Below are 72,089 nucleotides of genomic sequence, written 5' to 3' on the forward strand. Positions count from 1 at the left end.
TTAGTCTGAGTTCCCTGAAGGTCAGAGTTTCTTCAGCATCAGTAGGGTATGTAGCCTGTCTTCAAGTTGCTTTTCTGTTTGGAGCAGAATAGACAAGGGAGAATACTTTTAAAACCCTCTTATAAAAATGCTTCTCCTGGTTACTGCCTGAATAAGTGGCTTAACCATTTGGGTTCTTTTTATGGGGAAGTGTTTCTTTATTGGAGTAAAGAAAGTTAACATGCTTTGAGAACAGAGGCTGCTTTATGCAACTCTTAACACAGTAGTAAGACGGTACTCAGGTTGCATTTGCTGATTAAGTGATTGCAAAGTCAACTCTAATCTGCTGCTCGACTCCTCTATTAATGAAAACAAATGTAATCCTGGCACACAAACTTTAATCTGGAAATGGCTTTTAGAAATCCACTCTACTGAATAAATGGTCCATTAGAGCCCATCAATATTAAGGTTAAGAAGGTACATTAGACTAGATGGAAGTGGGAGTCAAAGGGGGTGAGGTATATTTATTTCAAGATATTAATAGAGAAAAAGTTGACATCTAAATTTTTACTTGTTTTCTATTCTTACTGTCAGTCTAAAATATTATAATGTCTGGAAATTATTAAGAGCTCAAAAGGGTTAAGGTTTTACTCTACCTGTAATTTAATACATTAGTCTGCTACAGTTCAATCCCTGGGATGGGAAGATCTCCTGGAGAAGGGCATGGCAACCCACTCTAGTATTCTTGCCTGGAGAATTCCATGGACAGAGGAGCCTGGTGGGCTACAGTCCATGGGGTTGCAGAGAATCGGACATGATTGAAGCATCTTAGCACACAGTGTCATAGATATAGGCAGAAGACACAAGACTTCTGGGCCAGAGGCAAAAGACTTTATTACTCAGTGACATAGAAGTAGAGTATCAGGATTTTCTTGTGGCAGTTTCTTGAGTCCTGGTTCTCACAGGGTGATACAAAGAGGCCTAGATGACAGCTGCCATGCAGAGTGTTTCATGACAGGAGAGCTACCCTCAGCTTGGGGAACTCAAATCCATTACAGTGATCACTGAGGAAGCCTGCCCTTTGCTCCAGAGGAAAATGCTCTATCTTCCAAGGCTGCTTTCTATACAGACATCCTTGAAAAGCTACTTCAAAACTGAGGAAGTCAGTGCCTTTGCTAACGAGATGTGCAGAAAAATGAGTCCAATGGAGAAACTGTCCTGAAAGAACGTGATCTCTATCTAGCGATCTAACGTGATCGCTCTCTGCAGTGCAGAGAGCCCACTGCAGCTCTCTATCCCTTTTGCACTGCTATCTTTAGGCTGCCATCTTAACTGGAATGTAGCGGTCCTCACTGCCTCTAGTTTCTGCTCTCAAACTGGCCTTAGAATGATGCTGGGTATTTTTATTTTCCTTGGTTCTGAACACCTGAGGATTCCCAGGGATCTTTGTAATCCATAAAGATGATTGAAACACACACATTACCATATGTTGAACAGATAGCCAGGGGAAATTTGTTGTATGATGCAGAGAACCCAAAGCGGATGCTCTGTGACAACCTAGAGGGGTGGGATGGGGTGGGAGGTGGGAGGGAGGTTCAAGGGGGAGGAGACATATGTATCCCTATGGCTGATTCGTGTTGATGTGTGGTGGAAGCCAACACTATATTGTAATTATCCTCCAAAGATAAAATTTTAAAAATTAATAAAACTAAAATTAAAACATTGAAAATAAGGTGATAAGTCCACTAAACCTCTGGCAGGAGGCAGTAATGTTTCTGGGGCCAACGCTGATACCTGCTTGGCCTAGGCATAAGGAAGGAAGAAAAAATGAAAAGGAGAGGAGAGAGATACAGTGTAGGAGAGAACGGACAAATGAAGACTAACAGGGAGAGAAAGAAGAGGACTAGAGATGCCCCCCTACCCCCATTTTGATTAAAGGGGCTATGCATTCAGGGGAATGAGAGATAACGAGAGCAGACTTATCTGACAGGATTTGACAGCCACAGATTATGACAGGCTGATGAGTAGAAAACCCAAGAGAAGGAGAGAAAAGAGGAGAGAGGGCGGAATCCATGGCATAGTTCAAATCTAACTGCATTCGTTGAGCTTTTTTCTTTGAGTATTTTTATCTGCCATTTCCAATAGAACCAGGGACAGTATTTAGCATCTATTTATGAAAAGTAAAGCCGTGAGTCATAGAATGATGGTAAGGCTAAGGCCCCAGAGGAAACTGTGGGTAGCAAAGAAATCAAGCTTTCACATATTGAACTTGCTGCAAAAGATAAAGATGCTTTTTAAAAAAGTTCCTCTCTTTGGTAGAGTGAAAAATTTAAGGGAAATTTGAAGAAAACATGTTATGTAAGTTAGAGGCAAATGGTTACATTTTACAGAGAAACTTAAATTAATCCAGAGTTCTCTAAAGCTGGGAATGTGGACTCCACTAGTACCAACAGCCTTTGATGGTGAAGTGTGCCTCTGCCTGTAAGGTACCATCTTGACTGAGCTTCTTAATCTCCTCAACAACCATCCATGACTTTACTAAATCTCTTTGATAGCAGATGAAACACTGGCACAAAGCTTAAATGACCTGCCCATTAGTGGGCCAAAAACATGGACTGAGTCACCTGACTCCAAGCCCAGACTTTGGTCCGTGGTGTTAGACTGTAATGGAAACTAATAAAGTGAAAAGGCAAGGGAGAAAGCATGCCATTTCTTCCTCTTTCCTTTTGTTTAAAGTTGATCCTCCTCTCTAAGACAGACAATATGGCAGGCTACCTTGCCACACTCTGCTCATGCAATGAACAGCAGCAGCAGCAGCAAACAGATGCCTGAATCATGGCATGTGCTGGTCCAGTGGGCAGAGATGAGCAGCTGCCTCCTGGGACCGTTCGTGCAGAAGGGCCTTAGTTTCTAAAAGGTAGAGAAGGAGAGCTTTCCAGAGCAGCTGCCATCAACAACAATGTTTTTGGGTTCTTATGTTCTGATTTTTTTTTTTTTTTCAGAAAGTAGTTGAATTTCCTCATGAAATACTGTGGTCTTTCTCATCATCATTAAAGTGGTTCAACCTGCTGGGCTGGAAATTTGTTTTGTTCGAGCCCAGCTTTTTTTGGAACTGCTGTCCTGCACAAGTCCTGGAATCCATGGAGACGAGGAGTTAATGGGTACAAAGTGTTAAGTCCTGGGTGAATGAAAATTACAACTATCATCCAAGCAGCATCCTAAATCGATGCTTCTTTCCTAAGGAGATGATGACTTATGTTAGCCTTATCCAGAAAAGAAATTCTAGCCAGTTTTCTCTTTTACCTCCCCACCAGTTTCCTACCTGGTCTTGTCTAGCCCAGTGCCCTTCTGCTTCCCTTATTTCCTCCTGTAGGGCATGAATACTACTTTTAATCTCAGGGAGGTATTGTTCAATGATCACTACTCTATTCTGTGTGTTATCTATGCATTGATCCTATAAAATATTGTCTGTCATAGCGCAAAATTGTCTCAAGGGCATGGAGTTTGTTATGGTGAACTCTGTCTATAAAAGTGACAAACACAAATATGTGTTGAATAACACTTCATGTTAACTTGAAGACAAAGTTGACAATGATAAGGGCGACAAACTTTTTCACGGTTTACTGAAAGTGTGTAAAGTGAAATCACTCAGTCGTGTTCTACTCTTTGCAACCCCGTGGACTGTAGCCCACCAGGCTCCTCCATCCATGGGATTCTCCAGGCAAGAGTACTGGAGTGCATTGTCATTTCCTTCTCCAGGGGATCTTCCAGACCCAGGGATTGAACCCAGGTCTCCTGCATTGCAGGCAGACGCTTTACCATCTGAGCCACCAGGGAAACCCAAGGAAAGTGCTAAATGTATTCCCAAAAGTCTTCAGAAAAAGAGCCTCAGATGCACTCAAAATCATGGAGAGTGAACAAAAAAGGAGGAAGAAGGAGAAGGAGGAGGAGGAGAAGGCAAGAAAGAAGGGGAAAAGAAAAGGAAGAATGTTACTCTAGTCTTGCCCTTTCAAATCTGTGGAGAGCATTTCCACTTACACATTCTGTCATGATGTGAAATTCAACATGCCTTCACCCAAACTCTCTGTCTTCCCTCTCAAAGCAGCCCTCTTGATTAGCATCGCCATTTCAGATTTATTCTCATAGCTTCCAAGCTCAAAACCCCTGAGTCCTTTTTTATTGCCGCCTCTCTCATACACTCATGTCCAATCAGTAATCAAGTCCTGTTGTTTCTGCCTTCAAAATAATTTCCCTATCTTTCCCTTTCTGTTTCCATGGATACCATCAAATCTCCCTTTTCGCTTCATGCCTGGGCAACTACAGTAACTTCCTGAGTCTCTTGGCTCCAATCTACCGTGAATACAGCTGCTATGGAATAATTTGTTTGGTCATATCACACCACTGTCCAGAAACTCTCAGTGGCTGATCATCCTTCAAGTCTAAATCCTTTAAAGTAGCTTGCATGGTCTTCTGTAATCTGACCATATTTCAAGGATTTCTGCTCATTTACGTGATGCTTTTGTGCAAAACTGAGGAGGCACCCACTGCAGGCATAGAAAGCCTGGTGATGTAAGCTTACAAAGAGAAGCAAGTGTTTGTGTGAACACCCTCTGAAGGGTGGTTGCATCTCAGGAAGCATGCCTTTTGCTGTGGGGTACACAGAAGCCCTTGGAAAGTAAAGGACATGCAGTGTTTCAACCCTCAACCTCTCCAAGTCCCTTGCAGGTACAATCTCCACAACCATTGGCAGAGCAGCCTTGCAGTCTACTTGTTCCAGCTGACTTCCTTTGCTCCTGAGTTCACACAACTTTGATTTCCTTGAGCAAGCTGTACTTAGTTTGACCAAAGTACCCTGACTCGTGTTTTTTGCATTTCCTGAAATACACTTCTGCTTCCTCATAGCTGGGTCATTCTTGATTGCCCTTCAAAATTCTCCTTTAGATGTTATTCTTCTGGGAAGCGTTTTCTAATTCCACAGTCTGAAAAAAACTCTGACCTCCTAGATTCCCAGGCCATGATGCATAATCAATCATAGTGCAGAGAGGTCAAGAGTGATGACCCACAACTCAGATTGTGGGCCAAAGCAAACACTTTTCAATTCTATGATAACTGACTTTATCTTGCCCTGGACTTCTCATTTCTGGAATGTTGGAAATCTTTAAACTTGCTCCTGAAGTAATTCTGTCCCTTTTGCGTAATCAGACAATGCAAATGTTCTAACCCCCTTCTCAAGGGAGTTGGTGTGCGAGTGGGAGAATATTTGCATGGACCAGTCTATCCAGGAAGAGGTGAATGGTTTCTGTGTTGTCCTTTCTGCTTCCTTCTGATTCTCTGTTAAGCTCATCTCACCTCATATTTGGGAGGCAGCCTCTATGTACATTAAAGCTGCTACTGAGCATCTGACTGTTGGAACTCAGAGTCTGTTATCCCAAGGTGAGTGATGTACGGTGATCCCTCCTGAAGAGCTCAGCTGTTACCTCCTGCCAGTTGGTGACCATGTGGTGCTTCAGATTCCCAGGGACTCCATCTCATATCCTGTTTGGCTTGCCTTTGCCTCTAGTCAGTTCACAGCCAGCATGCATGGTTCACATCCCAGGAGGCATCCAGGAGCTTCAGGGTTCCTTCCACATCTGGTAAGTACCAAGGCAGAGTCAAGTGCATCACAACAGTCCCGTCTCTGCAGACACCTCCTCCACTCTTTGCTGCTTCAAGGTCAGTTTGGATAGCCTGGGAGAACATAGCGCTAGCAGGGATGCTCTAAATTTCTCCCTCAATCTGTCTGGGGTTTTTGTGGCAAACTCTCTTACCAAAAACCCCTCCCATTTCCCTGTTCTGGGGATAGACTCAGGGACCCACGACCATGCTCTCTGTGCCCTGACCTCCTTAATTTTTTTTTCAGTTGAGAAAAATGTTAATCAAGCACTTTTAGCTGAACCACAGGTTGGTAAAATTTACTTTCTCATTAAGACCTCTCAAGAAATACTTTCTCTCAAAACACGTGTCCTCATAGCACAATCTCTAACTAAAAAAGAGAAATTAAGTGTGAAAAACACCAGCATCTCTCATACACAGGAAGTCTTCTTTGAAAACTCCCATATATGACAATAAGGAGTATTTTCTGTGGGCTCTGACGTCCTTCAAATCTCCTTATCTGACCTCTGTTTCTCAAGTCAGGAGTTCTTTCTTTCCCCTTCCTACTCCTTAGACGGATGGTAATTTCCCTCTAGTTATAAGCTTAAATTTATCTCTATTTAGAGCTTATAATAAAGTCATATGTTTAACACTTCCCTTTTTTTTTTTTTTTTTTTTGCTCCTGGTATGGAAAGGTCAAGTTACTGAACTTTAGAGATACCTTTATTTTTTAGCAAGCTCTGGCTTATGTCACTACAATCTTGCCATGGGCTTCAAGATCCTCTTACAAATCAAAAGCTGAACAGTAACTCTTTCTTTGTATTCAGCTATAACAACAACAAAAAAGATCCTCCCAGAAGTAACAATGCATCTGGTTTTGTAGAGAAGAGTTTCACACAAGGAAGAATGAAAAAAGAAATTAGTATATTGCAGAAATGTTATCTACTGCTGTACAAACACCTATACTGTAATCACAGTTTCCCTGGTCTGTCTTCCCTTCAGTACTAAAAATCTACCATGGAATGTGTCCTATTCAATTTTGCATCCTACTATAAATAAAACAAAAGCAAGGTTTAAGACTACCTCTTAGCCATCCCTGGTCCACTGGGAATTACAGGGGAGAATCTCAAAGGAAAATAAATTATTACAATTTCAACTCTCAAGCATGGAGTAGCACATGTATGGTGGAGAAGATGAATAAGCATCATTCTGGAAGTTTTTGGGTTCTTAACCAACTATATCCTACATTGATTAGTTGGTCACATGAGAATTTTGAAATCTTGTCAATGGGTCTTCATAGGGGAAAAAACCATAGATATATGCTGTGTTGTTTTAGGCTTCTTTTAAGAGAATACCATAGGTGGCTCAGACAGTAAAGAATCTGCCTGCAATGTGGGATACCTGGGCTCGATCTCTGGGTTGGGAAGATCCCTTGGAGAAGAGTGTGGCAACCCACTCCAATATTCTTGCCTGGAGAATCCCATGGAAGAGGAGCCTCGTGGGTTACAGTTCACGAGGTCACAAAGGGTTGGACATGACAGAGAAACTGAGAATATTTTATATTTTAGGCTTACACTCTTCAACAAAGGTAGAGGAGAATCTGTTGACCAAAAGGAGGAAGATTTGTTTCAAGTAGAAGATGTGCAAACATCATCCAAAAGGAAATTCTCCCACAGGAAAATTTCCTGGGGAAATCCACTAACACAGAGTCAAAGAAAATTTACTTTCATAATCTAAATGTTTTTCAAACTTTATTTAATGTAAAACGTTTGTTTTCCAAATAAAGTCTACAAGTCTAATAAGTAAGATAAATCAAAGTGAAGTAACAAAGTTTGCATTATCTCAGAGACTTAAATCCTCATCGGTCTTCAGCATCTCTCCCACGGCTCTTCTTTCACCTGCACACTATGCTGAGGACAGATGGAGCTTGGTAGAGGATCTGACAAATTCACCATACCCCTTCCATGTAGCAGGAGCTTTGTTACCTTCTGCTGCAAGCTTTTATAAACCCAAATGTGGTTAAAAGAAAGAACTACTTTTCACAATACATCTAGTCAATCTGCAACTTGCTTTCTGATGAGCTATTTGAAAACACACATGTGTTAGAAGAGCTGTGAGGTTAGCTATTTGCTTACATGACCAGGTATGTGCATCAAATTTGGTTGGGGAAAAAAAGAAAAAAAAATATTGACTTCATTTTTTATTATGGCTTTGTTTTCATATATTCACTGTATACAGATAGCATGACTGAATTTTCTGAACTAGAATTTGGATTTGGTATCTATTTCTGCTTTATTGACTATGCCAAAGCCTTTGACTGTGTGGATCACCATAAACTGTGGAAAATTCTTCAAGAGATGGGAATACCAGACCACCTGACCTGCCTCTTGAGAAACCTGTATGTAGGTCAGGAAGCAACAGTTAGAACTGGACATGGAACAACAGACTGGTTCAAAATAGGAAAAGGAGTACGTCAAGGCTGTATATTGTCACCCTCCTTACTTAACTTCTATGCAGAGTACATCATGAGAAATGCTGGGCTGGAGGAAGGACAAGCTGAAATCAAGATTGCTGGGAGAAATATCAATAACCTCAGATATACAGATGACACCACCCTTATGGCAGAAAGGGAAGAAGGACTAAAGAGCCTCCTGATGACAGTGAAAGAGGAGAGTGAAAAAGTTGGCTTAAAGCTCAACATTCAGAAAACGAAGATCATGGCATCTGGTCCCATCACTTCATGGCAAATAGATGGGGAAACAGTGGAAACAGTGGCTGACTTTATTTTTCTGGGCTCCAAAATCACTGCAGATGGTGATTGCACCATGAAATTAAAAGATGCTTACTCCTTGGAAGGAAAGTTATGACCAACCTAGACAGCATATTCAAAAGCAGAGACATTACTTTGCCAACAAAGGTCTATCTAGTCAAGGCTATGGTTTTTCCAGTGGTCATTTACAGATGTAAGAGTTGAACTATAAAGCAAGCTGAGCACCAAAGAATTGATGCTTTCGAACACTGGTGTTGGAGAAGACTCTTGAGAGTCCCCTGGACTACAAGGAGATCCAACCAGTGCATCTTAAAGGAAATCAGTCCTGTGTGTTCATTAGTAGGAATGATGTTAAAGCTGAAACTCCTATATTTTGGCCACCTGATGCGAAGAGCTGCCTCGTTTGAAAAGATCCTGATGCTGGGAAAGATTGAGGGCAAGAGGCGAAGGGGATGACAGAGGATGAGATGGTTGGATGGCATCACAAACTCAATGGGCATGGGTTTGGGTGGACTCTGGGAGTTGGTGATGGACAGGGAGGCCTGACGTACTGTGGTTCATGGGGTTGCCAAGAGTTGGACATGACTGAGTGACTGAACTGAACATTGTCTGACAATGGGAATGAGTCTTTCAAAATCTAGGTTATCTATATAGTTCATTATACGGTGGCAGTTTAGTGTAGTCAGGTCAGAAAGGCCTGGTTTTGAATCCTGATTTCATATATTTTGAGCACATCTCTTGACTTCCCTATGCCTCCATTCCCTCACCTAAATATGGGATAACTGTACTATGTACAACTCTTAAAGATGTTCTCAGTGCAAATAAAATCACAAAGGTAAAGTGGCATAGTACCCTGCATGTAGTAAATGTTGGCTATTATTACTATTACCAGGCTGGCAAAAATAATATTTTCGTGTTGGTATCATTTTTTGAATATGGTCAGCTCTTAATGAGTAATGAGCAAAGGACAATTCATTCCTGTATACATCTGTATATTAAGATATACTTGTACTGGTTGGCGCTAGAAGCTGTGGTAGACACTAGGAGTACAAGGCTAGTAAGACTCATCCTCCATCCTCAAGGAGTGTGCCTTCTCATGGTGGAGCCAGAGAAGGCCAATGACCACTCTCAGTAGACCTGTGGAAAACATAATTCTACTGATTTACACAGGGTGTGATATAGATGGATAAAAGGAAGACACCTCAATGCAAGTGTGTCATTAAAACAGGTTTTCAAGAAGGTTGGAAGTGAGCCAAGATTTGAAGAATGAGTTGCAAAATTGTGGACACAAGGAACAACATGTCCAAAAGGACTAGAGATGAGAAACATCTTGACATATTACTCAACTTGTAATAATTTAGTATGATCCAAACGGAAGGTACGTAGAAGAGAGGATGAGTTGGGGAGTTGAGTTAAGCAATTGCAAGATCTTGTGGGGTGTTGCACACTAAGAAAAAGAATTTGGACTTTATCAAGAAAAATGAAGAGTTGTTAAAGGAGTGTAATCAAGGGAAACAATATCAGCTTTGCCTTTTAAGAAGTCATTCTGGGGTGGAGAATGACTTGTATGGGGATGAACTGATAAAAGGATGATCAGTTAGGATAGGAAAGCAATTAGGAAGCTATTGCTATAATTAAATATGAGGAGGTCAAAGAAAGAACTAAGGACTGAGAGTAGGTATAGAGAAAGTTGTGTGGTGGGGCAGATTCAAGAGATATTTAGGAGGCAGAATCTACTAGGACCGGGTGAGTGTTTGGATTGGGGCCCTGTTGGCAAGGGAGGAAAGAAAGTATAGACAACGTCTATCCTATTCTACTTTGGGTGATAATTATCTAGATGGCAACTGTAAGAAAAAGGCACTGATTTGGTAATGAAAGAATGAGTGGACGTAATGAATGTGAAGACTTTTTGGGTTTTAAAGACTAGCTGTCCCATAAGCAGTTGGATTAGGGATCTCAAGTTTAACCAAGAGGTACAAGCTGGAGAAATGGGCTTCCCAGGTGGCACTATCAGAAAAGAACCTGCCTGCAATGCAGGAGATAACGAGATGTGGGTTTGATCCCCAGGTTGGGAAGATTCCCTGGAGGAGGGCCTGGAAACCCACTTCAGTATTCTTGCCTAGAGAATCCCATGAATGGAGGAGCCTGGTAGGCTACAGTCCATAGGGTCTCAAAAAGTCAGACACAACTCAAAAGACTTAGCATACATGCACAGGCCAGAGAAATATGTTTGGAGTCAATGATACATGCATAAGAAAGAGGTGATATTCTCAAGGAGAGTACACAGAGTAGAAAAGCTAGGGTAAAAATAGAACCCCAGGAGGCAATAAATGTAAGATTTAATTAGAGACAGTAAATTCTACACAGGAGATTGGAAAGAAGCAAAAACAGGGAAACCAGGCAAGGACAGGGTTATAGAATCCATAGGAGGAAATGGTTTCATAAAAGAGAAAGTAAGTGCATCAAAACCCACAAAAGTCAAGAGAGGAAACTTTGGAATGTCCACTGAAACTTGGAACCAAGGGAAGTCACTGGCATTTTGCAGGAAAGTAGAGTCAGTGGAAAAGTCAAGTAGACATTGAATGTCTAATTGTATGGCTGTAAAGGAAAGGAGACAGAGTGGGATCTTATGGAAGTGGGAGCTTGAGGTTAAAAAAGTAATTTTGGGGGGCATTTAAACCAGTCATTCACTTTCTCCCAGATTTGTATTTGAGAAGTCTGGCGTGACTCAATGGATCCTCTGTTTGGGGGTCTCAAAAAAAAAACAAAAAAACAAAAACAAAAAACCCAAAGTGTCAACAAGGCTGGCTCTTATAAAGAGGATTTGGGGAAGAATCCAATTTCAAGTTCTTTCAAGTTGTTGGCAGAATTCAGTTCCTTATGGTTATAGGACTTAGGTTTCTATTTTCTGGCTGAGTCCTTCCAGTAGAGGCTACCTGAATTCCTCATTAGGTGGTCTTCTCCAGCTTCAAAGTGACAACAAATTGAATCATTTTCATGCTTTATATATCTTTTTATTTTCTTACCACTAGCTTAAATTTCTTAAAATTCTTAATTGTAAAATATGCACAGTATAAAATTTACCATTGTAAACATTTTTAAGTGTACAATTCAGTAATGTTGAGTATATTCACAGGGTGCAACGAATCTCCAGAACTTTTTCATCTTGCAAAACTGAAACTGTACCAATTAAACAGAAACTCATTTCCCCCTCTCTCAGCCCCTGGAAACCACCATTCTACTTGCTGTTTCTATGAATTTGGCTATTCTAGATATTTCATGTAAGTAGAACTATACAATATTTGTCTTTTTGTGACTGGCTTACTTTGCTTAGCATGATAGTTTCTTTTCTTTTTTTTTTTCTTTTTTAAATTTTATTTTATTTTTAAACTTTACAATATTGTATTAGTTTTGCCCAACATCGAAATGAATCCGCCACAGGTATACCCGTGCTCCCCATCCTGAACCCTCCTCCCTCCTCCCTCCCCATACCCTCCCTCTGGGCCATCCCAGTGCACCAGTTTCAAAGTTCATCCATGTCATAACATGTGTCAGAATTTCATGGAGAAAGAAAATTTTAAGATGGAAAATATGAGACAATAAATGGATGGAACAGGCCTTAGGAAAGGAAACAACCCATGTATTAAGATTGGAGAAATCCTGCTTGAATTCCTACCACTTGAGAGTTATTGCTTGTTCTTCAAGATCTTTCATTCTTTCAATCTCCCAGGTAAAAAGCAAATATATCTGGAGATGAGTAAGCCATTAAATAGCCGATAATTGATCAGTTGGCAATTGGTTGAAATCTAGACACTACAAGAAATGAGAAGACAGTGTCCAAGGATCAGACTGGTGGTCAAAAGTCATCCTTCCTAAGAATCCTACAAAAGTCTTATAGATTGTCTTGGAATGGAAATTATGGCTTTACCAAAGAAGATTTGCAATTTCATTTAGTTTGGTTTAGGTGGGTATTATTCTGTTTTTGAACAAGAAGAGATTGTTGACAAAGGAACAGAAACCAGAAAGACCTCAGTGAGTGGGAAATCAGACTGAAACTAGAATTTCCATAGAGAATCACTTTTTCAGAGCAAATCAATTGTACCTGGAGACTTGGAAATGACTATATTGCAAAGGGTTCAGCTCTCAGGGGCCTTATGAGACACTTTATATCTCCAGCTATGGCCCCCTCCTCTGACCTCTTGTATACTCAGCTACTACTTGACAAATGGACTGGAGCCTGCCAGATTCCTCTGTCAATGGAATTTTCCATGCAAGAATACTGGAACAGTTTGCCATTTTCTACTACAGGGGATCTTCATAGCCCAGGGATTGAACCTGCATCTCTCGTGTGTCCTGCATTGGCAGGAAGACACTTTACCACTAGCACCACCAGGGAAGACCTTAGATGACTAAGGAATCTCAAAGTTAACATGTCCAGCACTGTACCCTGGATTTCCTACTTCTCTCCCAATTCTGTGCCTCTCCTATTTTCCCCCAGTTCAGAAAATGTCTTCAGTATCAATCCATTTGTTTAGGCAAAATTCTGGAGGTTTTCCCATTTCCTTCATGCAATCTATCAGCAAATTCTGGCAGTTCTATTCCAAGAAACTTTTACTTCTTCCCATCTTCCTTGAATCATCCAGTTCAAGCATCAGTACTTCTCATCTATACTGAAAGACCTGTTAGGTCTATTGCAGTTGACCTAACAGGTCTTTCTGCCCCATTTCTGCCAGCCTTAAATCAATTCTCCAAACAGCAACCTCAAAATCTCTAGATGTCTTTTCACTGCACTTGGAGTGAGATCTTAAGTTTTCTATCATGGGCCCTGGAGCCTGTTAACATGCTGATCTCATCTACTATTTTCTCTTTTCTAACCACTCTGCAGCTGCTTCTGCCTCCTTTCTATTCCTCAAACTCTCAAGTTTTGTTCTCCTCTGAAGGCTCTTCTTTCCACCTGGAAACACTCTTCCTCCAAATCATGTCATCACTGTCTCCTTATGGGTATTCTGCTCTCAGGTCAAATGTTGCCTCCTTAGTAAGTCTATCTAAATCTACAGAAACCTTTCACTCAGTCACTCTGTGGCACACCACCCTCTTCATAGATATTTTCTGTGTCTGGAAAGATCACTTTTATCTATATGCTTATCATGAGCGTACAACCACCAAGGAGAAAAGATCTAGTCTGTCTAACCACCGCCTTCCCAGAATGTAGAACAATTTCTGGTACAAGGTAGGTGTTCAATAAATGTGCATTGATTGAATAGGTGAATCCTTTGCAATCCTTTACAAAAATTCTTTGAAAATGCTGGGGGATTAAACAGATGGCAAGCAGGGCACCTTGTTTTCACAATGGATTTCTGTTCTTGTGAAAGATGAAACAAGAACATATTATTCAACGAATTAACGATAACAGTTCTGGATTCTTCCGGTTACAGGGTAAATGTGTTTGAAGGTGAAAACAATGTGGTGTTGATCTCCTTTCCTGGCTTTGCAGAGAACCAGGAAGATGAAATCAGTGATTTCAAAATGAGTCACTGGAAACAGCGGTTTTCAAAGAACACACCTTGAAGTTTAAACCAGGTGACACAGAGGGAGGAAGAAAAACATGACAATCATTTAGACTTTGTAACTTTTCAGCAGTTCAGTATAGGTTCATCTGTTAAAATATGTGCACTAAAGCATGGGCTTTGGCACCCTCAAGCAATGAGTTATCCTGGGTCCTCATGGGTGGCTGTTTTCCTGATAGTTGATGGTTAACTTGTAATTGCTGTAACTGATCTTTAAAAAAAAGGGAAACATTCTAAAATTTTCCCCTAATTAAGAGAGGCAATGGAAAAAAACATGGGCTTTAGAAAAGCAGGATAGACTTGGTCTCTGTCCAAGTTCTGCAACTAAAAAATTCTGTGACGTTGGCACTTAACCCTGAGCTGCAGATTCTTTATCTGGAAGATGAAACTAACAATCTCTCATGGATATGTTATGTGGATGAAATGAAGCAATGGTTATAAATATGTCCTTATTCAAGATAGGAACTTCAGAAATGATAAATAGTTTGAAGACTGTTAGTAAAACATATTCTTTAAAGATATCCAACAACCTGTATTCTTTTCTAATGCCTTTGTTAATACTATGAGCAGAATATTTGTGATGTTAACATAACTAGAAATGTATGTGGTGTGAAATATGAACACAAATATATGTCAATACCTCCTGCAGCATTAAAATTCTCCTTTTCTGAAGATGTTCCTGATTTCAGATTACTTTGACTTGTTTGACCCCATCTCATGAAACAAATGAAATAGGGCAAATTTGTAAGTTCCAGGGAAGACTAAGATGGCCACTTTCCTGCAAAATGAATTAGTTCAGTAAAGGCTACTCTTCCACAGGTGGACCTCAGATCTTCCAGAAGCCCTCCCTTCTTGGGCTTTAAGGCAGTGTTTTCTAAGTTCCTTCCATAAGACTCTGAACCCAGGAGATGTCCCTCTGAAAAAGGTTCTGCGGTGAAATACATTTGGGCTGTAAGGCAGTGTTTTCTAAGTTCCTTCCATAAGACTCTGAACCCAAGAGATGTCCCTCTGAAAAAGGTTCTGAGGTGAAATACACAGTGATTATCTCCAAGACTGTAGAGGAAGAAAGTGTCCTAGGGGAAGAAAAAAGCATTCAAATCTATTTAAACTATTGTTTGTTAAACTATTGGACTATACTTTTTTTTTTTAAATAACATAACACTAATTAACAGGAAGTTTGCTTGCTATAGAATACATTGGTAGTAATACTGCTTTAGGAAAGGGCTATGTTTATTAATAAAATAAAACTGCCAAGACCGTCATGATTGTCCCTGTAGGGAAAGAAGAGACATCATTCCCACCCCGAAGTTTTACCACTTTTCATGGTAACAGTTGCCTGGGGAACATTTTGAAAATGTGGGGGCACTTTTGTCTTCCAATGTGATCATACTTGAGCACTTACCTGGGAAAAACATTATCCTTACTTTATTTTTCTTTTATATTATAGTTTGAGGATTATAAATTTATATATGCAGATCAGTTATATTATCTCTGAATTGTATTTTAGGGTAGCAAAGAGAGGACTACAAAAATTTGTTCTAGAAAGATGTCACTGGTTTGATAGCTATGGGAAACATTCACTGAGGATTTCTCACTAATTTTGATTGTCATCTCCATTTAGGTGTAGAAGTGTCAGAACGTCCTTTTCTCAGTTTTGTCCCAAGCATGGATAAAGATACTTGCCTCCATTCCCTCTGAGCCTGAAAAGTCTCAAATGAAAAGGAACAAAACAAAGCAAAACTCTGATAGCAGGGAAATAAGCAAGGAAAGTTGGGAGGATCCAAAGTAGGAGAAATCTACACAATCTGGCTTATAAGATATAACTGTGCAGGGTCTTGCAGACTCTGTCCCAACCCTTTGGTGGGCTAGGGATGAAGAAATGACTGACCTGAGTCTTTATCTTTTTAGCACTTCAGCTCCATGATGGACGGGTCATGGTGGAGAATTCTAACAAAATGTGGTCCACTTGAGAAGGGAATGGCAAATGGTATTCTTGCCTTGAGAACCCCATGAACAGTATGAAAAGGCAAAAAGATAGGCACTGAAAGATGAACTCCCCAAGTCGGTAGGTGTCCAATATGCTACTGGAGAAGACTGGAGAGATAACTTTGGAAAGAATGAAGAGACGGAGCCCAAGCGAAAACAATGCCCAGTTGTGGATATGATTGGTGATGGAAGTAAAGTCCAATGCTGTAAAGAACAATATTGCATAGGAACCTGGAATGTTAGATCCATGAATCAAGGTAAGTTAGAAGTGGTCACACAGGAGATGGCAAGAGTGAGCATCGACATTTTAGGAATCAGTGAACTAAAAGGGATTGGAATGGGCACATTTAATTCAGATGACCATTATATCTACTACTGTGGGCAAGAATCCCTTGGAAGAAATGGAGTTGACTCATAGTTAACAAAAGCATCTGAAATGCAGCACTTGTGTGCAATCTCAAAAACGACAGAATGATCTCTGTCCATTTCCAGGGAAACCATTCAGTATCACAGTAATCCAAGTCTATACCCCAACCAGTAATGCTGAAGAAGCTGAAGTTGAATGGTTCTATGAAGAACTCCAAGACCTTCCAGAACTAACACTCCCAAAAGATGTCCTTTTCATCATAGGTGACTGGAATGCAAAAGTAGGAAGTCAAGAGATACCTGGAGTAACAGGCAAATTTGGCCTTAGAGTACAAAATGAATCAGGGCAAAGGCTAACAGAGTTTTGCAATGAGAATGCACTGGTCATAGCAAACACCCTCTTCCAACAACACAAGAGAAGACTCTATATGTGGACATCACCAGATAGTCAATATTGAAATCAGATTGATTATATTCTTTGCAGCCAAAGATGGAGAAGCTCTATAAAATCAGCAAAAACAAGACTGGGAGCTGACTATGGCTCAGATCATGAACTCCTTATTGGCAAATTCAGACTTAAATTGAAAAAAGTAGGGAAAACCACTAGATCATTCGGATAAAACCTAAATCAAATTCCTTATGATTATACAGTGGAAGTGAGAAATAGACTCAAGGTATTAGATCTGATAGATAGAGTGCCTGACGAACTATGGACATTGTACAGGAGACAGTGATCAAGACCATTCCCAAGAAAAAGAAATGCAAAAAGGCAAAATGGTTGTCTGAGGAGGCCTTACAAATAGCTGAAAAAAAGGGAAGTTAAAGGCAAAGGAGAAAAGGAAAGATATAAGAATCTGAATGCAGAGTTCCAAAGAATAGCAAGGAGAGATAAGAAAGCCTTCCTCAGTGATCAATGCAAAGAAATAGAGGAAAATAATAGAATGGGAGAGATCTCGTCAAGAAAATTAGAGATACCAAGGGACCATTTCATGCAAGGATGGGCACAATAAAGGACATAAATGGTATGGACCTGACAGAAGCAGAAAATATTAAGAAAAGGTGCCAAGAATACACAGAAGAACTGTACAAAAAAGATCTTCATGACCCAGATAACCACAATGGTGTGATCACTCACCTAGAGCCAGACATTCTGGAAGGTGAAGTCAAGTAGACCTTAGGAAGCATCACTACGAGCAAAGCTGGTGGAGGTGATGAAATTCCAGTTGAGCTATTTCAAATCCTGGAAGATGAACCTGTGAAAGTGTTGCACTCAATATGCCAGCAAATTTGGAAAACTTAGCAGTGGCCACAGGACTGGAAAAGGTCAGTTTTCATTCCAATCCCAAAGAAAGTCAATGCCAAAGAATGCTCAAACTACCACACAATTGCACTCATCTCACATGCTAGCAAAGTAATGCTCAAAATTCTCCAAGCCAGGCTTCAACAGTACATGAACCAGGAACTTCCAGATATTCAAGCTGGATTTAGAAAAGACAGAGGAACCAGAGATAATTGCCAACATCTGTTGGATCATCAAAAAAGCAAGAGAGTTCCAGAAAAAACATCTCCTTCTGCTTTATTGACTATGCCAAAGCCTTTGACTGTGGAACACAACAAACTGTAGAGAATTTTTCAAGATATGGGAATACCAGACCACATTGTCTGCCTTCTGAGAAATCTGTATGCAGGTCAAGAAGCAACAGTTAGAACTGGACATGGGAAAACAGACTGGTTCAAAATCGGGAAAGGAGAATGTCAAGGCTGTATATTGTCACCCTGCTCATTTAACTTCTATGCAGAATACTTCATGTGAAATGCTGGGCTGAATGAAGCATAAGCTGGAATCAATATTTCTGGGAGAAATATCCACAACCTCAGATACTCAGATGACACCACCATTATGGCAGAAAGTGAAGACAAACTAAAGAGTCTCTTGATGAAGGTGAAAGAGGAGAGTGAAAAAGCTGGATTAAAACTCAACATTCAGCGCCCTCTGCGGCCCGGTCCTCCGTGGAGGCGGCGCGAACGGCCAGGGGGCGGCGGATGGCTCTGCGGGGCCTGGCAGGCTCGGGGCCCGGCTCCCGAGGGCCGATTTTAAAAATAAATAAATAAATAAAACTCAACATTCAAAAAAATAAGATCATGGCATCCGGTCCCATCACTTCATGGCAAATAGGTGGGAAAACAATGGAAACAGTGACAGACTTAATTTTCTTGGGCTCCAAAATGGCTGCATATGGTGACTGCAGCCATGAAATTAAAAGACTCCTGCTCCTTGGAATAAAGTTTATGACCAACCTAGACAGCATATTAAAAAGCAGAGACATTAGTTTGCTGACAAAGGTCCATCTAGTCAAAGCTATGGTTTTTCCAGTAGTCATGTATGGATGTGAGAGTTGGACTATAAAGAAAGCTGACCTCCAAAGAACTGGTGCTTTTGAACTGTGGTGTTGGAAAAGACTCTTGAGGGTCCCTTGAACTGCAAGGAGATCCAACCAGTCCATTCCAAAGGAAATAAGTCCTGAATATTCATTGGAAGGACTGATGCTGAAGCTGAAACTCCAATACTTTGGCCACCTGATGCGAAGAACTGACTCATTTGAAAAGACCCTGGTGCTGGGAAAGATTGCAGGTGGGAGGAGAAGGGGACGACCGAGAACGAGAGGGTTGGATGGCATCACTGGCTCAATGGACTTGAGTTTGAGTAAGCTCTGGGAGTTGGTGATGGACAGGGAAGCCTGGCGTGCTGCAGTCAGTGGGGTTGCAAAGAGTCGGACAAAATTGAGTGACTGAACTCTCTCAGCTCCACGAGTTTACTAGCAGTTATTAAACTTGTGACTCAATAAACACTTTCTTAGGAATCTACATGCTACAAATCCCAGGTTACAAAAGAAAGTAATTTAGTTTTCCTCTTGAATTTGTTGGAACCCTGTTCAGTGTCTTGTGGCAGAAAAACCAAACTTGTGTTAACCCAGAATGTTTCATTACCTCATGTAACCACACTAGATGTTTTTTACTCTAGAGGTCAGCATCCAGGGTTGACATGAATTTGTCAGGAATGTGGCATCCTCCAGCTTTCTTCTCTGCTGTCTCTTAGGAGCACTGAGTGTTATCTATGATGGCTACCAAAGTCCCAGTTATTTGCCCACATCAGCCATCAGAAAGGAGAAAAGAAAGAAGAATCACATTTTATCCCTGTTAGGATATTTTCTAGAGTTGTGCACGCCATTTCCATCCCATTGGCAGGAACTTGGTCATATGGTTGCATATTGCTGCAAAAGTGACTAGGAAATAGAATCATTAGGAAACCCCTGCCTAGCTAAAATCAGTGGATTCTTCATTAGTTATTAATGACATCATACACGTTGGGTGTGACCTTAGGAATGATATCATATACTTTGAGTGTGACCAGCTACTTTTACAGATCTCACAGTCATGCATCTCTTATTTTAATACAACAATGATATTCATATGATAGAAAATTTTCACATGCATTAGCGGGGAAATGTTTTCTATGAGGAAATGTTTTCTCAGGTGTGTACAATTAATTTTCTTCTCTGATTTCTGCATCACTGGTAGCTAAAACACCTTCAAAATACTTTTCTTCCATTTTTGTTATGAGGTGTAATTTAATGATTCTCTTTTTCCAACTATATTTAGCTTTCTGATACCAGTTTGGTCTGAAATATCAAAATTATCCCTTATAGAAATGCACATGATGCAGTCAGCTTCAATTATTTGTATGACATTATGATTTGTCATTGAGCCAGAAAAATGATAATTATGATGTTGCATGGTTGAGAACTAGAGAAAGTAGTGTAAATTCTTCAGTTTATGGAAGGGGCATCTTATTCTATCTCTGTAGGCTTATATGAAACCTGTTCATCTGTATCACAGAGAGTAGATAAATAATTTTGTCCAGATTAACTGGTATGCTTCCCCTTGCTTTTCTTTCTTTTTTTTTTAGGTTTGGTGTGGGACCTGGGATCCTGCATTTCTAAACTCACAGGTGGGTGTCAGGGGCACTGATGCACCTCATGTTGAGCAGAAAAATATCAGAGGTACTATTTCTGAGCTTGTTTTTTTCCTTACTTTTTTTTTTTTTTTACCACTTTATTTACCTTTTATTACTGAATTTTGTTGTTTTCTTTTCAACACCAACAAGAATCAGCTGGGTGAGATGAACAGGGAGAGTAACATGGAAACTTACAATATTATATGTAAAATAGACAGCCAGTGGGAATTTGCTGTATGACTCAGGAAACTCAAACAGGGGCTCTGTGACAATCTATGTTTAGATTTTTCAATTTAATTTTTAATTTTATATTGGCATATGGATGATTTAAAACATTATGTTCATTTCGAGCGTATGGCAAAGTGATTCAGTTATACATGTACACGTACCCATTCTTTTTTAGTTCCTTTGCTTTTCAATGTAAACTTTGGGTCCTCATGTTCTACAGCCTTTAGGAGCCCCTTACTCTAAATAATAATAATAATTAGAGAGGAAGAAGAGGCAGAGAGGGAGGGGAAGGGGCAGAAAGAGGGGGATGAATAATGTAAGAGTTCTTTCCATGTGCACAGAAAATGCAGTATTTTATTTTAAATTTTTGTAACTTTAAACTTTTTATTTTGTATTGGGGTATAGCCAATTAGCAATATTGTGGGAGTTTCAGGTGAACAGTGAAGGGACTCAGCCATACATATGCATGTATTCATTCTCCCCCAAACCCCACTCCCATCCAGGCTGGCACATAACATTGAACAGGGTTGCATGTGCTATACAATAGGTCTTTGTCAGTTACCCATTGAAAATGCAGTATTTTGTTGTAACCCCTCCCCATGTGTTACTGAGAATCCCCAAGGAATGCTCACATGCCCCACAAATCTATCCTGTTTGTGACTTGTCCCCTTAGCTGCTCATTCTGTCCCAGATGACTCCTCTGTGCTCTGGGCATCCCTTGCTAGCTCATAACCAACCTCTCAAAGCAGCTACTGCTTTCGTTGCACTGATTGGAGAAGGAAATGACTACCCAGTCCAGCATTCTTGCCTGGAGAATCCCATGGACAGAGGAACCTGGCAGGCTACAGTCCCTGGGGTCCCAAGAGTTGGACACAACTGAGTGACTTAGCACACAAGCCCATTCCTTAATTCCCAAAAGCACTGGTGGGGCTGAGCTGTAATGGTTAACAAAAGTGACTCTTGGCTTGGGAAAGCAAAGGAAAGGCAAAAGGGGTGAGCTTAAGCTTTTTCACCAGCTGCTGATAACTCCTGGAGCCTCCTGCTCATTGCCAATCCAGAGGGGAAATCCCATCTTGAGTCACTTTCTCAACAGAACTTCAGGAGTTCTTTCTTTCCCACAACAGCGCCTTTGCCCACGTTCCTCCCCGTCTCCCTCCTCCCATGGCAAACCATGAGGTCCAGTGCTGGTTAAGGCAACTGAGAACATGGAGTCTATTTATTTTCTCTTTTTATAGGATTATCAACTACATTTTACATTTGTAGACTTTTGCCTTTCATTTAAAAATAAGGAAATTTAAATCAAGGAATGGCTTCACTGAGATGCCACACTTCTGTTTACAATCCAGTGCCAGCAAAGTGAGTGTTAAGGCTGGTTTTGTCTCGATACAGTGAACAGAGAACACCTCCACTTCCTGCTAAACTATATGCCAGGTGTCATGGCTTAGATGGAGCCCCTGGGTGTTTCAGTGAGAACGGGGCACAGTGCAGGATGGGGCACAGAGCTGGTGGCTGTTGGTGTCTCCTCTCTGCCCACTCCCTGTGGATAAGGCTCTGCTGTGTCCTCTCCCACGGTGCCAGGGCAGCTGCTGCTCACCACTGCTGGTCCAGCCCCTGAAACGCAACTCCACCACCTCCATGTTGACTTACATTTGTCATTCTCTTCCTTTGTTCCCACTTTCCATCTTTCCAGCCTCTTACATTTCCCATTCTCTTCCTTTGTTCCCACTTTCCATCTTTCCAGCCTCTTACATTTCCTATCCTTTTACTCATGTATCTTACATTTTGCCATCTAATGAGAATTTTTTCCTTCCATCTCACAGCCAGGTGGCGCTAGTGGTAAAGAACCCGCTTGCCAATGCAGGAGACACAAGAAACTCAGGTTCCATCCCTAGGTTGGGAAGATCCCCTGGAGGAAGAAATGGCAACCCCTGGAGGATTCTTGCCTGGAAAATTTCAGAGACAGGGGAATCTGGAAGGCTTACAGTCGATGGGGTCACAAAGAGTGGGACATGACTGAGCAACTTAGCACACATGCATAGCACAGAAAGTCAGCATCCTGTGTCTCCCTCATTGGGTGCTGGGTGTTCTCAGAAACTGCTTCTCTATTGCTGAGAGCTGTTCACCATTTGTTCAAGTTTCTCAGGCATTTTTGCACCTGTTCCACAAGTCTAATGGCTCCCAAGGACTTCAGGTATGACAGCCAGCATGTCCTGTTCATGGATTATTGAAATGCTCCTCAGAATTCCCCATGCACTGCATACTAGAATGTACAGACCTAAAACAGAGACTGTATTTTCCAGGAAGGCCCATTTCAGCCTTGGTATGTTTTCCGGTTCTTGATGCTCTAGAAAGATACAGTTCTATTCTACCCATTATAGGTTTGAAGGGATTGTGAGTTGCTTAAAAGATGATTTGGGTTTCAAAATTAGCTGTAAAGGAGAAATTGCTCCAGGATGATATAATATGGATATGGGGCTCCCCAGGTGGCTCTGTGGTAAAGAATCTGCCTACCAATGCAGGAGATGCAGGAGACATGGGTTGATCCCTGGGTCAGGAAGATGCCCTGGAGAAGGAAATGGCAATCCACTCCAGTATTCTTGCCTAGGAAATCCTGTGGACAGAGGAGCCTTGAGGGCTATAGTCCCTGGGATCGCAAAGAGTTGGACATGACTGAGCAACTGGGCACACACACAATATGGATATATGAGAAAACAAAAAGGGGGGGAGAATAGGATTCTATTAGTTGGGCACTTTTTGATTGTAAGTAACAAAAACCCTACTAAAATTAACTTAAAGAAACAGGGAATTCATTGGTCTATGCGATTAGAAAGAATGGGGTGGAATTGACCTTCAGGGCAGCTGGTATCAGGGCTCGCTCTACTTCTCTGCATCTGTGCTCCCTTTTGCCTGGTGATGCTCTTCTCTTCTGTTTCAGAGAGATTTTTTTCCCCATACAACATGGCTAAGGGGGCACACTTGATTTATTCATCACTCCAGGTTCTTGGCTTGAAGAAATTCTTCCTAGCTTAGTGACTGTAGAGGATCAGGTGGACCTTTCTCCCCCAGCTTCAGTGCATATAAACCACAGGGAAAGATTTTGTGCAGCTCAGTCACAGTCTTGGGCCTGCCACATTGCTGTAACTGGCTCTACCTGCCCTGTTCCTAGTCCCTTGCCCAGGCCTGCGACAAGTGGTGTGTGTGTGTGTGTGTGTGGTGCATCATGGTGGTGGGGGCTGTAATTGGCAACCCCCTCCCAGTATCATGTTAATTTTTGAGGGCAGTAGCAACAGTTACTCCCAAAGAAGCAGTTACCTGAAAAAGGAATAACTATCAGACAAAACAATTGACATTCACTACAGGGATGAAGAAAGTAATTAAGATTTTCCAACTTTGGAGAGAAAGTAAACAGAAAGTAGAATACTAATAGAAAAAATATGGAGGAAAAAGGACAAATTTGTAGAGAGAATATGAAATAAAAACTATTATGACAATGATAAAATATTTGACAGTAAATATTTGAAGTTTTTAGGCATTGTAGGATAGTTAACAGTAGGATGTATGATTTTGCTGTGCAGTTGCTCAGTTGTGTTGACTCTTTGTGACCCCATGGACTGCAGCACACCAGGCTTCCTTGTCCTTCACCATCTCCTGGAGCTTGCTCAAACTCATGTCCATGGAGTCAGTGATGCCATCCAACCATCTCATCTCTGTCTTCCCCTTCTCCTCCTGCCTTCCCAGCATCAGGGTCTTTCCCAGTGAGTCGGCTCTTCCAGCAGGTGGCCAAAGTATTGGAGCTTCAGCTTCAGCATCAGTCCTTCCAATGAATATTCAGGGTTGATTTCCTATAGGATTGACTGGTTGGATCTTGCTGTCCAAGGGACTCTCAAGAGTCTTCTCCAGTACCACAGTTCAAAGGCATCAATTCTTTGGCTCTCAGCCTTTTTTATTGTCCAGCTCTCACATCTTTATTGCAAAATTCAGACTCAAGTTAAAGAATGTGGGAAAAACCACTAAGCCATTCAGGTATGACCTAAATCAAATCCCTTATGATTATACAGTGGATGTGACAAATAGATTCATGGGATTAGATCTGATAGAGTGCATGAAGAACTATGGATGGAGGTTTGTAACACTGTACAGGAGGTGGTGATCAAAATCACCCCCAACAAAAAAGAAATACAAAAAGATTGTCTGAGGAAGCCTTACAAATAGCTGAGAAAAGAAGAGACACAAAGGCAAAGGAGAAAAGGAAAGACATACCCATCTGAATGCAGAGTTCCAGAGAATAGCAAGGAGAGATAAGAAAGCCTTCCTAAGAGAACAATGCAAAGAAATAGAGGAAAACATGGAATGGGAAAAACTAGAGATCTCTTCAAGAAAATTAGAGATACCAAGGGAACATTTCATGCAAGGATGTATGATTAAAAGTAAGATAAACTAAAGTTTGGAAATGATTTGAGGAGTAGAATAATGTCTATTGATAGAAAGATCAGTGGACTCAGTTACTTGGCTTACGTTTCATATACTTGTTGGTTTAGAAAGGCACTGGGTGAATTCCCTGGAAGACTTGGACTTCAAAGTGGATTTGTAGTGAGGAAGAAAGAAGGAACAGAGGGGGGAAATTTCTCTGGAGTGAGAGGTGAGTGTGTTTCAAAGCTTGAAAGAGCAGGAAAGTGTAATAGTGACCTTAGCCAGAATTCCCATCTGTGAACCAACACGGCCAAGCACAGGCAGCCTGAGCATCAGAGGAAATTTCCAGTGAGAACACGAAACAGTCTCATCTGGATGGAGGCTTGTGCCAATGTCAGGAGGGACAGAAACAGTACAATACTGGGAAGTGTGGCCTGTGTTTGGCCCTGTAAGGTCCACGAGTTCATGAATTATTCTTTCCTTAGGAAATAAACAATTGGAAATCAAATGAGGTAAAAGGAAAATTACTCGGTAAGAGCAAAGCGTCACCTTCTTAGGGTTCCTGATTAAGTAAATCCACACACGTAATCTCAGGAGAAACACTGTTACAAATACCTAGTTCTTCCAATCCTTTTATCAGCTGTATGATGCTGATCAGAAACCTCGTATAGTAAAACACCCTGTGTCTAGGTTGATGATTTGGTGTACTACCAGGAGAAGAGTAGGTTTCGATCCCTAGCTTTACCACTGGGTATGACAGTCACTCAACTGTCTGAGTTTTGATTTGCCCACTTGGAAATGGGGAATCTGGAACTAAGAACCTTGACCTTTTATTTCTAATTTAGTACAGCACTTTCCCCTAAAAATCAACATTTTCCCCCTCAAAGCGTGTAGTTGTGCAAACTGAATGAAAAGAGAATACATAAAAGCACTGTACAAAGTGCAGACAGAGAGGATGATGAATGTTGATTGAGCACAGACTATGATCTGGGAATTTGGGATACACAGATGAATGAGACATAGACTTGCCCTTGAAGGGTGAGGTAGAGAGAATAAAAGCCGACCCCAAATTCCACATCCTGATCTTCCCAGTCTGTGAATATGCTACCTTCCTTGGGAAAAGAGATTTTGCAGATGTGGTTAAGTTAAAAATCTTAGAAAGGTTACCCAAATTATCTGGCAGGTCTAGTGTAATTGCAAGGGTCTTTATAACGGGTCTTCCCTTATAATGGTGGCTTAGATGGTAAATGATCTGCCTGCAATGCAGGAGACCCTTGAGTTCGATCCCTGGGTTGGGAAGATCCCCTGGAGAAGGAATGGCTACCCACTTCAGTATTCTTGCCTGGAGAATTCCATGGGAAGTCCATGGGGCTGCAAAGAGTCAGACACCACTGAGTGACTAACACTTTCAATTTTTTTTTAATAATGGAAAGATGCAGCAGTAAAATCAGAATCTGAGGAGAGGAGATGTGATAATGGAAGCAGAGATCCAGGTGATGTGAAGACCAAGTGTCAAAGTCGAAGTCAAGGAGTGCAGACAGCCTCTAGAAGCTGAAAAGCAATGATATGGATTCTCCCCTAGATCCTCCAGAAGAACCGTTTTGCCAACAACTTGATTTTAGCCCTTAAGACCTATTTGGGCTTCTGATGCCCAGAACTGTAAGATAATAAAGTTTTGTTTTAAGCCACTAATTTTGTGATCACTTATAATAGCAGCAAGAGCCTTACAGTGTATGTGATGAGAAGATCCATAAACAAAGACTTTCAATCTAGAAAGATTGTTGCTGTGATAGGGGTGTGCACAGTGTCCTGTGTGACACGCAATGCCCTCTCACCTAGTTTGAGCATGTTTGGAGGGTTGCTCAAAGAGGGATTTCTCATGTAGATGAGCTTGGTCTTAAAGATGGCATATCCCTTGCCTATAGTGTCAGTGTCTCAATTTTTTTTTTTTTCCTATCAAACACTATCCTAAATATTTAACTTCCTAAAAACTTTCATTGTTTATTTTGGCTTTCTCTTGAAAGTCAAAGTATTGCTTCTTTTCATCTAATGATTAAGTTACTCGACAGTTGTCTGCTGAGCTGTTTCTGCTCTCCATTTCTGCTTCATTCGTCTATGCTATCAGAATTCTTTGAGCTTCTGCCCCCATAATTCTTTGAACTGTTCTCTTTGAGGTCACTGGTGTGCCCTAGCTATCAAAGCATTAAAAAGAAAAAAAAAAAGGTATTTCTTGGCTCTACTGAGCACTTCCTCAATTTGACATACTCTTTTTTTCTGTTTCCTTCTGTTAGCCCCCTCTCTCCTTTTTCTTCTTGTACTTCATGATGTATTTAGGGAGAATCACAAATGGGCTGGGGTTGCTAAAACACTCTTTATGGGGGAGAAGCAGTGGGTAAGAGGCTGAGTGGGTGGTAGTAAGGTTTTCCAGGCCATGATAAGGTACTTGGGCTTTATTTTGTAAGCAACAGGGGCCATTGGAAGTTTTGGGTAAGAGATAGATGTAGGTATCCCTTGGACTTTTCTCAGTATGCCGGGGCCTCTCAGGCTGTTTTGCTCAGGTGGTAAAGAACCCGCCTGCCAATACATGCTAGATGTGAGATGTGGGTTCGATCACTGAGTTGGAAAGATCACCTAGAGGAGGGCATGGCAACTCATTCCAGTATTATTGCTAGGAAAATCCCATGGACAGAAGAGCCTGGTGGGCTACAGTCCAAGGGGTTGGAAACAATTGGACATGATGGAAGCAATTTAGCTCATAAGATTTTTATTGTTCACTCACTCAGTCACGTTTGACTTTTTGTGACCCCTCCATGGACTGCAGCATGCCAGGCTTCCCTGTCGTTCAGCAAGAGATAATGATGGAGTGGAGGGAGATTCCATCGTCAAAGATTTGGGGAACATAAGGAAAGAAAATGAAAAAAATTGAGAAAATGCAAAATGTTGTATTTTACTTTTTGTGTGCTTTGGCATCTTAAAGTTCCTAGGAAATCCTGGAGTAGAGAAATTTGTTGACCTTTGTTAACTTACTATTTCTCAAATTTATTTGACCATCGGAAACCCCCTCTTCATTTCCATATAAGATCTATTGGTAGGTTCTAGTGTTACTCTTTGGGTAATCCCTTCTTCCCTTCCTCACTCTTTGGGTAATCCCTTCTTCCCTTCCTCCATGATTTCTTAATCTTCTCTCTTTTTTCTCTTTCATTCTTTATAATTGTTTATCCACATAATTCCCAATGAGAATTATGATTCTGTAATTTGTTCTTCAAAGAACCTAAGTGAGGAAGATACGCGTCTACTTATAATGTTTATTAATCTCATTTTACTAATGTGATCTTTAGCTCTAGTTTATTTTAAAAAAAAAATCAGTGTTGATTATTCTCACTTTTCTCTCTTCAGGCACAGTGCAGAATTTTCTCCATTGATCAATTAACTGGAAAAACACCAGTCAGAAACTGATACTCTTAAGAATCAAATTGGACAACTTTTTCAAGTCATACACAGAAATAAATTAAAAATGGATTAAAGACTTAACTGTAAGACCTGGAATCATAAAACTGCTAGAAGAAACCACAGGCAGTATTTGACATCTGTCTTGAACAGGTTTCCTCAGGCAAAGGAAACAAAAGCAAATAGGAAGGACTACATCAAACTAAAAAGTTTTACCATGGCATAGTAAATTGTCTACAAAATGGAAAAGCCATCTTCTGAACGGGACAAAATATTTGAAAACAATGTATGTGATAAAGGGTTAAAATAAAAAATATATAAGGAACTCATACAACTCAACATCAAAAACCAAACAACCTAACTGAAAAATGGGCAGAGGACCTGAATAGATATTTTTCTAAAAAAGACATGGAGATGGCCATCAAGCACATGAAAACATGTTCAATCAAGGAAATGCAACTCAAAACCGTAATGAGATATCACCTTGTGCCTGTCAGAATGTCTATTACCAAAAAGACAACAAATAAGTACTAGCAAGGATGTGGAGAAAAAAGAAACCCTCTGGCACTGCTGGTAGGAATGTAAACTAGTGCAGCATTTTGGAAAAGAGTTTGGAGCTTCCACAAAAAGCTAAAAATAGAACTACCATAGGATACAGCAACTCTACTCCTGGGTATTTATTGGAAGAAAATAAGAACACTAATTACAAAAGATGCATGCTAAAATCTTTGACTGTGTGGATCACAACAAACTGTGGAAAATTCTTAAAGAGATAGAAATACCAGACTACCTTACCTGCCTCCTGAGAAATCTGTATGCAGGTCAAGAAGCAACAGTTATAACTGGACATGGAACAACAGACTGGTTCCAAATTGGGAAAGGAGTACATCAAGGCTGTATATTGTCACCCTGCTTATTTAACTTAAATGCAGAGTACATCATGCAAAATGCTGGGCTGGATGAAGCACAAACTAGAATCAAGATTGCTGGGAGAAATATCAATAACCTCAGATATGCAGGTAACACCACCCTTATGGCAGAAAGTGAAGAGGAACTAAAGAGCCTCTTGATGAAGATGAAAGAGGACAGTGAAAAAACTGGCTTAAAACTCAACATTCAAAAAACAAAGATCATGGCATCCTGTCCCATCACTTCATGGCAAATAGATGGGGAAACCATGGAAACAGTGAGAGACTTTTTTTTTGGGGGGGTGGCTCCAAAATGACTGTAGATGGTGACTGCTGCCATGAAATTAAATGACCCTTGCTCCTTGAAAGAAAAGCTATGACCAACCTAGACAGCATATTAAAAAGCTGAGGCATTACTTGGCTGAAAAAGGTCTGTCTAGTCAAAGCTATGGTTTTTCCAGTAGTCATGTAGGGATGTGAGAGTTGAACCATAAAGAAAGCTGAGCACTGGAGAACTGTTTCTTTTGAACTGTGGTGTTGGAGAAGACTCTTGAGAGTCCCTTGGACTGCAAGGAGATCAAACCAGTCAATCCTAAAGGAAATCAGTCCTGAATATTCATTGCAAGGACTGATGCTGAAGCTCCAATACTTTGGCCACCTGATGTGAAGATCTGACTCACTGGAAAAGACCCTGATGCTGGGAAAGATTGAAGGCAGGAGGAGAAGGCTGACAGAGGATGAGGTGGTTAGATGGCATCATCGACTTGATGGACATGAGTTTGAGTGGACTCTGGGAGTTGGTGGTGGACAGTGAAGCCTAGTGTGCTGCCATTCATGGGTTCACAAAGAGTCGGGTACAGCTGAGCTACTGAACTGATTTGTTTTTTGTTTTTTAATTTTATTTTATTTTTAAACTTTACATAATTGTATTAGTTTTGCCAAATATCAAAATGAATCCGCCACAGGTGTACATGTGTTCCCCATCCTGAACTGATTTGAACTGAACATGCATACTTGTGTTCATTGCAGCATTTTTTGCAATAACTAATGGAAACAACACAAGTGCCTAGCAATAAATGCATGGATAAAGAAGATGTCATAAATATAATATAATATAATATGGTATAGTATAAAAGATATATATTTGCCATACGATTTTGCTCATTTCACATCCTTGCAAGGTTATGATCAAAATCCTTCAAGTTAGGCTTCAGGAGTGAATCAAGAACTTCTAGATGTACAAGCTGGGCTTATAAGAGGTAGAGGAACCAGAGATCAAATTGCCAACATTCCTTGCATCATGGAGAAAGCAAAGGAGTTTCAGAAAAACATCTACTTCTGCTTCCTTGACTACGCTAAAACCTTTGACTGTGTGGATTATAGCAAACTGTTGAAAATTCTTAAAGAGATTCACTTTACCTGTCTCCTGAGAAACCTGTATTTGGGTCAAGAGGCAACAATTAGAACTGGAGATGGAAAAATGGACTGGTTCCAAATTGGGAAAAGAGTACATCAAGGCTGTATACTGTCATCTGTTTATTTAACTTCTTTGCAGAGTACATCATGCAAAATGCCAGGATGGGTGAATCACAAGCTGTAATTAAGATTGCTGGGAGAAATATCAACAACCTCAGACATGCAGATGATGCCATTCTAATGGCAGAAAGCAAAGAGGAACTAAAGAGCCTCTTGATTAGGTGAAAGAGGAACATGAATAAGCTGACTTGAAAATCAACGTTAAAAAACTAAGATCATGGCATCCAGTCCCTTCACTCCATGGCAAAGAGAAGGGAAAAAAATGGAAGCATTGACAGACTATATTTTCTTGAGCTCCCAAATCGCTGTGGACATAGACTTCAGCCATGAAGTTAAAATATGCTTGCTCCTCAGAAGAAAAGCTATGACAAACCTAGACAGCATATTAAAAAGCAGAGACATCACTTTTCCCACAAAGGTCTTTATAGTCAAAGCTATGGTTTTTCCAGTAGTCATGTATGGGTGTGCTTGCCTGGTGGCTCAGATGGCAAAGAATCTGCCTGCAGTGCAGGAGACCCATGTTTGATTACTGGTTCAGGAAGATCCCCTGGAGAAGGGAATGGCAACCCACTCCGCTATGCTTACCTGGAGAAATCCATGGACAGAGTAGCCTTCCAGGCTACAGTCCATGGGGTTGCAAACAATCAGACACAACTGAGTGACTAACACTTTCACGTACAGATGTGAGAGTAGGACCACCAAAAAAGGCTAAATGCTGAAGAACCAGTGCTTTCAAATTGTGCTGGAGAAGGCTCCTGAGAGTCCCTTGGACTGCAAGGAGATCAAACCAGTCAGTCCTAAAGGAAATCAGCCTTAATATTCATTGGAAGGACTGTTGCTGAAGCTGGAACTCTAAGACTCTGGCTACCTGATGTGAAGGGCCAGCTCATTAGAAAAAGCTCTGATTCCTCAATCTTTTGAGGGTAGGAAAAGAAGCGGGTGACAGAAGATGAGATGATTAGATAGCATCACTGATTCAATGGACATGACTATGAGAAAACTCCGGAAGTAGTGGAAGACAGAGGGGCCTGGGGTTACTGCAGTCCATGGGGTCACCAAGAGTCATACACAAGTTAGCAACTAAAGAACAACAGCATAGTATACAGTATGTATAATATAATACAAGATCCCATTGCATATATGTGTATGTATATGTGTGCACATGGATGGACCTATATGGTATTATGCTAAGTGAAGTGTCAGAGAAAAACAAATGTTGTATGACTGCAATTAAATGTGGAATCTAAAGAACAAAGCAAATAGACTAGTATATCAAAATAGAAATCAGGGGTGTAAATACAGAGAACAAACAGGTGGTTGCCAGAGGGGAGAGGGGTGAGAGTAGGTAAGAAATAGATAAAGAAGATTGAGAAGGACAAAATTCTAGTTTCAAAATCAATGAATCACTGGTATGAACTGTATGTGTTGGGAAATATAGTCAATAATTGTGTAGTATCTTTGTATGGTGACATTTCATAACTAGACTTATCGTAGTGATCATTTTGAAACGTGTATCAAGTTATGAGGTTGTGTGAGAGGAGCTAACATAGGGTTGTAGGTTACTTATACTTCAAAAACAACCAACTCGTGGAAAAAGAAATCAGATTTGTACTTACTAGAGGTGAGGGGTTGTGGGGAGAGGGAACGGGAGGAAGACAGTCAAAAGGTACAAACTTCCATTTATAAGATAAGTATGTACCAGGGATGTGATGTACACCATGATGATACACACATGCACACATGATACAACTCTTTCAAACTAGACCAACTGGTGTATCTGCTAACGGCTGGAGTTTTGCTCTTTTCAAGTATAGAACTAGAAGAGGGGAAGACATAGGTGAAGAGTGAATTGAGCAGAGAGAGGCTTCTCATTATGAAAGCTTGGTTCAGAGTAGTCTACCAGATCTTTTATTTCAAAGAGGCCAAGTCTTTCCCAGGAAGACTGATTACAACCCAGTCCTAAAGACCGTCAGAGCCGGATTAGACCCTACTGTTCTCTAGTTTTGCTCCTTCAGCAGAAAGACAGAGGGTGAGGGGACTGGGCCCTAAGCCAAGGGTCTGTCTGTAGAAAGTTCTGAGAGAAGGAATTAGGTCTTCTAAGTCATTATTCAAGGCAGCAAATTTTAAAATGCCTTTATAAAAGGCTGAATTCCTTGGGCTCTTAAATGACATTCTCAGGCTGGGGACTTACCTGCCATTCAGCCCAGTCAGGCAGACATCAGTGGAAGGTGAGCCATTAGAGGTCTTTAGTTAATTAGTATTTGAATGAACAACAATGTCTTCAGTTAGAAGAGCAGTGAGAGGCAGGGGGTTTAGGGAAGTGTTTGGGTGAACCGTATTTTGGATTCAGGCTAAAATGAGATTTTCCTTTAAATGTCTAATTATTTTACCAGAATCATATTTCATGTGGCAATTTAAAATGTCACTAAATAGTAGCTAAACTGAAATGTTCATAGTTGAGGAGTTAAGGAAGGAGTGATTATAAGTCCAGATATGATTTTTAGTGATATCTGGAGTGAAAAAATACTTTAAAAAACTTACCACAAACAAATATCTTTGACTTCTTTAACTCTATCTTGTATCACTTAGCAATATTGGTTTTCTTTCCTTCCTGCCTCCCTTCTTTCCTTTTTAAAATTTTTTGAACACACCTAACCTGCTCCCACTTTAGATTCTCTGTACACGCTTTCTCCTTTGCCTAGAACCCACTTCTGACTTCTTTTCATTCTCCAGAACTTGGCTAACATATCACCTCCATCCTCTCTAACTTATTAATAGATTCCAACCTGTTATTCTCCTTGATGCCATCCACTGATGTGATCTCACCACAACTTGTAATTATATGTTTGTTGTCTGTCCCCTCCTGCTAATCACTAAGCCCCAAGAAGAGGTACTCCATCAGTCAGAGTCCCAAGGGGAAAAGATGGCAAGCTGTCAAAGGACACTTTGAGCAGGGCTTGCAATTGAGGCTAGTTGCGTTGGTCAGGGGAGGATGTAGAAAAACCACAGGGGATAGTTCAGTACCCCAGAGCTAAGGGCAGGGTCATGGACATCCTCAGCCTGAAGGGGTAAGAGAGAAGGGAGCAGCCACTGGAGCTGGGGGGAGAGAAAGCTGCAAACACCTGGAGTGGAGTGATGTCTTTTAATTGAGGGAGACAGCCAACCCAAGCTGACTCCACAGAAAGGGAGCCAGGGTCATAGATACTCCCTGCTTCACTCTCCTTTCCCCTCCAAATCTGCTGAGAAGCCAGGGTCAGGGATGTTCACTGATGTCATTTGGCAGAGAAGAACATGGAGAAAGATGGAGATCAGATTAGATGTGGAAGATATCCAGTCCAGGAGCCAGGTCTGCCTAATTTGTCTCAATCCCCAGCACCCAGAACAGAGCCCATGAATAATAAACAAAGTGAATTTGTTACTAAGCATCTTTTTATTCCACTCTCCTCTAACTCTCTTTCTTTTTAAATGGATGATATGGAGATCTGCCTAATTCAGATGAGTACGAGCACCTTTAAGTAGGTGAGAGTTCCAGTCATCCCTTGAGGAATGAGAATTTGATGAGGCAGAGGGAAGTGACAATATATCAGATGTGTGTGTGTGTGTGTGTGTGTGCCCAGTCAAGCCCAACTCTTTGCAACTCCATGGACTGGAGCCTGCCTGGCTCTTCTGTCTGTGGAATTCTCCATGCAAAAATGCTGGAATCAGTAGACATGTCCTCTTCCAGCTGAACTTTCTGACCCAGAGTTCAAATCTGGGTCTCCTGCATTGCAAGCAGATTCTTTACCGTCTAAGCCCCCAGGGAAGCCCAATATATCAGGGGGCAAGGGTAAAGTAGCATCTTCCCCTTCAGAGAACAATAGCTGGCTTTGAACTCTTATGGTGTTACATTAGCTAGGGAAGGAATCTGCCAGACTGGATACAGAGTCAGGAGGCACAAGCTTTGTGTGGAAGGAGGTAAGGAAACAGCAGCCAGCACTCCACTCACACCTCCCAATCCATTTCCTCCTTCCCAGTGGTGAGGAGATGGTGAGAACTGAAGCAATCTCCTGTCCCAGATATGAACCCAAGTGTTCAGGTTGGCAATTCTGCTTTGTCTGGACTATTTCATTACAGAAATCAACTTTTGACTTCTCTAGCCATTGTTTGTCTCTTTGAAACAGCAGCTCAACTTCATCCTAACTGAAGCAGAGAGATTTCCAGAGGATGAGGAGATAGGCTCCTAGAGGTGTATTTTTTTGGATGAGTCTGACAGTCTTTGGAGGAAGGACTCAAAATAAAGAGTGAATGACATAATAACTGTGTCACTGGGAGCTTTAATATGAAGTGAAAAGAATGCAATAACTCTTGCTCTGTGGTCTCAAATATACAGGGAGGAAGCGTTTCATAGTGAAGGTGGCATGTGGATCTTCCATGCAAAATCTAAACATCATCAGAGCAGTCTGGGATATCACCTTGGTGACCTGGCATCAGGAGCTGGGTTGGGGGTTGGGATATAGAAAAAGGTAGCATGGTGGGATATTGGAGGTGGTTTATTTTGAGTAGGAAGCTCTGTTTGAATGTTCAATGAGCAGTTTTGAATTTAAAAATGACTATAATCACTATACTATTGATTTTCTGACCCCTCTGTGCCCCAGAGAGGTAGCCCTGGGAAATAATTATTATTTTGCTTACTTATGATAGTAGAGTTTGAAGTTAAAATTGAAATGATCATGATTTGGTTAGAGAAGGGTGACATGCAGGGAGAAAGAAGGAAGCTTGGATGCCCAGAGAGGACTTACTGCTAGGTGGGGAAAGCAGAGTATATGTTACTAGGAACTCAATGTTCTCAGTGCCTCAGAATTGACCAGCTCTTGGGGGCTTAATCAAGATAATAGAACTCATAGGATCTGGGTATGTAAATTAGAATTTGAAGTATTCATTTATAAAGTAGCTTTTCTTTGCAGTGTCTGAATTTTATAGAACTAACATCTATGCCCTCTGCTTCTAGTGTTAGCATATGTAAGAAGTGAGTTACTATTGCATTTAAAACATTCAGTTCAGTTCAGTTCAGTCGCTATCATGTCTAACTCTTTTGAACCCATTGACTGCAGCATGCCAGGCTTCCCTGTCCATCGCCAATTCCCAGAGTTTGCTCAAACTCATGTCCACGGTGATGCCATCCAAACATCTCATCCTCTGTCATCCCCTTCTCTTCCCGCCTTCAATCTTTCCCAGCATCAGGGTCTTTGCCAATGAGTCAGTTCTTCACATCAGGTGGCCAAAGTATTGGAGTTTCCTCTTCAGCATCAGTCCTTCCAACAAATATTCGGGACTGATTTCCTTTAGGATTGACTGATTTTATCTCCTTGCAGTCCAAGGGACTCTCACGAGTCTTTTCCAACACCACAGTTCAAAAGCATCAATTCGTTGGTGCTCAGATCCATACATGACTACTGGAAAAACCATAGTTTTGATGAGACGGACCTTTGTTGGCAAAGTAATGTCTCTGCTTTTGAATATGCTGTCTAGGTTGGTCATAGTTTTTCTTTTAATTTCATGGCTGCAGTCACCATCTGCAGTGATTTTGGAGCTGAAAAAAGTAAAGTCTGTCACTGTTTCCATTGTTTCCCCATCTATTTGCCATGAAGTGATGGGACCAGATGACATGATCTTTGTTTTTTGAATGTTGAGTCAATTAAGACAGCTTTTTCACTCACCTCTTTCACTTTCATTAAGAGGCTATTTAGTTCCTCTTCACTCTCTGCCATGAAGGTGGTGTCATCTGCGTATCTGAGGTTGTTGATATTTCTCCCAGCAATCTTGATTTCAGCTTGTGCTTCATCCAGCCCAGCATTTTGCATGATGTACTCTGCATTTAAGTTAAATGAGCAGGGCGATGGCCTTGACATTCTCCTTTCCTGATTTGGAACCAGTCTGTTGTTCCATGTCCACTTCTAACTGTTGCTTCTTGACCTGCATACAGGTTTCTCAGGAGGCAGATAAAGTGGTCCAGTATTCCCATTTCTTTCAGAATTTTCTACAGTTTGTTGTCCTCCACACAGTCAAAGGCTTTGGCATACTCAGTAAAGTAGAAGTAGATATTTTTCTGGAACTCTCTTGCCTATTCAATGATCCAACAGATGTTGGCAATTTGACCTCTGGTTCCTCTGCCTTTTCTAAATCCAGCTTGAACATCTGGAAGTTCCTGGTTAACGTACTGTTGAAGCCTGTCTCAGAGGATTTTGAGCATCACTTTGCTAGTACATGAGATGAGTGCAATTGTGTGGTAGTTTTAACATTCTTTGGCATTGCCTTTCTTTGGGATTGGAATAAAAACTGACCTTTTCCATCCCTGTGGCCACTGCTGAGTTTTCCAAATTTGCTGTCATATTGGGTGCAGCACTCTCACAACATCATCTTTTAGGATTTGAAATAGCTCAACTGGAATTCCATCACCTCCTCTAGCTTCTTTCATAGTGATGCCTCCTAAAGCCCACTTGACTTCACATTCCAGGATGTCTGGCTCTAGGTGAGTGATCACACCATCATGGTTATCTGGGTCATGAAGATCTCTGTGTAGTCTTGCCACCTTTTCTTAGTATCTTCTGCTTCTATTAGGTATCTTCTGCTTAGTATCTTAGTATCTTCTTAGATGCTAAGATATCTTAGTGTCTTCTGCTTCTGTCCTTTATTGTGCCCATCTTTGCATGCAAATATTACTGATATGTGCCTATCTTTGCATTTAACATATTACTGATAAGTAATCATACTATTTTGGGGGGCTCCAAAGTCACTGCAGATGGTGATTGCAGCCATGAAATTAAAAGATGCTTACCCCTTGGAAGGAAAGTTATGACCAACCTAGGCAGCATATTAAAAAGCAGAGACATTATTTTGTCAACAAAGGTCTGTCTAGTCAAGGCTGCGGTTTTTCCAGTAGTCATGTATGGATGTGAGAATTAGACTATAAAGAAAGCTGAGTGCTGAAGAATTGATGCTTTTGAACTATGGTGTTGGAGAAGACTCTTGAGAGTCCCTTGGATGGCAAGGAGATACAACCAGCCCATCCTAAAGGAGATCAATCCTGAGTGTTCATTGGAAGGACTGATGTCAAAGCTTAAACTCCTATACTTTGGCCACCTGATATGAAGAGCTGACTCATTGGAAAAGACCCTGATGTTGGGAAAGATTAAAGACAGGAGGAGAATGGGATGACAGAGGATGAGATGGTTGGATGGCATCACCAACTCAATGGAGATGAGTTTGGGTGAACTCTGGGAGTTGGTGATGGACAGGGAGGCCTGGCGTGCTGCGGTTCATGGGGTTGGAAAGAGCTGGACATGACTGAGCAACTGAACTGAACTGAATCATACTAAGTGAAATAAGTCAGACAGAAAAAGGCAAATATCATATGATATCATTTATATGTTCAGTTCAGTTCAGTCACTCTGTCACGTCTGACTCTTTTTGACCCCATGGACTGCAGCATGACAGGCTTCCCTGTCCATCATCAACTCCCGGAGCGTACTCAAACTCATGTCCATCAAGTCGGTGATGCCATCCAACCATCTCGTCCTCTGTCTTCCCCTTCCCTTCCTACCTTCAATCTCCCAGCATCAGCGTCTTTTCCACTGAGTCAGTTCTTCACATCAAGTGGCCAAAGTATTGGAGCTTCAGCTTCAGCATCAGTCCTTCCAATGAATATTCAGCACTGATTTCCTTTAGGATTGACTGGTTTGATCTCTTTGCAGTCCAAGGGAGTCTCAAGAGTCTTCTCCAACACCACAGTTCCACATTTATATGTGGAACAACAAAATATATATATATATATATATATATATATATATATATAATAATACAAACAAACTCATTTATAAAGCAGTAACAAGACTCACAGACATAGAAAACAAGCTTATGGTTACCAAAGGGGAAAGTACCTGGAGGGATAAATTAGGAGCTTGGGATTAACATATACACACTACTGTATATAAAACAGTTAAAAAAACAAGGTCCCACTCCGTAGCACAGGGACTATATTCCTTATTTTATAATAGCATATAATGGAAAAAAACCTGAAAAAGAATATATATGTATGTATATATGGGTTTCTCTGGTGGCTCAGATGGTAAAGAATCTGCCTGCAGTGCAGGAGACCTAGCTTCGAAATCTGGGTCAGGAAGATCCCCTGGAAAAGGGAATGGCAACCAGCTCCAGTATTGTTAACTGGAGAATTCCATGGACAGAGGAGCCTGCCATGCTACAGTCCATGGGGTCTTAAAGAGTCAGATACAACTGAGCAACTAACACTTTTCATATATATATATATATATACACATATATCTGAATCACTTTGCTGTACACCTAAAACTAATACAACATTATAAATCAATTCAGTTCAGTTCAGTTGCTCAGTTGTGTCCGACTCTTTGCAACCCCATGAATCGCAACATGCCAGGCTTCCCTGTCCATCACCAACTCCCGGAGTTCACTGAGATTCATGTACATCGAGTCAGTGATGCCATCCAGCCATCTCATCCTCTGTTGTCCCCTTCTCCTTCTGCCCCCAATCCCTCCCAGCATCAGAGTCTTTTCCAATGAGTCAACTCTTCACATGAGGTGGCCAAAGTACTGGAGTTTCAGCTTTAGCATCATTCCTTCTGAAGAAATCCCAGGGCTGATCTCCTTCAGAATGGACTGGTTGGATCTCCTTGCAGTCCAAGGGACTCTCAAGAGTCTTCTCCAACACCACAGTTCAAAAGCATCAATTCTTCGGCGCTCAGCTTTCTTCACAGTCCAACTCTCACATCCATACATGACCACAGGAAAAACCATAGCCTTGACTAGATGGACCTTTGTTGGCAAAGTAATGTCTCTGCTTTTGAATATATATCAGCAAAAAACCTAAAAAATAAAACATTACTGATAACTAGATTATACCATGGGTTAATTATCATATTTTTTTGAAACAAGACCAATACCACATTAACTGTCCTCATTTGACATTGCTTCCAAATGTTATAAACATAAAAATGTGGAAATACATACATCATCTCTTGCTGCTGCTGCTGCTAAGTCGCTTCAGTCGTGTCCGACTCTGTGCGACCCCATAGACAGCAGCCCACCAGGCTCCCCCGTCCGGGGATTCTCCAGGCAAGAACACTGGAGTGGGTTGCCATTTCCTTCTCCAATGAATGAAAGTGAAAAGTGAAAGTGAAGTCGCTCAGTTGTGTCCGACTCTTCGTGACCCCATGGACTGCAGCCTACCAGGCTCCTCCGTCCATGGGATTTTCCAGGCAAGAGTACTGGAGTGGGGTGCCATTGCCTTCTCCTAGAAGTGACAAAATACTAAAATGATCTTTAGGTTTTGGGATGAGCAGAGTTTCAAAGGAGAACAGGTAGGCCATTGGATCTTTGCTTTGGCTCCCAAACCAAAATACCTGGAGTGGCATTTGGAAAAGGAAGTGAGAGGCCTGCCTTCCTTGGAGAGCTAGTAAAACTTTACAGATGAAAAAGGTAGGATGTAGAATATTGAACATACATAGTCGATTTCTACTTATTTGGATTTGCCTTTAGTCACATAATTAAGTTTTAATTACCCTAAAGGAGAGTGAAGTTTTAATATTTAAACAAGAAACATTCATTCATTCAGTAAATATCTGAGTACCTGTCACAGGCCAGGCACCATGATAGATGCTGAGAACACCGTGACCAGCTAGACAGTGTCTTCCCGCATGGAGCCGACAGCTCCATGACAACTGAGACAGTGATGACAACTGAGACAGTGTAGTCCAGCGCTGGGGAAGCTCAATGAACAGTGACACGACCCCTTCAAAGAACGTTCTAGCGGCTTGTTCATTTCCTCCACTCAGAGCAATGCTGGGCCAACAACCAATTCTTGCTCTCTGGCCCTCTGTCGGCTCCATCTTATTCACATCTACATTTTCCCCTCTGGAAACCAATTAAAACAGCAGTGTTGATTAGGCATCAGGTTTTTCCTTTTATTTTTTTCCCATGAATGTAGGCATTTTCTTTTCTGTCCACGATCTTTTGCTTGCAGAATATACTTTATAAAGCGCTTTCTGGAGATAAGAGAATCATATCCATTAAGAACTGATTTACTAGCTTAACCTTCAGAGAGAAGTTTTATTTCCAAGCTCTGGTGGGCACCTCAATGTTACCTCAACTTCAAGGACACAATATGCCAGTTACCAACACCTACCGCATTTACTGAGCACTTACAATGTAGCCAGCACCGTGTTAGACATGCAGGGTATGACGATCAAACGGATATGGTTCTTGATCTCTAACAGCTTATGGCTGATGTATAAAATGATAACTTGTCCAATGAGACAGCTTGTGCTAAATCAGGGCTGTAGACAGGAAGTGCTAAAGAGTTCTGTGGAGGAAAGATGTGGGTTGCCAAGATTTCAGCAAAGATAGGCTCCTAGTTCTCCTCATTGAATTCCTTCCTGTTATCACCAAGACAAGTTAAAAGTCCATCCAATCCTAAGCATTTGGGCCAAGGCTATTTTTATAAATTCATCTTCTTATCTTTACCACTATACGATGAATTCTTTTAGTTTGGGTTAAACTTAATCTCTACCCAAATTGGCTCTCAGTAAAGTAAAAAAAAAGTGAACTATTGAATATACTGTACTAGGTACAACGTGAGAATACAAACATATAAGGCCTCTCTTCCTTCTGAGTAGTTTGCAGTCTGATTTAAGGCAAAGTGATGAAAATCCTGAAGTTAAGATACAGAATAATATTATATAAAACCTAGAGTTAAATATTAAAACTGTGCAGTGCCATTAAGGAAACTCTACAATCTTGTTGTTGGAAGGTTTTCATTCACCTGGTAAAGCAAATTTTTTCTAGCACCAATGGAATGAAAGTCATGGAAAAGTGACTCAGAACTGAGTGAGCTGAGGCAGGGAAAGGTGGGCTTAGCCATTTTAAGTGGTGAGTGATGGCATCTGAGGAACAAGAAGTAGCTTTTTCAGGACTTAGGCCATGCTGGGGGTTGGCTGCTCTCCTGTGGTCCAAACAGTGCAGATGCCTAGAGAGGGAGGGTGCCCTTTTCAGGTCGCGTTTTGTGAGTCCTTCACATCCCGTTCTCAGAGCTCAGGTATGCTCGCCTCTCAGGAGGCAAGCAGGATTCCTGGACAGGAATCCAGGCAGGGGCTGAAACATAAGGAAGTTTGAGCGAAAGTCCCATTTGTTGAGCACAGCCTGCGTTCTAGGCATTCTCCTTGCATGCATGCTAAGTCGCTTCAGTCGTGTCTGACTCTTGGCGGCCTTATGCACTGTAACCTGCCAGGCTCCTCTGTCCATAGGATTCTCCAGGCAAGAATACTGAAGTGGGATGCCATGCCCTTCTCCAATCTAGGCATAGTACATGGTAAATATTTTGCTTCCAATATCTTATTTTCAAAAAGTTTGATATAGTATGTGTTGTTATTCCCCTTGTACAAGTGGGAAAAGTGAACCTCAGGGAATTTGATGGTTTGTCTCAGATCAAATGCCTAGTCACTGGTACAGCTGGAATTTCAACACTTATCAGACTCCTAAGCCTGTGCTCTTCCTACATCTTAGTCATAGGGGATGCTGAGAAGACATGCATCTCTCTGGCAGCAACCACACAGGCCTCAACCCCTTAGCAAGGTAGTGGTCTTGCCCTTAGCAGTGTAGAAGAGAGAAAGAGGGAAATCATGTTTCTGAATGCTTCCCTGTGGCCTGGACTGTAGTTTTAGCTATAGGTTTCTGCCGACAGAGATTACCACCCACATGCACCATATCTGTAATTGTTGTTGTTTAGTTGCTAAGTCATGTCCAACTCTTTTTGACCCCATGAACTGTAGTCTGCCAGGCTCCTCTGTCCATGGGATTTCTCAGGCAAGAATACTGGAGTGGGTTGCCATTTCCTACTCCAGGGGATCTTTCTGACCCAAGGATCAGACCCATTGTGTCTTCTGCATTACAGGCAGATTCCTTGCCACTTGGGAAACCCTGTTTATAATTAGAAAATATGAATTTAACTCTAGGGAAGGCAGTGAGGCAGCAGAATGCAACATCCCCTTGTATCCTGTATGCATGCAGTAAACATTGAGCAGAAAAAATTTTTTAACATGCCCAGATGATGAAACAGCTGGTGTTCATCAAGACATTCCAGTGGAAAACTCATGAAACTATAAAAATTCTGTTTAATCCTCATTGTCACCTCTTGCCCCTTGTCAGTAACTCTTGAAGAATAATGACATGAAAGATATTCCCAGTTTAGAGTTCTTTTCAATTTTTACCAACCTCCCCCACCCCCACCCCACCCCCAGTGAAGAGTTTTCCTGCCCTTCTACTTCTTTCAGACACAGGATAGGGGCAGAGATGTGCAGTGGAATAAAACACAGGTAGAGGAATTAGGAGGCCTGGACTCTAATCCTAGTTTGCTGATAATAGTTATATAATTTAGGGCAAGTAACTTTGGATTCTTTGCTGCCATTACCTTACTGGAGACAATGGACTATGACAATACTCCAGTGAGAGGACCAGTGATCTAATTATTAAAGAATAAAGCTAAAGGGATTTGGGAAGAGGAGAGCATCCTTTTTTGGAGATGACAAGGAAATATTTTACTCTTGATGTTTAATAGAGATTTAAAAAATACAGATAAAGTAGGAATTGAACATCAGTAAGATGCAAACTTGTCATTGTAACATTGCTTTGGAAAAACTCCTTCTTGATCATGACGATTAGATAAATGGAAAAGAATTGCAAACATTAGCACTGAATTAAAGAAATCCATCCCATCTTTGGTCCACATAGTTTTAGCCACAGAAGAGCTGCCTTTTTTGGGTTTGTGTTTGTTACAGATATGAAAATGTTAACTTCAGAATCTGATCTGGTTATTTGTTACTGTAAGAGTTTGCCAGTCCTTTCTCCCCTTTATTTTCACATTTATAATTCAAGAATATCTGGGTTAATAAATAGTTTTATTTGCAAGTGACAGTAACCCAACTTGAATGGTCTCCAGCAGAAAATGGAAATGTAACAGCACATGTAACTGAATTGTGTGAGGGACATGCCAAGCTTACTTTGAGATGCCTTGAACTAGAATTCAAATGCTTTCAGAATTTTCTTGCTTTTTCTTTCTTGTCTTCATTTCTGCTTCTTGGCTGTATTCTTTTGGGTGCTTAATTGTTTAACTTCAGGCTCACATTCATTGAGTCTTTTAAGCAGAGATATGATCCCCAAAACTTCTCCCTGGAAGGAAAAAGGGACTTCTCTCTCCCAACAATAATTTAAAAAAATTCTGGCAAAGTGTTCTGATTGGTTTGGTCTGGGTCCTATGCCCATCAACAGGACAAGTAGATATTGCATGGAAATTTTCCTGTTCTATTGGAATTTCAGCTAAAGTTGAGTTTCATATCTTCCTATGTGATCCATCACCCCAGGATTTTCTTAGATCCCCTCCCACTTGGTTGTTTCCTCTAGAATGTTTTATGTACGTCTCCATTATAACACATATTTCATTGCGTATGATTATATACTTATATCTCTCACTTTTCAGATTGTGAACTCTTCCAGATTAAGGTCTAAGTTTTGTTTACCTATATTATCCACAGCATCTAAAATGATGCCTAGAACTTGCATGCTAAGTCACTTTTGTCCTATCTGACTCTGCAACCATATGTACGGTAGTCCATCAGACTCCTTTGTCCATGGGATTCTCCAGGCAAGAATACTGGAGTGGGTTGCCATTTCCTCCTCCAGGGGATCTTCCTGACCCAGGGATCTAACCTGCATCTCTTGACTCCTGCATTGGCAGGTGGGTTCTTTACCTCTAGGGCTGCCTGGGAAGCCCTGCCCGGAACTTAATAAGACCTTAGTAAGTAATCGTTGATGATAAATTGAAAGGATGAATGGACAAAAGTATAGGATGTTTGGAATAAGATTTTGCATTCAATTATAAAGTGTTAGCTCACCAATTGAAAGGCAGACTGGTGAATGGATTTTTAAAATGATTCAACTATATGCTATCTCCAAGAGATTTATTTTAGATCCAAAAATAAAAATAGATTGAAAGTGAAAGGATGAAAAAAGTCACCCCATGCAAATAGCAACCAAAAGAGAGCTTGGGTAGCTATACTAATTAGACAAAACACACTCCAAAAATTGTTATAAGAGATGAAAAAAGTCATTATATACTGATAAAAGGATTAGTTGATCAGGATGGTATAATTATACACATACCTGCACTGAACGACAGAGCCCCCCAAATATGGAGCCACATCAACAGAATTGAAGAGGGAAATGGAGAGTTCTAAAGTAATAGTTGGAAACTTCAATACGTCATTTTTGACAATGGGTAAAACATCTGGACAGAAGATAATAAAGAAACAAAAGATTATAAAAATTATAAGTGAAAATTTATGAGCAAGTCTTCATGACCTTGGATTTGACAATGGACTTAGATATGACACTAAAAGGATCCACACACAAAAAGATAAATTTGACATTATCAAAATAAAATATTTGCACATTAAAGGGCATTATCAAGAAAATGAAACAGCAACCTACAAAATGGGCAAAAATATTTTCAAATCACATATCTGATAATGACCTAGGATGCAGGATATATAAAGAACTCATACAACTCAATGACAAAAAGAAAAAAACCTAATTCAAATATGAGCAAAATATATGAATAAATATTTCTCCAAGGAAGATATACAAATGACTAGCAAATACATGAAAATATGCTCAGCATCATTATTCATTAGGGATATGCAAATCAAAACAAAATATCTCACCACGCCACACCCATTTAGATGGCTATTTGAAAAATGGAAAATAACAAATATTGGTGAGGATGTGGAAACCTCATACATGGCTGATAAGAATGTAAAATGATTCAATCACTGTGAAAAATAGTTTGGCAATTTCTCGAAAAGTGATTCATAGAACTATCATTGTTGTTCAGTCGCTCAGTTGTGTCTCTTTGCGACCCACGGACTGCAGCACGCCAGGCCTCCCTGTCCCTCACTATCTCCCAGAATTTGCCCAAATTCATGTCCACTGAATTGGTGATGCTATCCAATATCTCATCCTATCTGTCATATGACCCAGCAATTCCACTCCTAGGTATATAACCAATATAAACCAAATGAAACCACCCACTCAAATACCTGTACATGAATGTTCATAGCAGCATTATTCACAATAGCCAAAATATGGAAATGACCCAGATGTTCATCAATGGATGAATGGATATAAGCGAATTGTGGCTTATATATACATTGGATATTATTTGGCCACAAAAGGAATGAAGTACTGATACCTGCTACAGTGAAGATGAATCTGGAAAACATTATGTTAAATAAAAGAATCTAGACTAAAAAAGGTCACCTACTGTATGTTTTCACTTATGTGGAATATTCAGAAAAGGTAAATATAAAGAAACAGCAGATTGACGGTTGTCAGGAGTAGGAGGGAGAGAAAATCGGGGAGTAACAGCTTAATGGGTGAAAAGGAAAAATGAAAGTGTTAATCACTTAGTCATGTCCAACTGTCTGTGACCCGCCAGGCTCCTCTGTCCATGGGATTCTCCAGGCTAGAATATTGGAGGAGCCATTCCCTTCTCCAGGGGATTCTCCCTCCTCAGAGACAGAACCGAGGTCTCCTGCACTGCAGGCAGATTCTTTACTGGAAACAGCAGATTGATGATTACCAAAGGCTGTGGGGAGAGGAGACTGAGGAGTAACCATTTAATATGGGTACAAGGCTTTATTTTGGAAAGAAGCAGAGGTGGTGTTTTCACAGCATTTGGACTTTGGCTACCTCATGCGAAGAGTTGACTCATTGGAAAAGACTCTGATGCTGGGAGGGATTGGGGGCAGGAGGAGAAGGGGACGACAGAGGATGAATTGGCTGGATGGCATCACTGACTCGATGGACGTGAGTCTCGGTGAACTCCGGGAGTTGGTGATGGACAGGGAGGCCTGGCGTGCTGCGATTCATGGGGTCCCAAAGAGTCGGACACGACTGAGCGACTGATCTGATCTGATCTGAAATGCCTCTAATTGTTCTCTTAAAAATGATACATTTTATATTATGTGACTTTCACCTGAGGGAGACTGGTAAGAAATGAACATGTTTTCACCGGGGTAGTTCTTTATTAGAGCAAATCTGCTTTGTTATAATCCCATGTGGTTTAAAATCCCTGACTTGTAGAATTTCAGGAACTCAAAAGTTGAAACTCTTAAAGTGAAGTTTGCCACCACTCCATATAGCTGAGAGAATCTCAGAATTTACCAAGAACATGTGGATTCTTTGATACATACATACCTGCTCATCATATTCATCTATCATTGAACACCTATTTCAACAATCAAACCTGTGGCTTTTCAGTTCTATCACCCTGACTGGTCTGATCTAAGTTCCTTCTTGTTTCTGCATTATTATTTTTCCTTTAGGGTTGTTTTTTTCCTCCTATGGAAAGTTGTGGTTTGTAAGACTGAAGCAAAACCAAACAAAACAAAGAAAACCCCCAATAACAACAAAAAACCCTCTGATGATGAGCCAGAAAATAGTTTCTGCAAAGGAATTGAAGTTGGAAAGCCCATGGAACAGTGTCCAACACTTGACATCGAAGAAGACCATTGCTCATGTGATCCTGAGTGTGTAAAAAGCTCTGCTAAGCAAAACCCATTCTAATTTATTTAGTCTAAGAGTTTATTTCCATTTCATGCTACAGTGAATTTACAACATGATGAAAAAATCCAACCTTGCTATCCTACCAAAAATTGAGCCACTCTCAGCTTGGGAACAGTAAGTCCAAAGTGCAGCCTGCTTGGTCAGTCTTTGCTCATCCCCTCAAACTGACCTCTTGGTGTGTTTAAACTGTAAAGGCACTTTCCTTTGTGACGTTTTCAGTGACCACATCAACTGACTCCCAGCAGCATGCAGTGTTGAGACATGTTTTTCTCTCAAGTTTGCATTTTCTTGTAAAGTGCAATAAACTTGCCCAGAAAATACTTCTATCAAACCTTATATTTGATTCTCTGGGGTTTCTGTGCAGTACATTGTGTTGCTCCTGACATCACGGTCTCCATGGCAACTCCTGAATGAAATTCTTCATGGTCAAAAAAGGAGAAAAAATAGATGCAAAGAAATTTCTCTTCAATCTTAATAGACTTGGTCATTTATTGTTGCGAGGAGAGGGAATAAGAAGGATTGAATCGTATTACTTGAGGTTAACCACAGAAATTTCAAGTCACACTCTTAAGCCTCTCAATCAGGAATCTCCATCTTTCCAATTTCTTCTTCATGCTCTCCATAAAAGGTATGGTAATGTAACTGTTATGAGGCTTATTTAAATAGGTATTCTGGGTATTAAGTGAAAGAAGACTTGACTGAGAATATGGAAGAGGGCCTGTTGACAAGTCCCAGGTTTAAGAGCCCCCTGTCATGGTAAACAGTTTTATGACTGTGTGATCTTCATCTAGTCAATCAACTTCTCTAGAAGTTTACTCAGTTGCTAAACAGAAGGCAGTACTCATTTTGCCACCCCTAGAGGGTACATTGTAAGGATAAAATATTTGATTTTTGTATATCTCAGGTTATGCATTTTTGGAAACCATGTAGCAAAAAATATAGTTTTTAAATAATCATTTATATAACATATTTCAACTATAATAGCTGACACAGCCATAATTCTTTCTAAGAAAACATATCTCTTGATTAATAAGAGGTTTAGATAACCATAGTTAGTGCTATGTAACTCCACCTCACTACAGCCTAGAAGTTGGTATGTAAAAAATCCATAATCCAGCCTGGTATAAAAGAGCAGGTGAATAAATGAGATTCTCTCTGAAATTTACACTGGAAAATGATAAGAATCAGTATCCAAAACTGAGAGATATAGGTAGAGAACAGTCACAGGGAAGAACCAGGCCAATGGAGACAGTGACATTTATGAGAAAAAGAATACAGGCAAAGTAGATATTATAAAACACCAGATACTATTAATATGAGCTCAGTAAAAAGTACAGAGAAAAAATGAAAAGGTTAAGTCAGTTGTGGTGGCAAGAGAAAAATAGTTTATGTTTGCAGAACATAAGAGAACATATCTCTTCCGTTAAGAGATACCACTTATTAAACAAACATTAGTTTGGTGCCTATTGTAGAATGCAGAGCATTGGGGATTCAACAGTAAGACAGTTCTGATTTCATGGTGCCAACAAATGAACAGGTTACTATATTGAATAATATATTCTAAGTACCATGATAGAGAATATATTAGATACTGTGGGCAGTTTAAGACTTGCCAAAGAAATTGGCCATTTAAAATTTTATCAGGTCTGGCCTATTGGACAAGTAAAAGTAATTCTGGTGAATGTGATAGTAAAAGATATTTTAAACTATTGAAAAAATATATGAAAAGGCTTGGTAATGAGACATCAGCAGTTTTCCAGCACCAAGACACATACATTTCTATAATTAGTTTCATTCTTCTAAGCTTTGCTTTGAGCCAAACTTTGCTCCTGTTAACCTGCAGGGTCTAACTAAAGCAAATGGCTACAAGACTTAAGACAGTTCATGTGAAGCCAAGGTATAGAGACATATGACATTGTCCTGCTCTTAAGTTTATGGTGTATATGAGCAGATGGACTATCAATAAGAAATAAATATGAGAACTAATAAACTATAGTATGTTCTAAATTCCAAGTTATAAATACTTAAGTACATATAGGACAGTAAATGGTATATGAATTCAAAGATGACAAGCCATAATTTTAAATTTTAAATATAAGCTTCTCTTAAAAAGAGATATTTTCTTTGTGTTTATGGGGTTTTACATAAAACATCTTATAGGTATAGCAGTCTGTTTTAAGCTGATAACAACTTCAATTGCATAAAAAATTTTATACCTTTACTTCCCTCACTTCCTTTGTGTTATTAACATCATGATTGATATTTTTCATATTGTGTATCCATTCATATATTTTTATACTTATAATTATTTTAAATAAATTTGTCTTTTAACTTTTACATTAGAATCAAAAGTGTTTCACATAGTGCCATTACAGTATTATAGTATTCTGTTTGTATATAAATATACAAATATACTTACCTTTAAGGCTTCCCTTAAAGGTAGGAGAAGGCAGGAGAAGAAGGGGACAGCAGAGAATGAGATGGTTGGATGGCATTACTGACACAATGAGTTTGAGCAAACTCCAGGAGATGGTGAAGGACAGGGAAGCCTGGCATGCTGCAGTCCATGGGGTTGCAAAGAGTTGGACACAACTGAGCCACTGATCAACAACAAAAGCCTTCCCTAGTGGCTCAGATGGTTAAGAATCTACCTGCAATGAAGGAGACCTGGGTTCCATCCCTGGGTCAGGAAGATCCCCTGGAGAAGGGAATGGCAACCCACTCCAGTATTCTTGCCTGGGAAATCCCATGGACAGAGGAGCCCGGAGGGCTACATTCCATGGGGTCACAAAGAGTCAGATGTGACTGAGTGACTAACACACTTCCATTTTCTTTTCCACTTTATTTTTTTAATTGAAGGATATTTACTTTACAGAATTTTGTGGTTTTCTGTCATTACATCAACAAGAATCAGTCATAGGTATACCCATGTTCCCTCCCTCCCTCCCATCTCCCTCCCCATCCCATACTTCTACATTGTCACAGAGATCCTGTTGAGTTCCCAGAGTCATACAGCAAATTCCTGTTGGCTATCTATTTTACATACAATATTACAATTTTCCATATCACTCTCTCCATACATCTCAGCCTCTCCGTCCTCCCCTCCCACCATGTCCTTAGGTCTGTTTTCTATGCCTGTTTCTCCATTGCTGCCCTGAAATTAAATTCATCAGACAATTCTTTCTAGATTCCGTATATATGCATCAGTATATGATGTTTATATTTCTGACTTACTTCACTTTGTATAATAGGCTCTAGGTTTGTCCACCTCATTAGAATTGACTTAAATGTGTTCTTTTTTATGTCTGAGTAGTATTCCATTGTATATATGTACCACAACTTCTTTATCCATTCATCTGTTAATGGACATCTAGGTTTCTCCCATGTTCTAGTCACTGTAAATAGTACTGCAGTGAACAATGGGATACATGTGTCTTTTTCAATTTTGGATTCCTCAGGGTTTATTCCTTAGTAGTGGGATTGCTGGGTCATATGGTCATTTTATTCCTAGTGTTTTAAGGAATCTCCATATCATCTTCCACAGTGGCTGTATCAATTTACATTTCTACCAGCAATGCAAGAGGGTTCCCTTTTCTCCACAACCTCTCCAATGTTTATTATTTGTAGACTCTTTGATGATGGCATTCTGACTGGTGTGAGGTGATACCTCGTTTTAGTTTTGACTTGCATTTCTCTAATAATGAGCAATGTTGAGCATCTTTTCATGTGTTTGCTAGCCATCTGTATGTCTTCTTTGGAGAAATATCTGCTTAGGTCTTTCCCCCACTTTTTGATTGGGTTGTTCATTTTTCTGGTATTGAGTTGTATGAGATGCTTGTATATTTTGGAAATTAATTCTTTGTCAGCTGTTTCCTTTGCTATTATTTTCTCCCATTCTGAGGGTTGTCTTTTCAACTTGTCTGTAGTTTCGTTTTTTGTGCAAACTCTTTTAAGTTTAATCAGGTCCCACTTGTTTATTTTTGTTTTTATTTCCATTGCTTTAGAAGGTGGATCATAGAAGATCTTGCTTTGATTTATGTCATCAAGTGTTCTGCCAATATTTCCTCTAAGAGTTTTATAGTTTGTGGTCTTACACTTAAGTCTTTAATCCATTTTAAGTTTATCTTTATATGGCATTAGGAAGTATTCTAATTTCATTCTTTTGCACATAGTTGTCCAGTTTTCCCAGTACCATTTATTGAAGAGGTTATATTTGCCCCATTGTATATTCTTGCCTCCTTTGTCAGAAATAAGGTACCCATAGGTGCGTGAGTTTTTCTCTGGGCTTTCTCTCTTGTTCCATTGATCTATATTTTTGATTTTGTGCAAGTACCATACTGTCTTGATGACTGTAGCTTTGTAGTATAGTCTGAAGTCAAGAAGGTTGACTCCAGCTTCATTCTTCTTTCTTAAGACTGCTTTGGCTATTTGGGGTCTTTTGTGTTTCCATATGAATTGTGAAATTTTTTGTTCTAGTTCTGTGAAAAATGCCATTGGTGATTTGATAGGGATGGCATTGAATCTGTAGATTGCATTTGGTAGTATAGTCATTTTCACAGTATTGATTCTTCCTATCTAGGAGTGTGGAATATCTCTCCATCTGTTTATGTCATCTTTGATTTCTTTCATCAGTGTCATAATTTTATGTACACAATTCTTTTGTTTATTTAGGTAGGTTTATTCCTAGATATTTTATTCTTTTTGTTGCAATGGTGAATGGGATTGGTTACTTAATTTCTCTTTCTGATTTTTCATGCAAGTGCTTTCTGTGTATTGACCTTGTATCCCATGAATTTGCTGAATTCATTGATTAGTTCTAATAATTTTCTGATAGTTTCCTTTGGGTTTTCTATGTATAGTATCATGTCATCTGCCAACAGTGAGAGTTTTACTTCTTCTTTTCCAATATGGATTCCTTTTATTTCTTTTTCTTCTCTAATTGCAATAGCTAGGATTTCCAAAACTATGTTGAATAATAGTGGTGGGAGTGGACACCCTTGTCGTGTTCCTAATCTTAGAGGGAATGCATTTAGTTTTTCACCACTGAGAATAATGTTTCACATGGGCTTATCTTATATGGCCTTTTCTATGTTGAGGTAGGTTCCTTCTATGCCCATTTTTTGAAGTGTTTTTCTAAAATCATAAATGGGTGCTGAATTTTGTCAAAGGCTTTTTCTTCATCTATTGAGATGATCATACTATACCCAGCAAAGATCTCATTCAAAATTTATGGAGAAATCAAAAGCTGTACAGACAAACAAATGTTAAGAGAATTTAGCACCACCAAACCAGCCTTACAACAAATACTAAAGGGAATTACATAGCCAGTAAACACAAGAGAAAGGAAAGACCTACAAAAGTGAATTCAAAACAATCAAGAAAATGCCAATAGGAACATACATATCAATAATTACCTTAAATGTAAATGGATTAAATGCACCAACCAAAAGATGCAGACTGACCAAATGAATACAAAAGCAAGACCCATATATATGCTGTCTACAAGAGACACATTTCAGACCTAGAGACACATACAAACTGAAAGTAAAAGGGTGGTAAAAGGTATCTCATGCAAATGGAAACCAAAAGAAAGCCAGAGTGACAATCCCTATTTCAGACAAAATAGACTTTAAAATAAAGAATATTATAAGAGACAAAGAAGGACAGTATATAATGATCAAGGGATAAATCAAAGAAGAAGACATAGCAATTGTAAATATTTATGCACCCAACAAAGGAGCACCTCAATACATAAGGCAAACACTAACAGGCATAAGAAGGGATATTGACAGTAACACAATAATAGTAGGCGACTTTAACACCCCACTTACACGAATGGACAGATCATCAAAACAGAGAAACAATAAGGAAATACAAACATTAAATGAGGCATTAGATCAAAGGGACCTAGTTCATATCTTCAAAATTTTCCATCCAAATGCAGAAGAATACACTTTCTTCTCAAGTGCACATGGAACATTCTCCAGGCTAGACCACATCTTGGGGGTCACAAATCAAACCTCAGTAAATTGAAGAAAATTGAAATTGTATCAAGCATCTTCTCTGACCACAATGCTATGAGACTAGATATCAGCTACAGGAAAAAACTGCAAAAAACAAACTCATGGCGATTAAACAATACATTACTAAATAACAAATATGTTATTGAAAATATAAGAAAGGAAATCCAAAGATTCCTAGAAACAAATGAGAATGAAAACATGAAAACTCAAAAACCCATGGGATTCAGAAGAAGCAATGCTAAGAGGGAGGTTCATAGCAATACAACCCTACCTCAAGAAACAAGAAAAGCATAGAATAGGCAACCTAACTCTATACCTAAAGCAGCTAGAAAAAGAAAGCAGCTAAAAAATATCCAAAGTCAGCAGAAGGAAAGAAATCATAAAAATCAGAGCAGAAATAAATGGAAAAGAAATGAAGGAAACAACAGCAAAGATTAATAAAACTAAAAGCTGGTTCTTTGAGATGATAAACAAAACTGACAAACTACTGGCCAGAGTCATCAAGAAAAAAGAGAGAAAAATCAAATCAACAAAATTAGAAATGAAAAAGGAGTGTTTACAACAGACAACACAGAAGGATCGTAAGAGAATATTATGAGCAACTATATGCTAATAAAATGGACAATCTAGAGGAAATGGACAGATTCTTAGGAAAGTTCAACCTCCCAAGACTGAGCCAGGAAGAAATAGAAATTAAGAACAAGCTAATCACAAACACTGAAAAAAACAAAAGCCTAGGGCCAGATGGCTTCACAGGGGAATTCTATCAAACACTAAGAGACAAGCTAATGCCTACTTTTCTGAAACTCTTCCAAAAAACTGCAGAGGAAGGAACACTTCCAAACTCATTCTATGAGGCCACCATTACCCTGATACCAAAACCAGGCAAAGACAGCACAAGAAAGAAAATTACACACCAATATCACTGATGAACACAGATGCAAAAATCTTCAACAAGATTCTAGAAAACAGAATTCAACAACACACTAAAAAGCTCTTTCACCATGATCAAGTTAGGTTTATTCCAGGGATGCAAGAATTCTTCAACATATGAAAATCAATCAAAGTGATAGTCCATATTAACAAATTGAAAGAAATTATCATCTCAGTAGATGCAGAAAAAACACACTTCCTTTAAGAGTAAGTTTTTTACTTTCATATGCTTCAAATTTCTTTCTTTTTTTTTTTTTTAAAGAGAGCAATGGTGCTTTAAAGAAACTGTTTTTCAAATCTGCAAACACATTAGCTGTGAAGTAAATGCTTTTATTGAAGTAAATGCTTCAAATTTCTGTTCACCATCTTTATTGGTTCAATTTGAAGAACTCCCTTTAGCATTTCTTATAAGGCATTTCTAGGGGCTACTAACTAACTCCTTCAGATTTTGTCTGTGAAAGTCTTTATCATTCCTTCATTTTTGAAGGAGAATTTTGCTAAGTGTAGTAGTCTTGATGATAGCTTTTTTCTTTCAGTACTTTGAGAATATTATATAGTATCTTCTGACCTACAAGGTTATTGCTGAGAAATCTGTAGTTTATCTCCCCATTGACATAACAAATTGCTTTTCTCTGCCTTCTCTGAATATATAAGGCTAGCAACACCCTGATGTCAAAACCTGACTTAGACACTGCAAGAAAAGAAAACTACAGGTCAATATTCCTGATGAGGAGTGATGTAAAAAATCCTCAGCAAAACACTACCAAACTGAATCCAACAGCACATTGAAAGAATTATACACCATGACTAGGAGAAGGCAATGGCACCCCACTCCAGTACTCTTGCCTGGAAAATCCCATGGATGGAGGAGCCTGGTAGGCTGCAGTCCATGGGGTCGCTAAGAGTTGGACATGACTTCACTTTCACTTTCACTTTTCACTTTCACACATTGGAGAAGGAAATGGCAACCCACTCCACTATTCTTGCCTGGAGAATCCCAGGCATGGGAGAGCCTGGTGGGCTGCCGTCTATGGGGTCGCATAGAGTCGGACACGACTGAAGCGACTTAACATTAGCACGCCACGACTAAGTGGGAATTATCCTTGAGATTCAAGGATGGTTCAACATATGAAAATTAATTAATGTGATATATATACCACATTAACAGAACAAAGGATTAAAAAAATTCCCATGGTGCCTATCAATGGAGGCATTTGACAGATTCAACATTCTTTCATAGTAAAAACTTACAGCAAACTAGGAATAGAAGAATTTACTTCCACGTAATCAAGGCTATGTATAAGAAGCCCACAGCTAACATCTTATTCAATGGTGAAAAATGGAGAGCTTTCCCCCTAATATTTAGAACACGGCAAGGATGCCCTACCTCTTGCCATTTCTATTCAACAAGGTATGGAAGCCCTAGCCAGACCAATCAGGGAAGTAAAAGAAATAAAAGGCATTCAAATCAGAAAGGAAGAAGTAAAGTTATCTCTGTTTGGAGATGACAGAATCGTATATATAGAAAACCCTAAAGACTGTACAATATGCTGTTAGAACTAATAAATGAATTCATTAAAATTGTAGGATACAAAGTCAACATAAAAAATCAGTTGTGTTTCTGTACACTAAAAACAAACTACTTGAAAGAAAATTAATAAAACAATTTCATTTACAATAACATAAAAATACTTAGGAGAAAACTTAACCAAGTATATATTGTACACTGAAAACTATAAAACACTGATGGGTGAAATTAAAGAATACAGAAATAAAAGGAAAGACATCTTGTGTTTATCTTTTTAAGATTTAAAATTGTTAAAAAGACAAAATTACCCAAAGAAACCTACAGATTCAATGTAATCTCCATCACAGTCCCAATGGCCTGTTTTATAGAAATAGGAAAAAAATCCCCAAATTCACTTGGAATCACAAAGGACCCTGAATACCCAAAAACAACCATGAGAAAGAATAGAGCTAGAGACATCACACACTTCCTGACTTCAAAATATATTATAGAGAGGCACAATAGCAATGAGGGAAGTCATGGAGTCCCTGTCTCCCCACACCTAAGACCCTCACTAAACACTGGTGGGAGATCTCCAATGGCCAGACTGTTGGGAGGAGCCCCAGGGGCAACCAGCTTGTGGGAGCCTGGTTCACAGGCCAGAGATCAGGCTTGAGTGCCCACCCTTGCCACTATTATTCAATATATTTTTGGAAATCCTAGCCACAGCAATCAGAGAAGAAAAATAAATAAAAGGAATCCAGATTGGAAAAGAAGTGAAACTCACAGTGTTTGCAGATGACATGACATGGTACATAGAAAACCCTAAAGATGCCACCAGAAAATTACTAGAGCTAGTCAATGAATTTAGTAAAGTTGCAGGATACAAAATTAATACACAGAAACACTTGTATTCCTAGATACTAACGATCAGAAAGAGAAATTAAGGAAACAATTCCACTCACCATTGCAACAAAAAGAATAAAATACCTAAGAATAAATTTACCTAAGGAGACAAAAGACCTTTTGTCTATTCAACCTCCTTACTGGTTATAGGTCTGCTCAGATTTTCTATTTCTTCATGATTCACTCTTGGTAAATTATAGGTTGCTACGATTTTACCTATTTCTTCTGATGATCCAATGTTTTGTTGTATAACAGTTCATAGTAATTTCTTATGATCCTTTTTATTTCTGTGTCATTTATTTATTTGAGCCTTCTCATTTTTTCTTAGTCAACTAAAGTTTTGTCAATATTGTTAATCTTTTTTCAAGATCTGTATGCAGAAAACTATAAGACACAGATGAAAGAAACCAAAATCAATAGAAATAGATGAAAAGATATATCATGTTCTTGGAGTGGAAAAATCAATATTGTGCAAATAACTATGCTACCCAAAGCAATCTATAGATTCAATGTGATCCCTATCAAATTATTAATACCAATGGCATTTTTCACAGAACTATGACAAAAAGTTTCAAAATTTGTATGGAAACACAAAAAAACCACAGGTAGCCAAAGCAATCTTAAGAAAGAAGAATAGAACTGGAGGAATCAACCATCCTGACTTCAGACTATACAACAAAGCTACAGTAATTAAGACAGTGTGGTCTTGGCACAAAAACAGACATACATGATCAATGGAACAAGATAGGAAGACCAGAGATAAACCCTTGCACCTGTGGGTACCTTATCTTTGACCAAAGACAATATACAATGGAGAAAAGAAAAGCCCTTTCACTAAGTGGTGCTGAAAAAATTAGACAGATATGTGTAAAGGAATGAATTTAGAACACTTCCTAACACCATACATAAAGATAAACTCAAAATGGGTTAAAGACCTAAATGTAAGACCAGAAACTATAAAACTCTTAGAGGAAAATATAGGTGGAACACTTTGATATAAATCACAGCAAGATCCTCTATGATGCACCTCCTAGAGTAATGGAAATAAAAACAGAAATAAATAAGTGGGATCTAGTTAAAAGATTTTGCATAACAAAAGGAACTATACACTAGATGAAAAGACAGCTCTCAGAATAGGAGAAAATAATTGCAAATGAAACAACTGTCAAAGGATTAATCTCTAAAATATATAAGCAACTTCTGCAGCTTAATACCAAAAAGACAAATAACCCAGTCAAAACTGGGCAGAAGACCTACACAGACATTTCTCCAAAGAAGACATACAGATGGCCAACAAACATGTGAAAAGATGCTCAATAGGACTCATTATTAAAGAAGTGTACATTAAAACTACAATGAGATACTACCTCATACTGGTCAGAATGGCCATCATCAAAAAATCTACAAACAATAAATGCTGGAGAGGGTGTGGAGGAAAGGAAACCCTCTTGCACTGTTGGTGGGAATGTAAATTGACACAGCCACTATGCAGGACAATATGGAGATTTCTTTAAAAACTAGGAATAAGACTACCGTATGACCCAGCAATCCCACTTCTGGGCATACACCCTGAGAAAACCATAACTGAAAAAGACACAAGTACCCCTCCATTCTTTGCAGCACTCCTTACAATAGCTAGGACATGGAAGCAACCTAGATAACCACTGATAGGTAAATGGATAAAGAAGTTGTGGTACACATATATATAATGGATTATTTACACAACCGTAAAAAGGAACACATTTGAGTCAGTTCTAGAGAGGTGGATGAACCTAGAGCAGCTTATACAGAGTGAAATAAGTCAGAAAAACAAATATCATATATTAATGCATATGTGTATATAGATGCATATCTGGAATCGAGAAAAATGGTACTGATGAACTTATTTGCAAGGCAAGAATAGAGATTAGACATAGAGAACAGATTTGTGGGCACACCAGGGCAAGGAAAGGGTGGGACAAATTGAGAGAGTAGCATTGAAACATATATATTATCATATGTAAAACAGATAGCTAATGGGAACTTGCTGAAAACACAGGGAGCTCACTGTGGTACTCTGTGGCGACCTAGAGGGGTGGAATGGGGTGGAGAATGGGGAGGAGGTTCAAGAGCAAGGGGACATATCTATACTTGTGGCTGATACATGTTTTGTATAGCAGAAGTGAACACAATAATGTAAAGCAATTATCCTCCAATTAAAATAAATTAAAAAAATATTATATAGCCACAGTAATTCAAATAATATGGAAATGACATAAAGATAGGTATATAGACTTTTGGAACAGAATAGAGTGCAAAGAAATAAACCCATGTATATCTGGTTTATTGGTCTTCAACAAGGATGCTAAGAACAGACAATGGAGACAATTTCTTCAACAAGTGATGTTGAGAAAACTATATATCTATATGCAAAAGAATAAAATAGGGCTCTTAGGACACACACAAAAATCAACTCAATATGAGTTATAGGCCTAAACAGAAGACCAGAAGCTGTAGAAGTTCTAGACAAAAATATGGGGGGATTGGGGAGGATGTGGATAAATTGTGTTTCTGTTGGGAATATAAAACGGTACACCCATTATGGAAAGAAGTATGGAAGTTCATCGAGAAATTACCATATGATCCAGCAATCCCACTATTTGTTACCTACCCAAAAGAACTGAAGTCAAGATTTTGAAGAGATATTTGCACTCCCATGGTTAATGCAGTGTTACTCACAATGGCTAAGATGTGTAAACAGCCTAAGTTTCTATGAATAGATGAATAGATAATGTGGTGCATACATACAGTGGAATATTGTTTATCCTTGAAAAAGAAGGAAATCGTGCCACGTGTGACAACATGGATGAACCTAGAGAAAGTTAAGTGAAATAAGTCAATTACAGAAGTATGAGTACTTCATGGTTTCACTTTCATGAGCTATCTAAAAAAGTCAAATTCATAGAAACAAAGAGTAGAATGGTCGGTTCCTGGGGCTGAAGGGAGAGGAAAATGTGAAGTGGTTATTCAATTGGTATAAGGTTTCAGTTATTCAAGATGGATAAATTCTAGAGGTCTGTTGTAAAATATTGTGTCTACAGTATTCAATTGAACATTTAAAATTTTCTTAAGAGGACAGATTTCATGTTGAGTGCTCTTAACACAATTAAAAAAAAGAAAGATATTTGGCATGTGTCAAAATTTTATTTAAGTGATTAATGGAGGGGCCATCAGAATGACAAAGCTAGTTCAACAAGGGTGAGAATCTGGGATTTATATACTCAATGGAAATAAGAATGGTGAAATGAGATTACTAAACTAGATAAAATGAATCTAGACCCTAATGAATTGTTAGCCAAAGTGACATTTCTCTAGAGACTCAGATGAATCTCAGATGGCCCTAGTATGACACTAAAAGATCACAGAATCATCTCTGCCTTATTTACAAGTTCTGGATACATTTCCCTGAATATTGCCTCTGCTATCACAAGCAAAGGGCTTCCCAGGTGGTGCTAGTGGTAAAAAATCTGCCTGCCAAAGCAGGAGGCGTAAGAGATGCAACTTTGGTGGAGGGGATGGCACTCCACTCCAGTATTCTTGCCTGGAGAATCCCATGGACAGAGGAGCCTGGTGAGCTATAGTCCACGGGGTCGCAAAGAGTCGGATGCATCTAAGCATATTACAAGAAAATCGAGTCTCATTCTAGGTAATGCATGTCCTCACACTGACATAAAAGCTGGCCTCATATATTTTTGTGCTAAGGTTGTTAATTGAACTTGTTGCTTAGTTAACTGCCTCCTATAGTTTTTAAAGATTGTTGAAGCTAGACGTAAACAATATATAGCATACACACAGAGTCATGAGGGCTTCCCTGGTGGTTCAGATGGTAAAGAATCCGCCTGCAATATGGGAGACCTGGATTTGATCCCTGTGTTGGGAAGATCCCCTGGAGGAGGGCATGGCAACCCACTCTAGTATTCTTGCCTGGAGAATCCCCATGGACAGAGGAGCTTGGTGGGCTTCAGTCCTTGGGGTCACAAAGAGTTGGACACGACCGAGAGACTAAGCGCAACATGTAGAGCCATGAAAGTGAAAGTGTTAGTCACATTTGACTCTGTGACCCCATGGACTGAAGCCCATCAGGCTCCTCTGTCCATGGGATTCTCCAGGCAAGAACCCTGGAGTGGGTTGCCATGCCCTTCTCGAGGGGATCTTCCCGACCCAGGGATGGAACCTGAGTCTCTCGCATTGCAGGCAGATTCTTTACCATCTGAACCACCAGACATGACTCATACACTAATGGTACAATAATTTTTATTACTGTACCAATTCAGTGATAGCTATTATATGTAATTTCAGAAACTATGTTTTCCTATTGTGTACATTTTGTTCTATTTGGCCTGATTCATTTACATAAGTGAAGCAAGAAGTATTGTTTCATAAGCCTTTTTATTGTATTGTCAGCAAAACTAGAGAAAAGCTCACCTAATTAATTTCTGTCTGGAGGTTATGGAGGAATCTAGGGTTGTATTTTCAATAGCCTTCATCAAACAAGAGTTTTTTTTTTTTTTTTTTTTTACTGCTCTTAGCTTATCTATCCTGAAGGCTAAGAAACTGAAACTAAGAAATTAATCTCCATCAGGTTTTAACTGTAGTACCCATAATCTCTAATGAATTTCTTCTTCTGCAATGCTTCTCAATTCAGTGAGATTCCTGGCCTGACAGGAAGTGATCTTTACTACCAGCTGTAAGCCATAGACCTCCCAAGAAGGCTTTGTAGATATTGATTCCACATAAAAAGTATAGATTTTTTGAGACAGACAGAGATTTGCTCCTTCATGGTGGGCCCTTCATACATAATGAAATGGAATTTATTTTCTAACATGACATTGCCAGCATAGCCTTGGTTACACAATAGATCTGTCCAATTATATCCTGGCTTAAATACTGATTCCTAAAAACCACGCATGCATAATTATAATGCCATTAAATGTGAAGCGTCTCAGTTCAGGTAGTGGCAATATCTGCTCACTGTCCTAAGTATTTTGTAAACAAGGCAAACAATATCTTACATATTTTCTGTAGAATCTTGCTAATTACTCTAGAGATAACTAACATCTAAGTACAGTTTGCTCATTTAAATATGAATTATAATGAAAAACTGTAAAGTGTGAATTTAGTAGTGTTTTATCTCCTCTTGTCAAAGGTCAATTGTGACTTTTGTAAGTTTAACTAAATGTGAAAGCAGCCTTTTGGATTCCAGTATAACCAGACTCAGCATCATCCTTATATTCCCTTGATGATTCATTAGTTTATAATCTATATTAAGATTTCCCAGAGGGTATTTTTACTTAATTCTGAGGCATCAGTGGGAATAAAAAGCATTCAGAGTGTGTCCTTTCAGTTTTCATAAGTATAGCCTGTTAAACTGAGTATTAGAAACAGAATAAGAGGGAAGAAAAAGGAAAATCTACATTTATCAAACAACAGAACTTTAAAAACATTACCAGCAAAATTTTAAAACAAATGACTGTATGTGGGTTTTGCTCATTGATTTTATTCAACGCTATGGCATCCCAGGTGTCTCCTGCAATGCAGGAGACATGACTTCAATCATTGGATCAGGAAGATGCCCTGGAGAAGGAAATGGCAGCCCACTCCAGTACTCTTGCCTGGAAAATCCCATGGACAGAGGAGCCTGGTGTAGTAGCTTGTAGACCCCCTGCAGTCCATGGGGTCACAGAGTTGGACAGGACTGAGGACAGGACTGAGGACAGGACTGAGGGACTAACAGTTTGACTTTCACTTTTTGGCATCACAGGTGCTGCAGTGATAAAGAATCCTCCTGTCAGTGTAGGAGACATGGCGACATGGGTTCCATCCCTGGGTTGGGAAGATCCCTTGAAGTAGGAAATGGCAACCCACTGCAGTATTCTTACCTGAAAAACACCGTGGACAGAGGAGCCTGGAGGGCTATAGTCCATGAGGTCGGACGTGACTGAGCGCACATGTAACTTATTTCCATTCTGTTGCATCTTGGGTCAACTACTATCTCCTTTTATAAGGTCTTCTCTTGGACTGAAGTAGTACTGGAAATCCTGAGTCAGGACTCTTGTAAGGGTTGTAAGTGCTGCTCGCAGTGCTGATGTCAACTCATCCTGCAAAGACTTCACTCATGAATCTTTCCCTTGAGGTATTGGTAGTTAAAAGTGCCTGTTATAGTCCTTTCCTCCAACACTCTAAGGTGATCCTTCTTTGCTATTTCTCCTAGAAGATCTAATTTCTAGCCTATAGCTAAAAGCAGAGGCCTTCGTGAAAGGTGAGAGGAGAAGAAACCACCTATTGATGACAAAAATGAAAGTCTGGGGTAACTTTTTGTCAATAAAGGAATGAGAAAAATTATGAGAAAACCAGTGAGTAATCTGTCAACCAAGAAAGGTAATGGCGTCCATCCTAACCAATAAAAAGATACGGACTCTAAGTGGTAGTGGTATAGTCACTCAGTCACGTCCACCTGTTTGTGACCCCATGGACTGTAGCCTGCCAGGCTCCTCTGTCCGTGGGATTCTCCAGCTATTCCTTTCTTGAGGAGATCTTCCTGACCCAGGGACTGAACCTGGGTGTCCCGCATTGCAGACAGATTTTTTTTTTTTACCATCTGAGCCACCAAGAGAGCCCTAAGTACTCTAAAAATTACCCCCAAAACTGAAACCTCGAGTATAAATTGAGAATTATGTCTAGGAAAATGGAAATTGAAGAAAAAAAGTTATACATTGAATCCATTGTACTTAGAAGTGATGGGGTTATAGTTTGTGATAACAGTTTTGGATTTGTTGGGCAAGTAATTATAAATATACCAGCTAAGGAAGACATTATATACTCAGAGATATGCTGTGAGCATCAGGTGAGATTAAAAAATATTGGAAAGAGGACTGACTATTCAAAAAAGGTGCTAGGCAGAGTATTTCTATTGATTTCTGTAGTTCTCAAACAATTCCAAAGAGCTGTTTATTCACTGTGCTGGTGTCAGTTTGGAAATTACTGTGAAAAAAGGGGAAAAAGAAGGAAAACCATGTCAAAAATTACTATTAAATAAAGCCACCTGGACTGTTTTTTTTTTTTTTTTTTAAGGAATCTCATTAGTTCCCAAGGTAGCTTTTTCAGCTATTTGAAAAAAATATTTTCTCAGGACTTCCCTGGTTGTCCAGTGGCTGGGACTCTGTAATCCCAGCACAGGGGACCTGGGTTCAATCCCTGGTCAGGGAACTAGATCTTACATGCTGCAACTAAGACACAGCACAACTAAATAAGTAAATAAATAGATAGATATTTAAAAAATATTTTCTCTATCCACTGTTCATTTGGCTGTTTAGCTACAAGTAGAAGTTTGTATTAAGTATCCAATTCTTATTTTTCTAGGTGAAAATCAATGGACTTAGAGCCAGTTTTAATTTTCGAAAACAAAGTCAAATTTAAAAGAAACCTAAATATGAAAGACATGTTTGTCTTTTCTTCCAAGGTAGTACTCAGGAGTCCCCTCAGCTTCGTGTCTGGAGAAGGAAGGAGCCCCACATCCCATCTTTTCTTCTTGTAGAAATTCTACGAGGCAGGTAACCTCACACCTGCTCATGCCCATCCTAAGTCTACCCATTGCCATGTCAGCACATTTACTTTTCTCTTAGAAGCCCTCATTTCACTCTGTGCTCATCCTAAATGCCACCAAAATGCCAAGATAGAACCCCACTCTCCATGGAGTCAGTTGTACTTCTAGCTTTTATTTACCTCCCTTTTAAAGACCAAACACAGTGCCCAGAGGGTATTTCCTGGTGCCCAGCATTTCTGAGTTGAATTATGCTTTTCTGTAATGTAAAACATCATAAACTCTCACATGGTAGTGATTATAATTTTATGTGATGGAAAGAATTCAGAGAATGAGTATTCCCAGTCTTTTACCTCCTTCTGCCTACTCAACAGATGGTGACTTTGTTTGGTTACTTCTCTCCAACCCTCCAAATTTACAGATGAGTTTTTTGGGCTTTTCGTGGAAAATCAAGATGCAGAGAGGAGAGAGGAAGAAATAAGGGCCTGATCTTAGAGGAGTGTGTGTCTGAAAGGACGAGAATTGTGGATGCAATGACTAAAAAAATAATGAAGAATTATAACTTCAGACTATAAATCTTATTTATGATAGTCAAGAAATTTTAGTAAAGGTCTTAAATAATTTTGAAATTATTTCCTTATTTGGCTATATTCTTTTGACTACAGCAAAATTTGGGGACTAAACTTCATGGTTAGATTTCATAACTGCTCCATTTCATATCAATTTATTGAGAAATTGTGTGCTAACTAAAAAGAAGAGCACTCTTTTGGAGTGGATAGAGGCGATATAGTATGGATTTTTGAGACAGACAGGCTTGGTCAAATTCTACAATTTATAACTTGTAAAACTTTGGGCCAATTGTCTAAATAACCTAAGCCTTGAGTATCTCATTCTGTTTCTTTTAAAGAGGAAAACAGTAAATAAAAATGGTGATGATGATGATGATGATATTAGTACCTAACTTATAGATGCCTGACACCAAGTAAATGCTCATTAATATTACCAACTATTGTTATTATTGCAATCCATATATGATTAGTTCCTTTGGAAAAAACGGTGGGAAAGGTATTAAATATCAGGTTTTTGGGCTCCAAAATCACTGCAGATGGTGATTGCAGCCATGAAATTAAAAGACGCTTACTCCTTGGAAGGAAAGTTATGTCCAACCTAGATAGCATATTAAAAAGCAGAGACATTACTTTGCCAACAAAGGTCCATCTAGTCAAGGCTATGGTTTTTCCAGTGGTCATGTATGGATGTGAGAGTTGGACTGTGAAGAAAGCTGAGTGCTGAAGAATTGATGCTTTTGAACTGTGGTGTTGGAGAAGACTCTTGAGAGTCCCTTGGACTGCAAGGAGAGCCTACCAGTCCATCTTAAAGGAGATCAGTCCTGGGTGTTCATTGGAAGGACTGATGCTGAAGCTGAAGCTCCAGTACTTTGGCCACCTAATGTGAAGAGCTAACTCATTGGAAAAGACCCTGATGCTGGGAAAGATTGAGGGAAGGAGGAGAAGGGGAAGACAGAGAATGAAATGGTTCAGTGGCATCACTGACTCAATGGACCTAGCTTTGGGTGGACTTCGGGAGTTGGTGATGGACAGGGAGGCCTGGCGTGCTGCAGTTCATAGGGTCACAGAGTCAGACACGACTGAGTGACTGAACTGAACTGAACTGAGAGTGGTTCAAGAAGGACTGTTCATGGGGTTATTTCTCATTGTATTAAACTTTCATCCATGCTTTCAAAAATTACATGAAATATACATATTCACTGTGGAATAATCATAAAATGTAAAAAGTAAAAGGAAGGAAAAGGTCATCCAAAACATCATCTCTAAAAAAATTACTATTAATGCTTTCCTGTATTTTCCTTTAGAATTTATGTGTGCATGCTTTTTGATTAATATTTGCTTTAAAGCAAAAGAAGGATACAATTATATGTTTTGCAAACTGCTTCCTACACTTAGTATGTTGTAGATATTCTTCCATGACAATATCTATATTATATTTTCAATTGAAATCTTTGTATAGTATTTTCTTTTATGGATGTTTCATAATTTATTTCACTCATACTGAAGGTATAGTTTTGAATTTATGAATGGTCCTAAATGGTGAGACAGAGGCAGGAGTCAAACTAAAGGCAGTTAGAACAGCAGTTTCCAAGGTTCTAATATGTTTTTTTCATTGTGGGAGAGGGCCAGTGTGATGCCTGGTTAAAGAGCAGACATCCGAGGATTCTGAGTAACAGACTGGTGCAGTCTACTTATTTATTATTTTTTCAAACAATTCAGTAGCCACACGAAGATTAGAATGAAGGCAGGGAGTTAGGAAGAGTGGAATCAGGAATGATGGAAGAGAATGACTGTAACTGGACTAGGGTAGAAACTGCTGTTGCCATCTTGAAATTCTGAATAATGTATCTTTGAACTTGAGTTTTGTAAGTGAAAGTTTGATGGGATAATGGATCATGTACATGAGCAAAGGAGAAGTGTGCCGTATGTGTGCCTGTCACTCCTTGCTGTCCCATTTGCATACAGAATTTGCAGCACCCCAGGAGCACAAAGTTCTAGTGGGCAGATAATACATGAGAGTTTAGCAAAACTTGGACCAACTATAAGGTACGTATATTACATCTAAGACTGAGTAAGCAGGGGCACTGACAAGAACACTTTCCTTTTGAACCAGAACTTGCTTTGAAGTGCAAAAAGAAGGCAGTGGTGTTCTAAGAAACATGAAGTACCAAAAAGCCCTATCATAACCTCTCTTAATCATGTTACTTCCTGTATCAGCCAACCGCTTACACTGAAAATGATGACATTGAAAAAATGAGAAAGATAAGGCAGCTCATAATTCCTTTTGTTTTTCATCCCTCCTCACTTATCAGTAAACTGAGGGTAGAGAGCATTAGTAGAAGGTGCCTCTGTATCAAGAAGTGAAATAGAAATAATTGAGTTAGTTTTGTACAACTTTCCCACTCTTCTGATAAGAGTGAGATACATACGTATAAACTATGAACTGTGACTTGTTTAATTTTGGTGATTTTTGCATGCAAGTTAAGTGCTCTTCTTTTGTACTTAAAACCAACTTTGCACTATGTATGAGAGCAATAAATAATGATAATATGATACAGGATGCTTGGGGCTGGTGCACTGGGATGACCCAGAGGGATGGTATGGGGAGGGAGGTGGGAGGGGGGTTCAGGATGAGGAACACGTGTACACCCGTGGTGGATTCATGTTGATGTATGGCAAAACCAATACAATATTGTAAAGTAATTAACCTCCAATTAAAATAAATAAATTTATATTAAAAAATGATAATATAAATTTTAAATCTTTCTTTATATAGAATGACTTTAATTGCTATGGGGAAAAATTAAACAAGAAAAGAGAGCGTGAGATGAAAATGTGAGCTTCATGGAGACTTTAAAATTTGAGCTAAGACATACAGGAGGTTAAAGAGGGAATCATGTGCAAATCGGAGAGGATAGCATTGCAGGAGGGTGGAATCAGGGCAGCTGAGCTCTCACTGCACAGAGCTCTAACTGCAGAGTGTTTAGAGGAGCCCTGGAGAAATTAGGGCCATGAGGACCCTGAGGAATTTGAATGAGATTCCTGAAAATTACAAGAAGACATGTGAGTTGGAGAAAAGTGAGTTAGAGGGAGTATGGTTAAAAGGTAATGGGGCGTGGGAGTGTGTGGACAAGGATATCTTGCAGGCCCTTGACATGACAGTAAGTTGTTTGGCTTTTGCTTCAAGTGAAATTGGCTTTTACATTGCAAGGTTTGGGACAGAGTGGTGAAAGAAATGAATAAAGACATGAATTGAAGTGCTGGCTCTATTATTTTATCAGTCAAGTATGTTTCTTACCATTTTTTCCTAAGGTTTACTTTCTTTCCTTTTCACTTGGGGTTAATAATTCACCTAACTCAGAGGGTTGTGAGAATAAAATATGATACTCTATATGAAGTGCTTAGCACAGTTTTCAGTTTAGTTCGGTTCACTTCAGTCTCTCAGTCATGTATGAATCTTTGTGACCTCATGGACTGCAGTACACCAGGCCTCCCTGTCCATCACCAACTCCCAGAGCTTACTCAAACTCATGTCCATTGAGTTGGTGATGCCATCCATCCATCTCATCCTCTATTGTCCCCTTCTCCCTCCTGCCTTCAATCTTTCCCAGCGTCAGGGTCTTTTCCAATGAGTCAGTTCTTTGTATCAGGTGGCCTAAGTATTAGAGTTTCAGCTTCAGCATCAGTCCTTGCAATGAACATTCAGGACTGATTTCCTTGAGGATGGACTGGTTGGATCTTCTTGCAGCCCAAGAGTCTCTCAAGAGTCTTCTTCAGCACCAAAGTGCAAAAGCATCAATTCTTTGGTGCTCAGCTTTCTTTATACTCCAACTCACATCTATACATGACTACTGGAAAAACTATAGCTTTGACTAGATGGATCTGTATTGGCAAAGTAATGTCTCTGCGTTTTAATATGCTGTCTAGGTTAGTCAGACCTTTTCTTCCAAGGAGTAAGCGTCTTTTAATTTCATGGCTGCAGTCACCATCTGCAGTGATTTTGGAGCCCCAAAAAATAAAGTCTCTCACTGTTTCCACTGTTTCTCCATCTATTTGCCATGAAGTGATGGGACTGGATGCTATGATCTTAGTTTTCTGAATGTTGAGTTTTAAGCCAACTATTTCACTTTCCTCTTTCACTTTCATCAAGAGGTTCTTTAGTTCCTCTTCGCTTTCTGCCATGAGGGTGGTGTCATCTGCATATCTGAGGTTATTGATATTTCTCCCGGCAATCTTGATTCCAGCTTGTGATTCCTCCAGCCCAGCATTTCTCATGATGTACTCTGCATATAAATTAAATAAGCATGGTGACAATATACAGCCTTGACATACTCCTTTCCTGATTTGGAACCAGTCTGTTGTTCCACTTCCAGTTCTAACTGTTGCTTCTTCACCTGCATACAGGTTTTCTCAGGAGACAGATAAGGTGGTTTGGTATTCCCATCTCGAAAAATTTTCCAGTTTGTTGTCATTCACACCGTACGTAGATGTTTTTCTGGAACTCTCCTGCTTTTTCAATGTTCCAACAGATGTTGGCAATTTAATCCCTGGTTCCTCTGCCTTTTCTAAGTCCAGCTTGAACATCTGGAAGTTCACGGTTCACATACTGTTGAAGTCTGGCTTTGAGGATTTTGAGCATTACTTTGCTAGCACGTGAGATGAGTGCAATTGTGCGGTAGTCTGATCATTCTTTGGCATTGTCTTTCTTTGGGATTGGAATGAAAACTGACCTTTTCCAGTCCTATGGCCACTCCTGAGTTTTCCAAATTTGCTGGCATATTGAGTGGAACACTTTCACAACATCATCTTTTAGGATTTGAAATAGCCCAACTGGGATTTCATCACCTCACCAGCTTTGTTCATAGTGATGCTACTTAAGGCCAGCTTGACTTCACAGTCCAGGATGTCTGGCTCTAGGTGAATGATCACACCATTGTGGTTATCTGGGTCATGAAGATCTTTTTTGTATAGTTCTTCTGTGTATTGTTGCCACCTCTTCTTAATATCTTCTGCTTCTGTTAGGTCCATACCATTTATATCCTTTATTGTGCCCATCTTTATATGAAATGTTCCCTTGGTTTCTCTAATTTTCTTGAAGAGATCTCTAGTGTTTCCCATTCTGTTGTTTTCCTCTATTTCTCTGCATTGATCACTGAGGAAGGCTTTCTTATCTCTCCTTGCTATTCTTTGGAACTCTGCATTCAGCTGGGTATATCTTTCCTTTTCCCCCTTGCCTCTAGCATCTCTTCTCTTTTCAGCTATTTGTAAGGCCTCCTCAGACAACCATTTTGCCTTTTGCATTTCTTCTTCTTGGGAATGGTCTTGATCACTGTTTCCTGTACAATGTCAGGAACCTCCGTCCATAGTTCTTCAGGAACTCTGTCTATCAGACCTAATCCCTTGAATCTATTTGTCACTTCCACTGTGTAGTCAAAAAAGATTTGATTTAAGTCATATGATTTAGTGGTTTTCCATACTTCCTTCAATTTATGTCTGAATTTGGTAATAAGGAGTTCATGATCTGAGCCACAGTCAGCTTCCAGTCTTGTTTTTGCTGACTTTATAGAGCTTCTCCATCTTTGGCCGCAAAGAATATAATCAATCTGATTTCAGAATCAACCATCTGGTGATGTCCGTGTGTAGTCTTCTCTTGTGTTGTTGGAAGAGGGTGTTTGCTATGACCAGTGCGTTCTCTTGGAAAAACTCTTTTAGCCTTTGCCCTGTTTCATTCTATACTCCAAGGCCAAATTTGCCTGTTACTCCGGGTATCTCTTGACTTCCTACTTTTGCATTCCAGTTCTCTATAATGAAAAGGACATCTTTCTTGGGTGTTAGTTCTTGAAGGTGTTCTAGGTCTTCATAGAACCATTCAACTTCAGCTTCTTTTGCATTACTGGTTGGGGCATAAACTTTGATTACTATGATATTGAATGGTTTCCCTGGAAATGGACAGAGATCATTCTGTCATTTTTGAGATTGCATCCAAGTACTGCATTTTGGACTCTTTTTTTGACTGTGAGGGCTACTCCATTTCTTATAAGGGATTGTTGCCCACAGTAGTAAATATGATGGTCATCTGATTCACCCATTCCAATCCATTTCAGTTCACTGTTTCCTAAAATGTCAGTGTTCACTGTTGCCATCTCCTGGTTGGCCACTTCCAATTTGCCTTGATTCATGGACCTAATATTCCAGGTTCCTGTGCAATATTGTTCTTTACAGTACTGGACTTTACTTCCATCGCCAGTCACAGCCACAACTGGGTGTTGTTTTTGCTTTGGCTCCATCTCTTCATTCTTGCTGGAGTTATTTCTCCACGGATCTCCAGTAGCATATTGGGCACCTATCAACTTGGGGAGTTCCTCGTTCAGTGTCCTGTCTTTTCTCCTTTTCATACTGTTCATGGGGTTCTCAAGGCAAGAATACTGAAGTGGTTTGCCATTCCCTTCTCCAGTGGACCACGTTTTGTCAGAACTCTCCACCATGATCCATCCATCTTGGGTGACATAGGGCATGGTTCATAGTTTCATTGAATTAGACAAGGCTGTGGTCCATGTGATCAGTTTGATTAGTTTTATGTGACTGTGGTTTTCATTCTGTCTGCCCTCTGATGGATAAGGATACGAGGCTCATGGAAGCTTCCTGATGGGGGAGACTGACTGACCAAGGAAACTGGGTCTTGTTCTGATGGGCGGGGCCATGCTCAGTAAATCTTTAATCCAGTTTTCTGTTGATGGGCAGGGCTGTGTTCCCTCCCTGTTGTTTGACCTGAGGCCAAAACTATAGTGGAGGTAATGAAGATAATGAAGATCTCCTTCCAAATGTCCCATGCATGCACTGCTCACTCAGTGCCCCTGACCCTGTACCAGGCCACTGCCGACCCACGCCTCCGCTGGAGACTCCTGGTCACTCATGGGTAAGTCTGGTTCAGTTTCTTGTGGGGTCATTGCTCCTTTCTCCGGGGTCTTGGTGCATACAAAGTTTTGTTTGTGCCCTCCAAGAGTTTTTTTCCCAGCCCTGTGTAAGTTCTGGTGGCTCTA

At 39.8% G+C, this 72,089-nt stretch overlaps 1 long non-coding RNA gene across 2 annotated transcripts; it reads left to right on the forward strand.

Annotated features, from left to right (window-relative positions):
* Window positions 1-5,063: 5,063 nt before the first annotated feature.
* Window positions 5,064-26,808, forward strand: LOC133261663 (uncharacterized). 2 transcript variants are annotated; one of them, XR_009741070.1, is made up of 4 exons: window positions 5,064-5,412; window positions 5,490-5,612; window positions 20,267-25,181; window positions 26,386-26,808. It is a non-coding gene; the product is annotated as an uncharacterized LOC133261663 (long non-coding RNA). The 2 variants fall into 2 exon arrangements; XR_009741069.1 differs by having other exon boundaries at window positions 5,080-5,412; window positions 20,267-26,808.
* The last annotated feature ends 45,281 nt before the right edge of the window (window positions 26,809-72,089 follow it).

The sequence above is a fragment of the Bos javanicus genome, chromosome 15, assembly GCF_032452875.1.
Source record: "Bos javanicus breed banteng chromosome 15, ARS-OSU_banteng_1.0, whole genome shotgun sequence".
Taxonomy (NCBI): domain Eukaryota; kingdom Metazoa; phylum Chordata; class Mammalia; order Artiodactyla; family Bovidae; genus Bos; species Bos javanicus.